Source organism: Bidens hawaiensis, unplaced genomic scaffold, assembly GCF_021521415.1.
Source record: "Bidens hawaiensis isolate Kalapana, Puna unplaced genomic scaffold, B.hawaiensis_p1.1 tig00028460_1, whole genome shotgun sequence".
NCBI classification, from domain to species: domain Eukaryota; kingdom Viridiplantae; phylum Streptophyta; class Magnoliopsida; order Asterales; family Asteraceae; genus Bidens; species Bidens hawaiensis.
Window position 1 is genome coordinate 143,411 of NW_027494642.1, and position 72,089 is coordinate 215,499.

General features: G+C 35.1%; 5 protein-coding genes and 3 pseudogenes across 9 annotated transcripts; 4 read left to right on the forward strand and 4 right to left on the reverse strand.

Annotated features, from left to right (window-relative positions):
- Positions 1-13,920: 13,920 nt before the first annotated feature.
- LOC143577065 (putative WRKY transcription factor 39) lies at positions 13,921-18,472 on the forward strand. Of its 2 annotated transcripts, XM_077061011.1 has the most exons (4): positions 13,921-14,065; positions 14,534-15,304; positions 15,400-15,525; positions 18,122-18,472. In XM_077061011.1, the coding sequence occupies exons 2-4, from the start codon at positions 14,565-14,567 to the stop codon at positions 18,267-18,269; spliced, it is 1,014 nt and encodes a 337-aa protein (XP_076917126.1). In that variant the 5' UTR covers positions 13,921-14,065; positions 14,534-14,564; the 3' UTR covers positions 18,270-18,472. The 2 variants fall into 2 exon arrangements, with proteins under 2 accessions (XP_076917126.1, XP_076917125.1); XM_077061010.1 differs by lacking the exon at positions 13,921-14,065 and having other exon boundaries at positions 14,531-15,304.
- A 3,188-nt stretch (positions 18,473-21,660) lies between these two features.
- Positions 21,661-23,157, reverse strand: LOC143577066 (uncharacterized). Its single transcript, XM_077061012.1, has 2 exons — positions 22,935-23,157; positions 21,661-22,447 (listed from the first exon to the last, which is right to left on the reverse strand). The coding sequence occupies exons 1-2, from the start codon at positions 23,109-23,111 to the stop codon at positions 21,833-21,835; spliced, it is 792 nt and encodes a 263-aa protein (XP_076917127.1). The 5' UTR covers positions 23,112-23,157; the 3' UTR covers positions 21,661-21,832.
- A 2,151-nt stretch (positions 23,158-25,308) lies between these two features.
- Positions 25,309-26,476, forward strand: LOC143577067 (histone H1-like). The gene is made up of 2 exons (XM_077061013.1): positions 25,309-25,517; positions 25,874-26,476. The coding sequence occupies exons 1-2, from the start codon at positions 25,335-25,337 to the stop codon at positions 26,474-26,476; spliced, it is 786 nt and encodes a 261-aa protein (XP_076917128.1). The 5' UTR covers positions 25,309-25,334.
- Positions 26,477-28,391: 1,915 nt separating this feature from the next.
- Positions 28,392-31,186, reverse strand: LOC143577068 (calmodulin calcium-dependent NAD kinase-like). The gene is made up of 5 exons (XM_077061014.1): positions 30,908-31,186; positions 30,558-30,684; positions 29,691-30,013; positions 28,844-28,988; positions 28,392-28,755 (listed from the first exon to the last, which is right to left on the reverse strand). Exons 1-5 carry the CDS (start codon positions 31,159-31,161, stop codon positions 28,516-28,518), a joined length of 1,089 nt encoding a protein of 362 aa, XP_076917129.1. The 5' UTR covers positions 31,162-31,186; the 3' UTR covers positions 28,392-28,515.
- Positions 31,187-37,328: 6,142 nt separating this feature from the next.
- LOC143577074 (uncharacterized) lies at positions 37,329-39,115 on the forward strand (annotated as a pseudogene).
- Positions 39,116-43,642: 4,527 nt separating this feature from the next.
- Positions 43,643-45,777, reverse strand: LOC143577062 (uncharacterized). 2 transcript variants are annotated; one of them, XM_077061009.1, is made up of 2 exons: positions 45,566-45,777; positions 43,643-45,535 (listed from the first exon to the last, which is right to left on the reverse strand). In XM_077061009.1, exons 1-2 carry the CDS (start codon positions 45,772-45,774, stop codon positions 43,645-43,647), a joined length of 2,100 nt encoding a protein of 699 aa, XP_076917124.1. In that variant the 5' UTR covers positions 45,775-45,777; the 3' UTR covers positions 43,643-43,644. The 2 variants fall into 2 exon arrangements, with proteins under 2 accessions (XP_076917124.1, XP_076917123.1); XM_077061008.1 differs by having other exon boundaries at positions 43,643-45,777.
- Positions 45,778-49,520: 3,743 nt separating this feature from the next.
- LOC143577075 (uncharacterized) lies at positions 49,521-53,715 on the reverse strand (annotated as a pseudogene). The gene is made up of 5 exons (XR_013143052.1): positions 53,461-53,715; positions 51,519-51,775; positions 50,514-50,805; positions 50,285-50,437; positions 49,521-50,091 (listed from the first exon to the last, which is right to left on the reverse strand). The product of XR_013143052.1 is annotated as an uncharacterized LOC143577075 (transcript).
- Positions 53,716-62,275: 8,560 nt separating this feature from the next.
- Positions 62,276-64,860, forward strand: LOC143577070 (transcription factor MTB3 pseudogene; annotated as a pseudogene). The gene is made up of 2 exons (XR_013143051.1): positions 62,276-62,294; positions 63,221-64,860. The product of XR_013143051.1 is annotated as a transcription factor MTB3 pseudogene (transcript).
- Positions 64,861-72,089: the final 7,229 nt, after the last annotated feature.

Below are 72,089 nucleotides of genomic sequence, written 5' to 3' on the forward strand. Positions count from 1 at the left end.
CAGCAACATTCTTTTTAGGACATTCAAAGCTAAGATGTCCCATCTCTTTGAAGTTGAAGCAAGTCATCTTGTTCTTCCAACAATCAGCAGTAGCATGCCCTGGCTTATTGCATGTATCACATATGGTATTTGTAAATGTTGCAAACCGGCATCGACCCAGATGATGCCTTTTACAAATCTTGCACAACGGGTAGTTGGAATTAAAACCACCCATCCTATCCATTTATTTGTCTTATTTTACCCATTATTTATACCATGAATATTTTTTATCCCTTGTCTTTATTATTTGTCAAAATTGGACCTAGTTTTCATGATGTTACAAAATGAGACAACCAATATTAGGCTGAAAACAAGTAAACTCTGATATAAACGAGTACTAATTGTAATTAATGATTGTTGTGACATTAATGTTATTACTATGGTTGCTTTTACTACTATCATCAAATATCATTCTAGACAATGTGTCTTTGACGATTATATTATCGTTGCCAACCCTGGCATGGTATTAATTTATGTCTTATTTGTTTTCATTTGGATTTATAAACAGTTTATAACAAGTATCCATACTTTTATGAATTCATATTGTGGAGATTATAAAAAACTATGGAAGTTTGTTAAAGCTAAAAACGCTAGATACAAGTAATGGAGTTTAGAATCGGATATCCTCAAATTCGGATACCCGAATTCCAAAAGGATAATTCTAAAATTAAATGACTGCATATACCTATTAAATATGGATTTAAGGTTTCAAAACTCTAGTTAAAATATTAAATATTTAAATATATTCAGTATTTCATATATCCAAATTATCCGACTTTTCCTACAATTGATATTCGAATTTTCTTATCTATCAAGTTTGAAATTTTGAACTTGATCTTTTTGCAACCCCTTGAGTTCTACTATGCTATAAGGTTAATATATCGCATATTGTTATCTTACATACTGCATGAAATCTCAATCAAAGATTCTTGAATGTATAGACCATACTAATGTTGGTAACTTCGAACTCCAAGTGAAAGGTCAGTGAACTTAATGGACCAATATTGACAAGTCAGTTATAATTGGTTATATTTCCTAATTACAATATGTTTCCTAATTGGTTTGTAATTAAAATAGTTAATGTCTTGGCTAACAAGGTAGGGGTTAAGTCTATATAAATTAGTTTATGATTAGACATTATAGAACACACGAGATACAACCGAGTTAAGGTTCATCAAGAGAAACACGAGTTATTGGTAGTAGAGGTTTTTGAGTTAGGTTTTATCTATAATATATTGAGAGTTTTTCAATATCCGTTTCATGTGTGTTTAACGAATTGGTGAGTTATTGATGTGCGTCGGATAACCCTATAACAATGACCCTCACAACTAAGCTTTAATATTAAAACGAAAATCCTAAAACCACACACAACCGGCAAGTGTACCGATCGCAAGTAGTATAGACCTAGGAAGTCCGAGTATCGAACACGTAGACACGTAAGACGCTTACGATTACTAACCCTAGACAAAACCTACCTTAGAATAATAATTAATTGATTTTTTGATTTCTTTTAACTTAACTGAACTAACCTAACTGACTGACAAAACTTACCAAAAATAGAAAACTTAACGGGGAACTAACTGTGTTAACTTAGGATGGAGAAAAACGTCTACCTAGGTCTGAATCAAATTGTAGACCTAACAAGCTAATGGATTGAATGATATCAAGACACCGGCCCCTAAAGATGACACGACTAAGGATCGCTCGGGGTCACTGAATTACCTCTCGGTCTCACTCAACAAGCCTAAACTACTCAAAATCGGCTAAAACGACCAAACCGGGAAACAATGGCTAACGTGTTCTAATGATGGATCACCTCTCGGTCTCACCAACACTCGACCCTAATGGCAATGAATACTACACAACCAAGGATAGAGGAACAATTCAATTTAAACCAAAATAGATCAACTAGTCGCTCAAAACACCTAAACCTGAAAAGAAACGAACTCGCTCTCGCGCAATCCTTATTCTAGCATGCAAAGATAATGAGACGACCCTACTTGTTATCACCTCTCGGTCTCTAAGAAGGTGCCTAATCGCTATACTTTAACCTCAAACTCACGCAACAAAACCCTACGGTTGTACCTACCGCAAACAAACCCTAAACACAAAGTCTATAATCAAACAATGCACCGATCAATCAACACAAAACTAATTAACCGACACACGGGGTTTATGCAATGAATCACCAAAATTTCCAGCCCTTAAACACAACCTATTTCATGTCTAAATCAAACTTTACATTAACAAATCAAGTCTATCAATCAAACAATCCATAAAACTCATCAAAACCTAACAATTAACATCATTCCTAGATAGAACTAACAAGATTGGCCTCTCATAATTTTTGGACAGCAGCAAACACTTAATAAAATCATCAATAAACTCATCCCAATCATCTTAACAATCATTCAATGATCAACAAATATCAATAACAAGTCAATATCTCAAGCAATTGCAAAACTACTAATCAATTGAACAAGTATATTAAAGATGATGAACAATGTTATGAAAGAAAGGATACGTAGATGAATACGGGCTGTTCTTGGTTGCTACAACTGATGAGAAACGTCCCCGAGGCTTGGTTCTTGTGTCTTCTTCCTTCCCTAGCCGTCACACGATCAAACCTAGCCGAACAACACTTTTTTCTTTCTTTTCCCTCTGCTCCTGTTCCGATCGCAGGCTGTTAGCACCCTTAGGGTTTTATTTTTTTTTTTATATTATAAGTATAATGTAAGACTTGGGCCTCCATGATGCATATGGGTCGGGCTTTGAGCCTTGTCTTGGAATCGTATGCGTATAATGCTCGTAAGCTCCTCGAAAAGTCCCGGTTTCTCTTCCTTGTAACCCAAAACCTACATGATTATTAAAATTATGTAAAATCTATATAAATCATGTAAAAACACATAAAATATAATATAATACGTAGATAAAAGGCGCAGAAAATACGTGTGTTTTGCAACACATCAGTTATATCAATTCGTTTCGTTCTTGAACTAAAACATGGCATCTTGAGTTAGTTTCTAAATGACTAATAGCCAAGAGTAACCTCCTACAATAACATAAAAGAAAAAATAAAAGTAGGATCAAAATATTGGACGAATAATAAGGTAAAAATCGTTTTCATTAGGTCAAAACAAATGAGAGGGATACCACATGCCAAGTAGTAGGCATAGACTCAAAGATGGGACAAAGATGATCATTTATAAAACTAGGCCAAAGGCAAGTTCAAGAAAAACATAAGTTTTTTTTATTTTTTAATATACAAATTAAATTAAACTAAACAGCTTAAAAGGCAACATTAGTTGTATATTCATTGTTCGTTATTAGTTTATGACGTTTATACTATATAGTGGTATGGTTGTTGGAATTATGGACCAGTTCAAATAAGTTACTACGGTCAACCGGGTTATGACCCGTGAGAGTTACACCGTAAGGTAACGAACAATAAACCTATTAAGTTAGTTAACCGGGATGGACACTTTAACGAGACATAATAACATGGAGTGGGCTTTGGAGTTGGAGATGGACTTAAATGGCTCATTGGGTTTATAACAAATAAGATTAGTTTAACCTAATTAAAGGTTATATAATATATGATATTCTATAACCCTAACTAATCAAGCAACACAAGTCCTTAACTCTCTCTTGCTCCACCCCTAGCAGCCGTCCGCTGAAAATTATTTGATTATTGCATTTCTTCAAAGAATTTCCATGATACACAAGAAAAATCATTTTTTTATTATTTTTAGATACCTAAGAGCAGATTCACCCCTTTCTTTTATCTTTTAAAAGGATCTGTTGGTTTTTAGGTGCAGTCATTTTATTTGGTAATAGTAATAAAAAATAACAAATAGAAAAGAATAACGGCTTGGGCTGTGTATCGACGCCAATCTGCGGTAGAAGAGAAGGTTCCATCGGAACAATTTTTTATTTCAGTGTACCTCTTCGCTTTTTTTTCAAAAGGGGGAGGCAGTGTGAGGAGAAATGACAAGAAGATATTGGAACATCAATTTAGAAGAGATGATGGAAGCAGGCGTTCATTTTGGCCATGGTACTACCTTATATCTCTGCAAAACGTAACGGTATTCATATTACAAATCTTACTAGAACTGCTCCGCCGACCGCCGCTCCCACCGCCTGCCGCCGCGTCGCCTGCCGTCGCGCCGCCTGCCGCCCCGACGTCTGCTGCCGCAGCCGTTGCTGCCCGCTGTTGTCGTTGCTATCGTGCACCATCATCACCGATCGTTTATCTAGTTGTGTCACTTAGCTAAGTTCGTTAGCCTTCGGTGTCTCAACCGGCTATTTATTAACCGTGGTAAACTTAAATATATTGTTAGTTTACAATCATATATTTATTGTTTGACTCGTACTCGTATTGTTTGTAACTGGATCCTGTACGGTTCCTAAAGTTATGATTATTGGTTTTAATATTCCGTTGCGTAACCTTATATTAATGAGATTAATAAATATGAAACCTTTTAATTAAAACCAGGTTTAATTGTTAAACCGTTGACTGATCATCACTGGAACCCAACAATGATGTCCGCTAACAAATGTGAAGATGTGAGTTCAATATGCGGCGTACATAAATCCATGTCTATTTAAATACTTTTGAGTTCAATTGCATGGTGATATTGTGGACAACAAAAATTTACGCTCGTAAATGAAAGCAAATACTTTTGCCCATAAAACCCTTATGCATATGTGTGTTGCCTCCCCATTGTTTCTTATGTTTTTAGGCAAACTCAGTTTTGTAGAAGTACCGTTCTATATACACATGTATATGACGTCATCATATTTTTAAAACCGATCCGACTAGCAGACAAGTAACACAATCAATTCGATTGTGAGTTCCTTAACAAGAACATTGCCAAAATATTCATTAGAAGTACTATAATTTATTTTAGGATCAAGGGGGGAGGGTGTTTTGGACATACTAAAAATATCATTAGTTAAAATAGAAATTTGAATCTGATTTTCATGAGTTTTTATCATCCAAGCCTTGGTTTTCATATAAAATTTGAATTTGTAATTTTTGAAGCATTTTGATTGGTAAATTCAAATTAATACCGAATAAAAAGATCGAATTACAACAGAGAGGTAGGTAAGCGGACAAAGTTATATATATATACATATACATATACATATATATAGGCTAAGTATAAAATGAAAACTCACTTGAGTTGTGAAAACTCTAGAAATCCATTCTCAACCACATGTTTTTAATTAATGTTTAAATCTTGTGGTCCACAATTAAAATGAATAAAAAATGTAAATATAAATATAACTTTTTCTCTCTCCTGAAGACATATATAAAAATTAGTAAAAAAATGTTAAAAAATAGCAAAACATTTTTTTTATGTTTCGATATTTTGTATTAAATATTACAACATATATTACATGTAACAAAAAAAAAACGCTGTTACATAGGGTTTTCGCGGGTTTTCACAACTCAAATGAGTTTTCATTTTAACTTTACCCTATATATATACTTTTAGTGCTTCTTTAATAAATACTTACATGTATTTTATTTTCTCGTAATTTGTTTATTGACTTAAACCAATTTCAAAATCCTGAAATTCGAATAACTTGGTTCAAATAACCCGAAATCTAATTCAAGGAACAGCGTGGCATCCTATTTCTTAATGTATTATTAGTTATATAATTTTCTGTTACTCTTACAAATAATTAGAGTAAATTATAAATGAAGGTTAAATCAAATCATACGGAGGATGATGAAACAACAGTTTGATTGGTAGCCGGTTGTTCTGAAGTGGGTTGCAATCATGTGTCAATTGCTTGACTTCACCTTGCAATGATGAAGAGCAGTCTTTTGTAAAATTCAAAAATGAAAATACTAACGATATTTATTTATTTGACTTCACCTAGCAATGATGAAAAGCAGCCTTTGGTAAAATTCAATAAAAAAATAATAATACTAACAATATTTGTTTCTTTAAACGTTTGAAACTACGTACCCACAATATTTGAGTGAACTTTCCTAAAAAGTAACGTCAACCGGCCATACTCATCATTATAGAAAAGCCTATTTAAGTCAGGTTTTAAACCCAAGATCTTAAGAATCCCAGGCCTAAACCATTATCGTCACGCCTTGGACCAAAAGATCAATTACACTAACAATATTTGTTGTTTTTCATAAAATATATAGTAATCTTGTGATTCTAGTTAAAAGGTTTGCAATTAAAATGTACTTTTCACATTAAAATAACATATTTTTGTTAGATCTAAATTTATCTTAAAAAAAATATATCAAGATAGAGGCATTACAACTCATTTAGTTATTTTGATACAATACGCTAATTAAAATTCTTTTCTATCAACAACCAAATTTGTTAGATCTAATGTTTTTTGTCATGATGTTTTTCTTTTTTAACATATATGGTGATCTGAATCTCTTCGTATTATATGCATAAAAACAAGTATCAGGTCTGAAAAGTTTATCAAATCACTTAACCCGTCTTGACAGCCAATATTTGAATCATTTGTTGCAATATGTATATAAATAAATCTGGTTATAAAACGGATAGAAATCAAACTTATAAGAAAGTTAATGTGTAGTTAGTTACTATTCTATATAATCATATCAACACTTAGGTGTCAATACCACATTCGCTTATAGCCTAATTTTCCCTTTTAATATTCGAATATATCATCCAATTCATCACAGTTATTCATGTGTCATTAGGTCAAAATCATTTTGACAGTTGGGTTATAAAGTAGTCAATTTTCCTTTCTAATCTTTTAAATTACTCATCTCATTCATTCTATCTATCCATGGGTCATAGGCCATAACTTTTTTGGCAATTGAATTATATAGTAGTCAGAAAATTAAAAGTAAAATGTTGATTAGAGATCAAACAAGTAAAAATATGAAAGTTAAACAAGTAGAAAATAGCCAAAAACGATATTTTTCTATTGTTGGTTTGTTCCTTCGATGCCCAGTTTTTTCCCATGGACACTATATGTTTGCATTATGACACACCCGGCCTTCGAGCCTAGCCGTATGACCAATAGTTTATACCAATTCTGTCAATTTATCAAAGTTTGGTTACGCAGCGGAATATGTTTTAAATAAATTATTTACTTTCATAATATACGGAATTAAAAACCTTTTTTCGTTTTACAAATTACTTGTTTAAAAATAAGTTTACATATGTTTCGTTTACAAAATTAGCTGAGCCATCAGTTGTATTCTATGCCTAGTGATCTTCTATCTCCACCGGCATATCCACTTTTACATCTTACTCCTGATTACTTGAAAACATTTTTAAAAATACGTCAGCTATATGTTGGCGAACACGCTGACTCGATAAAAGGTTTTCATAATTCGTTATGACGCAACACCAATAGCGTTCAACGACTCAGTGGGTCTCAATCCTATCTCATCGGAACTAAACATACGCACAAACCACTTTGTTGGACGGTTACTCGCCCTAGAGACAGTCACTTGCCTCATGGTCAGTATGTATGTAGTGTGCCCACTACAGATCATATATGTAAGGATCCAGACACATGTGTAATTTAGCCTGAATGTTTAATACTACGTAGCATCAAAACGTTTTAGAGGATTTGAATCAACCCTCATGTAAATACTTTTCTAACTCTTTACATATTGATAATCCTCCATGAGTAAATATCTTTAAAAAGATCACACATTTTTCATGATATTAGACGTATTCACGTCGTAAAACATATTCATACTATAAAAGGTTGAGCATATTCACCTTTTGTTATAATCAATATATCTCACTTAATATATGCTTTGATCGTTACCTCGGACCTATAGTACGAGAATAATATTTTATATATAACTAGATCAATAATCTAGCTTTAGACCTTTAGTCTATTTGCATTTCTTTTATAAAACGTAAGTTTAACATTTATACACTACGTTTCTTCTTCATGAAGAAACATGTATATCAGTTTCTTCTTTCATAAGAAATATCTTTATATAAAATAAAGAATAATATTCCATCTATAACTTCGTCTTATGAAAACCATAATTCACTTACTTATCTGATCAAGGTATAGACTATACCCCTGACTAGAGTCTAAGTCATATATAATAAAATAATCAGGCAGAACTTCTACCTTATATAGCTTGTCTATACAAAATGCTTGAGCTTGACGTGGGTAGCACTGCTACTTGCATGTATTTCAAGACAACAAACACTTCGGAACGTCGAGGTTATGGAACGTATTTTGAGGTAAAGTGAGTGTGAGTGGATGAAGTGAATCTTACCCTGGTGCCACCTATTTATAGGCTGAAATGTGCTCCTTCATGTAGCGCGAAGAATTTCATTTTAGTCGTTCGCGTAGCGCGAAGGACAAACTGATCGCCTTTGATGTTTCTTTTTCTCTTGAGTAGCGTGAAGCATCACATCGCGACGCGCGAAGTAGACCAATAGGTCTGGTGAGCTGACAACTAGACCTGCCACGTGTAACCACATGTTGCCACGTGTGGTTCAACGACACGGTTACTTAACCATTACTTCGCGTAGCACGAAGATGGAGAAGGTAATTCCTTCGCGTCGCACGAAGTAGCAAGATTTCCAAAATTTCCATTTTTAGTCCCTAAACTTTGGTAGCGCGTCACGTTTGTCTTGATCTATCTTCCACAATTCAAAAATACTAATGCGGCTCTCAAGCGTGGAAGTGCAAAGTGCGCCATCAAAGCGTTACATTGCACCCATCACCTGAGCCCGTGCCCGGGCCCGTGCGCTTTCACGTCGGGTGCTTCGCACCCTCTGCTAGGACTACTAAGAGTGGTTAGCCACATAAGAATATTACTATGCAAATTTTGTTCCTTAACATGTAGGATGAAGTTTTCACTTTCTTCCTTCCATGTGGGATGAAGTTTTCTTATTTCCTTAACATAAGATGTTTTTATCTTATTTCCTCATTACTTATCTTATGAATATTTTTAGTCCTTCATCTTTATAAATTTGTCAAATTTGGACCGAAACTTTGGGGATGTTACACATTACTCAGGGTAACTAGAAGAACATGGTATAAAATTGTTAATATTGGATAACAATGAGAAATACTTGAGGTTATAGTCTTCTTATTATTTGTACTGTATCTTTCATTCCTTTTTTACCTTTAGTTTTGTTCATTTATTTTAAATAACAAACCTTATTTATTTTTGTCATTTGACAAATCTCGTGTAATACACGAGGTTCAAAAGCTAGTTTGCTCATTACCGGAGTTGAATTCTCTTATAGAGGTGTTCTCTGTCATAAGTGACATACACGTGTGTAAACCGAACCTGGGAACTCTCAAGAGGAAATGTTATGGAAAACCCCGACCACCCGAGCAAATCCCTGATAACACCAATTAAATATTTATTTTAACATTTTTTTTGAAACGTAAACTTTTATAAACCCAAACCAACAACAAAAACAAACAAACCTCTCCAACTAGAGAGGACCACCACAACCGACTAATTACAGCAAGTTAAAAGAACACTGTTTGGTTATGGAGGCTCGATTGGTGTTGGGTCGGTTATTTTAGAAGACTAAATTGTGGCAGTTAATTAAAGAGGCGGATAGCGCGGTTTAATTTTTAGGCCCGTTATTGTTTTCTTGGGGAACAAGTTGTTAACCCTAATCTTGTTATTATAAATAGTCTCTTGTACTTGTAATTCATCATCACGAGTGAGGCAGAAGGCAAAAATAATAAGTATCCTGGTTGCAGCCCGTTGACGTAGGTCAACCGACCGAACCACATAAATCTCGTGTGTCATCTTCGTTTATATTTTCTCTTGCACGATTATTTGTGTTTGTGTGTGTTTTGCAATACTCCGAATCCCTAACAAGTGGTATCAAGAGCCGAGGTTACGGTTACACACTAGAGAACACGATCGTAAGAGAAATTGTTTGGATCGAAGGGTTAAGGTTTTTTGGCAGCCAGCCATATTAAAACCTAAGTTATTCGATCGTCGTCCATCAAACCCCATGTGTTTTGAATTATCTTCAGCAAAAGACAAAAAAAAGGAACAGAGAACTATGGAGCAGGAAATTAGAAAACCAACGGGTTTCGGTCATCGGATTTTTTGGTTGTTATCGGGCAGTTTAGCCAAGTGGTTTTGTGGTGATTTTCAGGTGTTATTTTGTCTATCCGAGATTATTTTTTCTGACTGTGTTACCTAGATCCAAAGTCGAAAATTCTCAGTTTGAGATAGTGGCTGAGAGCAGGAAACTTCAGATTGAGAAGTTTGATGGCAAAGACTTTGATTGGTGGAAAACGCAAATAGTGGATTTGCTAGTTCAGAAAGATTTGGACATGGTATTGGGTGAAAGACAGGAGAAGATACAACCAGATGAGTGGGAAACTTTGGATAAGAAAGCCATGGCAGTTATTAGATTGTCGTTATCAAAGGATGTTGCGTTCAATATCTTGAAGGAAACCACAGCGCGTGGGATAATGAATGCTTTGTCTAATACGTACGAGAAGCCTTCGGCAGCTAATAAGGTTTTTCTGATTCGTGAATTGGTGAATACGAAGATGAAAGAAGGAAGTTCAGTTTCCCTGCACATCAACAAAATCAACTCGATTTTGTCAAGACTTGGGTCAGTTAGTATCAAATTCGAGGATGAGGTTCAGGCTCTACTACTGTTATCATATTTGCCAGATAGTTGGTCAGGAACTGTTACAGCGATTACTAGTTCTGCCAGCGAGTTCACTTTTGATGGGATTCGGGATCTTATTCTAGGCGAAGACGTCAGACGAAGAAATTCAGGTGAATCATCGGGTGATTTAATGCATGTTGGCAAAGGAAGAAAAAATATCAGAGGTAGTGGGAGCGGGAACAGGAAAATAAGTCATTCTAGGACTCGGAAGGATGTGGTATGTTTGAACTGTAACGAGACGGGACACTTTAGGAATCAGTGTTCGAATGAAAAGAAAGAAGTCAACACAGCAGAAGAATACTCAGAGGATGAGGCTTTAGTTAGTGTTGAGGGTAATTTTGATTCCTGGGTCATGGATTCTGGTGCTTCATTTCATGCTACCCACAGCAGTGAAGCATTGCAGAATTTGAAGGAATGTGATTTTGGTAAGGTTAAACTGGCGAACAATGATGTTCTTGATGTTACAGGCATGGGTGACATGAATTTAGTTACTTCAGTCGGTTCATGGACCTTGAAGGATGTCAGAGTGATTCCAAGCTTAAAGAAAAAGTTGATTTCTGTTGGGCAGTTGGATGAACAGGGACATGAGGTTAAATTTAGGAACAGGCAGTGGAAAGTTGTTAAGGGAAATCTTGTCATAGCTCGAAGAAGAAAGATGGGTTCGTTGTATATGGTCAGTTTATCGTTTGAGGCAGTGACCGACCCAGTTCAGAAGAAGACCAAAGTCCGGTTCATAGAGTCTAGTGGGCAGAAAAAGGTTTGTTTTGCAGGAGATAAACCCAGAGCCACGGGTCAGATTCAGGTTGAACGTGCTAGAAAAGGTTCAGAAAAACCAGTCAGGGGTTTTCGTGGCAGTAAGAGCACTGGCAGTCGACCAGTCAAAGCTTTAGCCAAAGTTACCAGACAGTGGGTTAAGAGAACCGATCTTTCAGCGGTTAAAGTCTCTCCAGAAGATTACCTGCTTAATATGGAGAGTGTTGTTTGTTCTCAAGGTATTCCAGGATTCGGCAGTTCGTGTAAATGGGAGCCGGTAGGGATAGAGAACAAGTCAATGGTAGTTGTAGCCATGACTGATGTGTTGGAGCTCGGGGGAGCTTCAACAGGCCTTCACGTTAACTGATGAGAAGGCAGATGCAACCAGGAAGACGAGGAAGATTACAAGAGGTACAAGTGATCATAGTGGAAGGCAGTTTGAAGATTATCAAGCCTGCAAGTGGGAGATTGTTGGGTTATGGAGGCTCGATTGGTGTTGAGCCGGATATTTTAAAAGACTAAATTGTGGCAGTTAATTAAAGAGGCGAATGGCCCAGTTTAATTTTTAGGCCCGTTATTGTTCTCTTGGGGAACAAGTTGTTAACCCTAATATTGTTATTATAAATAGTCTCTTGTACTTGTAATTAATCATCATGAGTGAGGCAGAAAGCAATAATAAAAAGTATCCTGGTTGCAGCCTATGGACGTAGGTCAGCCGACCGAACCACGTAAATCTCGTGTGTCATCTTCGTTTATATTTTCTCTTGCACTATTATTTGTGTTTGTGTGTATTTTGCAATACCCGAATCCCTAACAAACACCATTTCGACCACTCTAAAAGCATTCCCCGCAGCTCCTCTATGTCTATAATTACACTAAAAATCACTACATTTTTTCTCATATACAATTAAATAATATTTCTTTACATCTTTATCATTACATTTTTTATCTTCCCCACTCACAAACACTTTCAAATATATTAAAAAAATAAATAGAGGGTGAACAGTTTTTTTTTCTAAATTTACTAATCTCTTAAAAAAATTTTATCTTCTTCACTCACAACCTCTTAAAACTCACTAAAAAAGTTTAGAGATTTCTCTCATAGTATTTTAGAGGAGTTGGTGTGAATGTTATAACAAACTAGCTTTATATCTATATTTAAACCATAAATAATCCAAAGCTTTAGTGTTATCCAAAATATCTTCAATCTTTATTTTAACATTTAATACTGACTAGAAAAAACTTTTAATAAATAATACTTAATAGAATTTAATGCAAAAGTGTAAATAACAAGATTGCGAAATTATAAAATTCAATTACATAACTATCAATCTGTTTTACAGCAAAAATACAATCACTGTAATAATTTTTAATTATAGAATTTAATGCAAAAGTTTTGTTGAATGAAAAGAAACAGGATTAAAAAATAGCCATCATAGTTTCCATTTAATAGAATAATCATTTTGATTACTATATATTTATTTATTATACGATCCTTTTAATTTTTTACTACTTTTACTATTATTATCACTTAATAGAATAATCATAGTTTTTTTTAATAGAATAATCATTTTGATTATTCTATTTAATAGAATAATCATTTTGATTATTATCACTTAAAAAATAGCCATCATAGTTTCCATTTAATAGAATAATCATTTTGATTACTATATATTTATTTATTATACGATCCTTTTAATTTTTTACTACTTTTACTATTATTATCACTTAATAGAATAATCATAGTTTTTTTTAATAGAATAATCATTTTGATTATTCTATTTAATAGAATAATCATTTTGATTATTATCACTTAAAAAATAGCCATCATAGTTTCCATTTAATAGAATAATCATTTTGATTACTATATATTTATTTATTATACGATCCTTTTAATTTTTTACTACTTTTACTATTATTATCACTTAATCTGATATGTACATTACGATAATACCACAGTCTGCAGTTGTATTAGAGGGTAGTAATTACCTTTAATATAGAATTAATATTGCATTCTTGCATTTTTGTGCCCAAAGTGATTTTTTATTATTATTTTTGTTTTTCCATTTTTATTATTTTTGTTTTTCCATTTATGTTATTTTTAGAACATTATTAATATTTTATCTATATAAATATAAACAATATTTTTATTAGGAGTTTATTTATTTTGAGGTTTTTTTTCTGATATCGCAAAGAACCAAACCGATATCGACCAAATTCACGTCTCCTTTACGACGTGCGGGTTAAATACTAACATTCAACGATTAACATCCTACTTTTAATTAATAACACATACAACCTAATTAACAACAGTAAATGGTTTTTCAACAGGTGGGACCCACCATTGAAATCTGCTGCAGAGACGGCAGTTTTCTTTTTTTCTGACCTCCTCTACTATAAAATTGTACATCCTCTCGTCTTCTCACACTTTTTTCTCTCTCTCTCCTCTGCAACTTTCTCTCTCTAAAAAATCACCAATTTTTAATTTAATAAAATAAAATAAAAGCATTGTGAGTGTGAATTCTCTGCGTGAATCAACTGAAAGCCATCTCTTTCACACCCAAAATGAAGATTTAAAGAATCTTGTTTTAGGGTTTTTGAATACCTCATGAACAAAGGTATGATCTTTACTTGATTTATCAGTTTTTTTTTTCATTCAATCAAGTTGTTATTTTTTGTGGGTTTTGTTTGGTTTTGTTCATTTTGCTTTTGATTTCTGTAAATTCTTGTTTTTTTTTAAAAAAAAATTGGACCTTGACCCTTTTAGTTATCAAGAATCAAGATTATAATAATATGAAATTTCATCTGGGTATTTTGTCTTTGGGTCTTTTTTGGGTTTAATTTGATAAATTTGTGGAATTTTTATTTATTTTTTTTGGGTTTTATCTGTTTTTGTTGATTATGCTTTTGATTTCTGTAAATTCTTGTTTTTCTTAATTAAAAAATTGGACCTTGACCCTTTTAATTATCAAGAATCAAGATAATAACATGAAATTTCATCTTGGTATTTTGTCTTTGGGTCATTTATGGGTTTTAATTTGATAAATTTGTGGAATTTTTGATTCATTTTGGGTTTTTGAAATTAGGGTTTTTTTAGGGAGTTGAATTTGGGGATTTATGGAGGAGGTGGAAGCAGCTAATAAAGCTGCAGTTGAAAGCTGCCATAGAATCCTTAATTTATTAGCTCAACCCAAAGATCATGTAGAATCAAATCATTTAATGGTACAAACAGATGAAGCTGTTATTAAATTCAAGAGAGTTGTATCTCTTCTTGATGATGGTTTAGGTTTAACTCATTCCAGAGTAAGAAAATTGAGTAAAGTTCGTAACTTTATTCCCCAAAACATACTTCAAGATAACCCCACAATTCTTGAACCACCAAAGCCCCTTCAGTTTCACCTCACACCTCTAAACCATACTCACCCGGTTCAAGAAACTGCTCCGAATGGCGTCAAGAACACATTTTTATCATCAAACAACCACCCGACGCTCGAGTTGAACTCAATCGGGAAGAATCCCGTTCAGATTGGGGGTTCCCAACAAAACCCTAACCTTAATCTTAACTACCAGTTCCTCAAACAGCAGACCGAGATGATGTATAAGCGTAGCAATAGTGGGATAAATTTGAATTTTGATAGTGCAGTTTGCACGCCTACTATTTCGTCGAATCGGTCGTTTATGTCTTCGTTGAGTATGGAAGGAAGTGTGACTACTTTAGATGGGAGTTATTTTCATTTAATCGGGTCAACTCGGTCAGCTGATCAAGGTTCGCACCAACACAAACCGAGGTGTATGGTTAGGGGAGAAGATGGGAGCTTGAAATGTGGGAGTTCGGGTAGATGTCACTGCAAAAAGAGGTTACTATCTTTGCTGTATTGTCCATGACATGTTATTATCAATTTTATTACTAGAACTTTGAGTTTGTTTTTTTGTTTTCGGTTTTGTTAATCAGGAAGCATAGGGTTAAGAGGTCAATCAAAGTACCGGCTGTTAGTAACAAGCTTGCTGATATTCCACCTGATGAGTTTTCTTGGAGGAAATATGGCCAGAAACCGATCAAGGGTTCTCCTCATCCCAGGTACCTTCTAAAGACTCAAATATTTGCGGTTTAATTACATTTTTAGAAGTTGCAGTTCAATTAATGGTATGCGGAATATGATTGCATACTGGCACTCATATTCTATTCTTGTTTTGCATTAACTCTTGTGCTTGATATATGTAATTATGTAAAAGTCCATAATTAAATGTATAAGAAAAAAGCAGTTTACAAAAGGCGGTCTTACTAAAAAGCATGTTCTTTATTAGTTGCTACGCATACATAACATGTGTGGACTATTGAGTTCACGTTTGAGTAGTAATGGATGGAAATAGTATTAATGAATCTAACCAGAATATTTAGAAATTAAATTGTTGAAATGGAAGCAACAATTTTGATAGTGCTTACATAAAAATGTTCCCGATGTAGTGTTGACTTTACCTCAGTTGTTGACCATAACAGGGATACATAATTAGGGATGCAAGGAGGTCAATTTTGGTAAAAAGAAGCAAATACATTATGATACGAGATTGTGTACCATGATGGTTTTATATGATGTACTCATGTATATAAACACAATTTAATTAGAGCGTCCAAATAGGACGGGTTAGGCTAGGCCAAACCGTGTTGGGTTGACCACAAGCACCTGTACAAATGATTAATATGCTGATCATGAGCAACTTTCAGATTTGGACGGGTTAGGCTAGGCCAAACCGTGTTGGGTTGACCACAAGCACCTGTACAAATGATTAATATGCTGATCATGAGCAACTTTCAGATTTGGACGGGTTAGGCTAGGCCAAACCGTGTTGGGTTGACCACAAGCACCTGTACAAATGATTAATATGCTGATCATGAGCAACTTTCAGACCGTTTGACCCATCTGGCCCCTTCACCTAAATCTTTGAACAAATATAAATAGGGAAAATTCCCAAAATAGCCCCTTTTAGAGAGAGAAGTCCCAAAATAGCCCTTTTTTCCTCAAAATCATTTATAATTTGGACTGTCAAGACGCATTGGGAAAAGATAAAAATAAAGAGGGAGCAGGCCAAATTTTGAAAGAAAGTCAGGTAAAAGACGAGATTTGGGGAAATAATGTCGGTAAAGTCCAAATTTTTTGTAATCTTGGAGCAAAAGTTCAGATTTTTTCAAAACTTTATTTTTAAAAAACCCGTCTTTAGAGACTGTTTTTTTATGTTTCCTACCTTTCAAGTCCATATTTTCAAATTCTTGAAAAAATATATTTTTGACAATTATACCCCTGAACCACCACTATCACCGACACCGTCGACCCCACCCCATCACCACCACCACCGTCACTACCACCATAGCCGCCTCCACCACCGCCGTCGCCCCCACCCCACCACCGCTGCACCGGTCCAACTTGATTAGACCCATTAGACGGTACGGAACCGTGGTTGACCCATGCTGAACGAACCCGGACCCTCTTGACGCCCAACCTATAGCATTCACAGCAGTTTCTCGTCACCATCGTATCACCACCGGCTACTGGAAGGCAGATCCCCGTCGTCGGAATACATCTCAGGTCACCGGAGCCGTTGAAACTCACTGGATTGTTGCTGCCGATCGAACTTCACTACAAAAGAGGGGCCATGAAAGGGATTGTGGTTGCTGCCGTGAGGTTCTAGTTGCACCACCACTGCTACACCGCCGTTGTGCTTGTATCACCGTCGTTCTTCATCGTCGGAGGAGGCCTCCTTGTCTCTTCCGCTCGTCTCTGAGTCCCTCTCCCTCTCTTTCTCTAGGAGTGTTGCAGGTTTTTTTTTTGGGTTAGGTTGGGTTTGTGAAGAAGGAAATACATATAAAATATATATATATATATGAAGTTCCATCTCTCTCTCATTATGTCCCTCTCTATGTAGAAGTTGTAATGGATTTGGAGTATGGTCAGGCATATGAACGGTAGGTTTATGAGAATACGAAGAAGAAGGAAGGTGAATCTACTGATGGCTTGTTGACAGCGGTGGTGGTGATGGGGTGGGGCGACGGCGGTGATGGGTGCAGCGGTGGAGGCGACTATGGTGGTAGTGACGGTGGTTGTGATGGGGTGGGGCCGACGGCGTCGGTGATGGTGGTGGTTCAAGGTGGTGGTGGTTCAGGGGTATAATTGTCAAAAATATATTTTTTCAAGAATTTGAAAATATGGACTTGAAAGATAGGAAACATAATTAAACAGTCTTTCAAGACGATTTTTTGAAAAAAAAAATCTGAACTTTTGCTCCAAGATTACAAATAATTTGGACTTTACCGACATTATTTCCCCAAATCTCGTCTTTTACCTGACTTTCTTTCGAAATCTCGTCTTTATTTTTATCTTTTCCCAATGCGTCTTGACAGTCCAAATTATAAAAGATTTTGAGGAAAAAAGGGCTATTTTGGGACTTCTCTCTCTAAAAGGGGCTATTTTGGGAATTTTCCCATATACATATGTTTGATTTGATCCAAGTGCAAAGTGGTTTGTTAGTTGTGATTACAAAAACAATATTGCTACAACAATAACCTGAATTTTGAATATATATGGATTAGGAGGTTGTAAGCGTTAAAAATAGGCACTTTAAGCAACTTCCACCTGTGTTTGACTCATTTTAGATAATGTGTTTCGGTTGATGATGAACAGGGGTTACTACAAATGTAGCAGTATGAGAGGGTGTCCCGCAAGGAAGCATGTGGAGAGATGTTTGGATGACTCAGCAATGCTTATTGTCACATACGAAGGTGATCACAACCATTCGAGGGGTGTACCTTCTCTATCAGCAAACACATGAAAGAAAATCTTTTGATAAGAGGAAAGCGCAAGAAGATCTATGTTGTTTGTTGTCTGTGTTAAGTTTACTCTTTTGTCGATCGCATTTGGGTTGGTCCCATACATGTTTTTTGTGCTATTTTAGGGGAAATATATGGTGGGGTTGGAGCAAATTTTCATATGGGATGGTTTTTGTTTAAATTATCAACTTAGAGTAGACTTTTTTTTGGGTTTTGTTTTTTATTGATCTTTGATTGGCTAAAAATCTAAAATGAACCCTTTTGTTGGGCTAAAATGATGGTTAGTCTAAGGGGGTTTACATCATACATGTGCCTTTGAAATCTTGCTGTTTTGGTGGTGTGAAAAGGGGTGTGGCTTGGTAAGAGCATGTGCAATTAGGGAACCGATACTAAAAATGCTCGTTATGGTACTGGAACCCTAGGCAAAAAATCGGTAAAATACCCGTACCATATCAAATCGTACGGATCTCAAAACCTTAACAAGTAGGTACCAAAGTAAACGGTCTGGTATCATTTGCTCATCCCTAGTGCAATGGCCAATGGGAGGTCATAGATCACCAACTTAAACCCGCTTCTGGGCCAGCCAACCCGACCTAGACTACATTCATCACAGGCCCATGACCATTATGTTAAGATAGCATAGTGGCATGCATATGTAGAGGTGCAGAAATCGGGTTTTTTTAATACCCGGAACCGGGTATTTCTGACCGGCTTTTTTTGAACCGGTTCTTGTCAGGAACCGGGCCCAACCCGGTAAACTAATATGGATACCTGCTGGAACCGGGTAGGGTAGGACCGGTTCCGGTACCTACCGAAAAAACGGGTATAACCGGGTTTTTTTAATTTAAATCAGTAAAATTAGTTTTTGAACATTGAAACCGGTTCCAACGGCTATATTACCGTTTTGGAACGTTGGGAACGGTTTTGACCATATATACACACTCACATGCTATAAATAGGTAGGCTAAGCTTAGGTTTTGATTTAACTACTTTAACGCGCAAACCCGCTCAAACCGGCAACCAATCCAATGGCGTCCAATGATGAAGTTGCTATGGTTATCGAAACCAAAATAACCCCGGAGGTGTCCACACTATGATTTATGTGTTATGACAGACGCAACGGAGATGGCTCGATGCAAATACTAGGAAGTTTCTGAAGCTACTGTGGAAGCTTGGACAGTTAGTAAATCACAGGCCATGGCGGAAAGAATTGGAAAACGGGTCGTCGAGCACACCGGCCGGGTCCATAAAAACGGGTGAAGAAGGCGCCTTCTTCTTGCCTTTCGGTTTGGTTTCACTTGCCATAACTAGTGGTGGTGAGAGTGGAAAAAATTGGAGGTGTAAACGAGACTATTTTTGGTGTTTTTTGCGTTCGTTAATGCGTTTTTGACTTGGGTAATCAACCATTCGAGCCAACACCTATTTATACTAAGCTAGGAAGGTCAAAAGCCGGTTCCAACGGCTATCTAATGGTCAAAAACCAGTTCCAAAGACTTTATTACCGCTGGAACCGGTTCCAACGGTAACATTTCATCAGCTTAACGGTAATACCCGGTGGAACCGATTATTTTAGGTACGACTCAGAACCGAGTAGAACCGATTACCAAATTAAAGGGGTGGAACCGGGTAGGGATTTCCAGGTATTAGCAGGTCTGAACCAGGTATTGGGCTCACCAGGTACGATCCGGAACCGGTTTCGGGTTGGTTCCACCGGGTTGGGTCCAAAACCGGTTTTTTTTTTTTTTGCACCTTTAGTTACGGTGCATTGCATCTTTTATTGGCTAAAATGAACCCCTTTTGCTGGGCTGAAAGTCCAAAATGATGGTTCGTTTAAGCGGGTTTACATCATGCATGTGCCTTTGAAATCTTGCTGTTTTGGTGATGTGAAAAGGGTGTGGCTTGGTAAGAGCATGTGCAATTAGGGATAAGTTTGGTATTGGTACCGAAGATACTTAGTATGAAACTGGTATTGTTGACCAAAAAAATCAGTAAAACATCGGTACCATGTCAAACTGTACGGATTTGCTCGTCCCTAGAGGTGCACAAAGTACCCGGTTTCATACCCGACTAGCGGGTACGACCTGGTATTGGGAAAATTTCCCCGGACCTATACCCGGTCAAAAGCCGGCCTGGCCCTACCTGAAACCCGAAAAACCCGGTCAAAAACCCAATTATATCCAGAACCGGTTCCTACCCGACCCGGTTTTGACTTTTGTAGATCATACCCAAAAGGTTTCGGTTCCTACAAAATACCCGGTTTGTGCACCTCTACTCATTCCTATTCCCTAGTGCAAATTGGGGTTTATTTGATGGGCCGGTCAGAGGTCCCTAATCCCGCTTCTGGGCCAGGCAACCCTGCATCCCTGCCCAGACTACATTCATCACAGGACCATTATATGTTTGTCAATTCCATTTACTCTGTTTAGGCTGAGGGTAATGGGGGTGAACCAAGGGGCTTGATCTAGGTGGCAGCGGGGCTTAATCGCGCACACCACTACCACCCTCTAGTGATCGGGGGCGCGAACGGACCAGGCGAGCCAGACCACAGGGCAAAAATTAGCCGTTGGACATGGGTTCGATCAAAAAAGAGCCGTTGGGCCAAGTTTTAAAAAAAAAAAATAATTTAATTTTTACTTACAAACCCTACCACTACCACTATAAATAACAACCTCATTTTAGAAAAATAACACACCATGTCGGGTTCAGGTTTCGGTAATTTCAACATCAACAACCCTCAATTTTCCGAATGATTGAACTACTTGGACGACGAATCGTTTCAAGATTTCGTGTTCTCCGATATGTCAAGTGGCCTCTTCTCGATTGGTGAAGCTCGACATACAAAAAACCGGCTCAAGAGTTTGGCTTTTCTAGCCAAAGACTTTAGCCACCTACCGCCATCCGACCAAACGATAATGGAGAAAGAAAAAGATCGTATTCGGAAAGAATTGACGAAAAAAATAAAATCGCTATTTTTATGTATTTTTTTAAAGGTTGTTGCATTTTAAATTTATGTTTTTATTTTCCTTTTTATTTATGTTTTAATTTAGTATTTTTGTGTTTAACAAACAAAAAAAAAATCAATCAAGCCCCGGATCATCTGGACCACTACACCCTCTGGGGCTTGATCCTGGGGCACGTCAGCGCCTCGTAAATATATCAAATCACTTGGGCTTGGATCAAGCCCCACTACCCTTAGCCTTACATGTTCATGGTAGTTAATTATTTTTTCTTCATTGTTTAAACGGTTAAACCGGTATTTTATCTTTGGGCTCGTCTTAAACCCAAAACCAACTCATACATACACTGGAAAGAAGAAAACAACCCACTCAATTCATTCTCAGACACGCAGCCATTCATCTTCATCAGTTTGAAATCCAAATTCTATTAAAAACAAAACCTAACGGACCCGCCTACACACGGTGATGATCAAATATCTAACAACTAGATTATAACAGGACACATTAAGATGCAAGCAAACTCTATAATTCTCAATGGGCATTAACCAAACAATTGATATACCCAACAATCAAACTTTACAACTAAAAGGCCTACAAACACCTTTCAATCACTTCTTCCCTTTCCTTGCAGTCGCCCCACCCTTCTTCAGAGCCGCTGTTTTCTTCGCCGCCGGTGTCTTCTTCACTGGAGCTGCCTTCTTAGCTGCCGGTGCTTTCTTCCCTGGTGATGTTCTCGTAGAGGTCCGGGCTGCCTTAGCAGCCGGCTTCACAGCTGCCTTTTTCTTAGCCGGAGCTGCAGCTTTTGGCTTAGCAGCCGGCTTGGCCTTGGGAGCAGGTTTCGCTTTTGCTGCCGGCTTTGCCTTGTCAGCTGGCTTAGCTTTTGCAGCCGGCTTGGCTTTGGCTTTTGGCTTGGCTGCAGCTGCAGCTTTATGTTTTGAAGCAGCAGGTGTTTTCTTCTTAGCCGGTGCTTTTTTGGTGGCCGGCTTGGCTTTTGCAGCAGGCTTCTTCTTAGCCGGAGCGGATTCAGATTTAGCCGAGGGCAGCTTGTAGGAGGCTTTGACTTTGACCAGCTTACCAGCGGCTACAAACTTCTTGAGCTGAGTCAGCAGGACCTTTTTGAAATTGGCCGGAAGGTTCTTATGCTTCTCTTCGATGAACTTCGCAATTGCAATCTGACTCGAACCGGTTCTCTCCTTCAATGTCACTATTGCTTCCTTAATCATCTGCACATTCAATTAATCTAAAATTAGGTCTAATTACATGTCAATTTCATAAATCAGGTTCAAAATTAGGTCAATTAACTTTCCAATTTCAACAATTAGTAACAAAATTAGGTCAAATAACGAGTCAATTTCATCAATTAGTAACAAAATTAGGTCTAACGAGTCAATTTCATAAACCAGTTACAAAATTAGGTCAAACGAGTCAACTTCATCAATTAGTAACAAAATTAGGTCATATAACGAGTTAATTACATCAATCAGATTCAAAATTAGGCCAAATAACGAGTCAATTTCAATAGTTACAAAAACTAGGTCAAAATCAGCTCAGTCATCCAGTCAATCTCATCAACCAGTTACAATTTCAGGTCAAATAATGAGTCAATTTCATAAACCAGTTACAAAATTAGGCCAAATAATGAGTCAATTTCATCAATCGGTAATAAAATGAAGTCAAAATAAGCAGAATAACCGAAATGCAATCGATTACCTCAAAGTACGGAGGATGCTGAGCAGGCATCCTAGGTTTCTTCGGAGCAGCCGCCGCTTTCTTCGTCTTCTTACCTTTCGTCTCCTTCGCCGCCGTCTCAACCGCCGCGTCACCGGCAGCCACCTCCGGCTCCGCCGGAGCATCCTCCGTCGCCACAACTGGTTCTTCAGTCGCCATTGCACGAGGTAGGGTTTTGGCTTTTGACTTTTGACAGTAGATCTAAAATTACAGGTGATGTGAAGAAGATGATGAATTTGAGGATTTAAATAAAGTGGATTTAATGAGAGATACTGAAATCTGATTGGCTGATAGATTTACTACACGAATCGATACCCCAACCGATTGGTGTATGTACCCTTGTACCAAAGCCAACACTGTGTCTACACAACATTTTTCCATTTTAGAAAACTGAATTATAACAATGAAATTTCGTTTGAACAAATCATACAATAAATGCTTTTCGATCACGAATCGATATGTGAATCTCTCTAATTGTGAATGAAGTGGTGAATCAACAAGAACAATCACAAGAACAAAAGATGTAAATATGAATTCTCTCTTATTTGTATGGATTTGAACTTGCTTAGAATGTTTACAATGCAAACCCATACACACAAGTAGTTATATACACACTAAGTAGTTATGACCTTGCATTTATAGCTCATTGAATACAAGAAAGGTTGATAGAAATATGCCACTAACCAACTCAATGCCCACACACTAATGGACAACTTCTCTAAGCGAAACAAGCATTCTTTCGTTTAGACAACTAACTTCAAACGAAACCATCATTCTTTCGCCTAAGCTTTGTTTTGCGTTGATGTGATACCATTTGTTATGCATCGGTCTCAGTTTAACTCCACACAAAAAAGTTTGTAAACAAAGTTGGGATTAAGCATAACAATGGTCGAAAATAACTCAGTTGTTACATATTGTGTTTTACTTTGGTAAATACTTAGATATTACTGGAATCGTGTATTTATTTATATGTGCATAACTTACATAAATATTTGTTATTATAGAGTTTATGGATGATATTATTACTGTACTTACTACTTAGTTATACAATAAACACTTTATTGCTTGCCCTTAAAAGTTTTCTCCACAAGGGTGTTTTTTTGATCTCATTTAGTGTCATCCATATACTATCCTAGTTTATATATATTTTTCATATTGTGAGGTAAAACTAAAAAAAGCCCAAAAATCCGAACTAGCTTAGGAATTAGGATTGTAATAAAGAATCTAAACACATTACCATTTTAACATATGTATTAACATAACTTGTAAAAATAGTAACTTAACAACCTCCCCTAAAATTAACACTGCATTCTCGGGTTTAAAATAAAAGGAAAAGAAATGATAAGATTGGATAGGGAAAGAAATGAAAAGAAATTATATATTTAAAAGACATTCTCGAGTTAAAATAAAAGATGAGAAAAGAAAGTGTTAATTACATTCTTGAGTTGGATAAAAAAGAAAAGATAGGAAAAAATTATAACTTTACAATAATGTTCTCATTATTAAGTTAAATATGAAGGAAAAGATAGGGTAAATTAGTAATATTCTCATGACTATTTTTCCTTCTGAATCCGACCATATTTGGCTGGAAAGTTTTAGAGGAAAAAAACACTAACTTTTCTTTCCATTCTCTTTCTTTTCTTTTAATGAAAAAACTCAAGAATGAAAAAAGAAAAGTTTTCTTATCTTTTCCTTTCCAAACCTTTAAATAAAAAACTCAAGAATACAGTGTAAATGTTATCACTAGTTAGGTATTTTTAAAATGTTCATCTTTAATGACTTTACAACCAACGTATCATACTCAATTTTTATCCGTTTTCAAAACTTCTTGTATCTACTTGTTACCCAATCAATATAGCATAACATAAGCTAACAATATCTCATAATAACCTTCCATGGTTACTAAAACCTCTTGAAAATGTAATCGCATACGTTTCCAGACACAGGTTTTGACCATCACCAATTCAAAATCAATTTTCTCGTAAACTACTTAATTTGAATAGCAATGTAAATAATCAATGTAAAGATAACTTAATTTCCAATACAACTAAAAAAACGTTATCAAAATCCATCAAATGTAGCTCAAGTTTTAACGAAATGAATCAAGCATAGAAACACATTCATATAAAATGTTGATAACAACTTAGATCCAATGCTTCACCCATCTTGTGCTACAGCCGTAGATTAAAAACAATCAAACGGATAATATTTAAAATGACACCATCCGTGTAGTAAACCTATCAGCCAATCCGATTTCAGTATCTCTCATTAAATCCACTTTATTTAAATCCCCAAATTCAACACCATCAGCAGCATTAACACCATCTTCTAATTCTAAATCGCCTGCAACTTTCGATCTATTATCAAACCCTAAGTTCAGTAATGGCCACTGAAGAACCGGTTGTGACGACGGAGGTTGCTCCGGCGGAGCCGGAGGTGGCCGCCGCGGAGGAGAATGCGGCGGTTGAGACGGCGGCGAAGGAGACGAAAGGTAAGAAGACGAAGAAAGCGGCGGCTGCTCCGAAGAAACCTAGAAAACCTGCTCAGCATCCTCCGTACTTTGAGGTAATTGATTGCGTTTTTGACTTAATTTTATTAGCGATTGATGAAATTGACTCATTGTTTGGCCTGAAATGAAACTGTTACTGGTTGATGAAATCGAACGGATGACTGAGCTGGTTTTGACCTAGTTTTTTTAACTAATTGAAATTGACTCGTTATTTGACCAAATTTTGAATCTGATTGATGTAATTAACTCGCTGTTAGACGTAATTTTGTTACTAATTGATGAAATTGGCTCGTTATTTGACCTAATTTTGTTATTAATTGATGAAATTGGAAAGTTAATTGACCTAATTTTGAACCTGATTTATGAAATTGACATGTAATTAGACCTAATTTTAGATTAATTGAATGTGCAGATGATTAAGGAAGCAATAGTGACATTGAAGGAGAGAACCGGTTCGAGTCAGATTGCAATTGCGAAGTGCATCGAAGAGAAGCATAAGAACCTTCCGGCCAATTTCAAGAAGGTCCTGCTGACTCAGCTCAAGAAGTTTGTAGCCGCTGGTAAGCTGGTCAAAGTCAAAGCCTCCTACAAGCTGCCCTCGGCTAAATCTGAATCCGCTCCGGCTAAGAAGAAGCCTGCTGCAAAAGCCAAGCCGGCCACCAAAAAAGCACCGGCTAAGAAGAAAACACCTGCTGCTTCAAAACCTAAAGCTGCAGCTAAACTGAAAGCCAAGCCAGCTGCGAAGACCAAGCCAGCTGCTAAAGCCAAGCCGGCTGCTAAAACAAAGCCAGCACCTAAAGCAAAACCGGCTGCTAAGCCGAAAGCGGCAGCTCCAGCAAAGAAAAAGGCGGCTCCCAAAGCCAAGCCTGAAGCTAAGGCTGCAAGGACGTCTACAAGAACATCACCTGGGAAGAAAGCTCCGGCGGCTAAGAAGGCGGCTCCGGTGAAGAAGACACCGGTAAAGAAGGCGGCAGCGAAGAGAGGTGGCGCGACTACAAGGAAGGGAAAGAAGTGATGTTTTTAGGTGTTTAGTTTGTATGTTTGATTGTTGATGGGAGTTTATAGAGTTTGATGGGTGTTTTAGTATAATGTAGTTTGTTTAGGTGTTGGATCTGATTGAAAATTGAAATCAAATAGTTGCCATCTGCTTGATGGCGAGTTGATTAGGGTTGTTATCAGTTGAATTAATTTCATCAAAAGGAATGGCGCGTGTTACATGGTGACTTGTCTGAAAGTTAACTTTTTTAGTGTTTTTTTAATTAAATATTAAATATGAATACTTTAAATAACCATCTTTGACTAATTGATCCTATCTTTTTGCTTAATTTAATAGCCCACATGATACATCAATCAAAATATTCTTTCTCAATTTTAAGAAATTTACTAACACGTGAATTAATGGTTTAGGTTCTAGATGGGGCATACTTGCTTGGTTACATTATACTTGTCGTTAAAAAAACCCGGATGGCTATAGTTTTATGTTGATGGTATTTTATAAACATTCCTACGTACAAACTAGGATTAACTTATCCAAGACCGCCTCATCTGTTCATTTATAGGATCAACTGATCCAAGACCGTCTTATTTTTTTTGGGGTGTTTTTAACGCATAATAAAATCGTGCCCTTTTTCATTGTCTTTCGTCTCGTGATTCCAATGTCATAATGCATGTATAGTTATAGATCATACACCTTATAGATCTCAAAAACATAATTAGCTTATATGTAATTTGTAATGTTTTTGAATTTAAGGGTTCTAGAGAAGTGGGCCTAAAACCAATGTTTTAAAAACCGGTTTTTTACTCGTATCGGATTTGACTAAAAAATGGTACAACCGGTTGAACCGGGTTATGCTGGAAGGTTCAACCGGTTAAATAGTTTACCTTATAATTTCCTATAAATACAACTTTAACTTCAAAAATAACCCATAAATACAACTTTAACTCCAAAAATAACCCAAAAGTAGATGATTTTATAACAAAAAATAATCCGAAAGTTAAATCCATATTAAAAAAATAATGCAAAAGCACTCAATTTAAAAAAAAAACAATCCAAAAGTTACACGTTTGAATATTAATTGTTGGGTTATAAAAGTAATTTTGATAAAATATGGGCCGCAAATATAAAAAATTTCTTGGACATAAAACCGGTATTTTACAAAAAACTGCCGGTACGATGTTCTAGCAAACCGGCAAAAAATACCGGGCTCAAAATACCGGCCTGTTGTGTGAAATCCGGTTTAACCAGTTCAACCGGCCGATTTGAACTGGTTTTTAAAACACTGCCTAAAACCATTGCTATATTAGGATTTAGGACCCTTGGCCCCTTCCAAAATCCAAATTGACAATTTAATATTCCAACATGTGATGTTTGGATATAAATGTCATACGTGACGAATATAATCATAAACTTGTGATGCACATCACACATATATAGCATAGAGCGGGTTTGTCACTTTCAACTATACCCCATATATGGTGGATATATCCTCATCCTTAATTAAATAGTCATAGTCAATCCCAAACTCTTATTAAAAAGTTTATTATTTTACAATATGAAACATTTTATGACAACATTACTAAAGGTTATATTAATTATTAAGAATCCTATTCCCTCAAATATAACTTTTCATTCCTAATGGAAAGTTTATTTTTTTCATTCCCTCAAAATTTACGGTAAATGACATTTTAACCTTTGCATCCGCTACTAGAGAATATTTCTATCGTAGAAAAAACGTTGTAACCAACATGAACTTATCGAAAGTGACCAATTTAATGATGTTAATGGATAAAATGCTACAAAAACATAGATCAGACTAAGTTGGTTACCTATATAAACAATAACCACACGATCAAAAATCTGATAGCGGTTTTGTTGTATTCTACCAAATGACGTCGTTGTCATCAATAAATTTGTACTCGACATTCACTTTAACGATCTAAAAGTCAGGTTTACATTTATAAATCTTTCATCCGAATAAATTTTCAATACAAAACATATTAGATGTTGTTCCCCGACTAGAACTTGCACCATCACGTGATCTTTGCAATACTTGATTATCCTTTCTTGCTTTCGATTTTTTGAATGAAATACTTTAGCTCTTTCTGAATATCCTTTCTCGAAGGTGACATAACAATATCATGCCAAACTGACCCGCTTTTATCGGTCGGGTTCGGTTTACTATAAAGTTCATATATTGAGTCTGCTTTCTCATTCAAATTTTCTATCATTTTTAAGCATGATATCTCATCCGGATCAACCAACAACGTCTTTTCTTTCTCTTTCCACCCTATCAACTTTTGAGACACAAAGCTCACATTTTAAAACCGAATTAACATAACCACGAGTTTTAGATTAAAAATTAAGAACATGCTATAAATATACCTTTGGTGGTCCATCTAGATCATTGGTTTGATATAGCCTTGCACTGTCTACAATTTGGCAATATGTCATAAATGCCCTTGCAAATCTCTTGTGTGATGTTAATTGTGACCTCACTCTCACTGCCCTTCTACACATTATTGCTCTCCTGTTAACAATTAATCAAGTTTTGTGAAATGTATATATACAGATAATATTTTATTTTTAACGGGTCAAACTGGTAATAATATTAAAAAATGTAGCTAACAAAGAAACAAGTAAAAAGGTAGAAAAGTAGCCCGCGGTGTATTTTTAATGCATAAAACCTCTTAAATAATTTTTTTATTAAAAATATCAAGATTTGCTTTAAATAATATTAATTCTATATCGCACTTGACACGCTAGTTGTTTTAAAAAATAAAATTTTCAAAAAAAAAAAAAAGTTTCAGCCTAGCCTAAAACCGAACAGTTTAACATATACCAAAAAATTACCAATTTTGACTCGTCCAATTTGCAAACTTTAGCCGGATAAGAAAATTTTGGAGGTTTATGTGGCAATCATGACCCATTTACTTATGAATGAGTCGTTTGGACTATGTTCTATATGTAATGGGTCAAACGATTAAGTTGAAAAAAATATTGAAAAGTAAACAAGTCAAATGTTGCCAACATTAATTCCAAAAAAAAAAAATTAAATAAAAATCTTAGTATAGATCAAATTTTGGAAAATAATAGGCAAAAACTGATGACCCATTTTGACTGGCACCAAAATATCCATTTTGACCCGTTACCCGACCCGTTTGACCCCACCATTTTGCAACCTCTAGTTTATGAAATGCTAAGAAAATGATTTCCCTTATATTTATATTACCTTATGCCTCTTACAACAGCTAAATAAGCATCACAAACAACTCCAACCAACTCTATCCTGTATGGTCTTCTTTTTGTATGACCATCTAAGGATTCACTTTCTTCTTCAAGTTGTTCCCAATAATTCTCAGTAACACTTCCATCATCATTCACTTTGTACCCTGCGCCCATTCGGTAACGTTTGCGGTGCACCATTCTTGCCATTGTTATTGTCTGTACTACAAATGGGACCCATGAGAGTGTTCCATCCATGATAACATCTCTCCCTTCGTTTAATGCGGTTACAAGGAGAGAAGAGGCTGCGTCTGTAGACGATTGGTGCACCTGTGATCATTCGGTTTGAAATCGATTATTTGGTTATAAACTTATAATTAAATGTTTGGATTAACATATTTTTCTTAAGATTGCATGTGTATATGCTACTATGTATATGCATATGTAAATTAAAAAAAAAATAAATTAAATTATAAGAAAATAGTTGAAATGCAATGTTTATTCACCTCTCCTGAAATTTAGAAAGAAAAAAAATATGAATAAAGCTCGTTTATATACATATAGAACCTATACATGTGTAAGTTATGCACGCTTAATATTTATGAAAACAAATAAACATATTTGTATATAAGAAGTAATATTTTTAAAAATATGAACCATAGATCAAAAATTAAACAATTTAGATCTGTTCTTTTTGTTCTCGCAATAATTTAGTATAACGAACCTTACCCTGTATATGTATATGTATATGTATATGTATATGTATATGTATATGTATATGTATATGTATATGTATATGTATATGTATATGTATATGTATATGTATATGTATATGTATATGTATATGTATGTGTATATGTATATGTATATGTACCAGTTCAGCTGTTTGAAGCATGTCATGATGGCCTCTAGAGCTAAGAGCTCTGTAAATAACATCAGACTCTTTAAAGGCATCTGCTTCTATTATAACTGCATTTGCTGATGCTCCTGCCCAAAATGGTCTGTGCACATTCAAACATTTATATTATTATTGTATAAATATTAATATTATTTTCATAAGCATACCTTACTCATTATTAATTATTTATATATCTATCTTCACAAAGGAAAGAAGAAATATATGTAGATCAAACATTTATATTATTATTGTATAAATATTGATCCCGTTATCCAGCTCGTTTACCACGAGTGAGTAACTTGTATAAAATAAATTTTATGACTTACTCTTGCAGAATGTCTTTTAGAGCAGTGCTCTTTCCAGCTCCCATGCCGCCACCCATGAAGAGGAGAACCGGGCTTCTATCTTTATGGGCCATCGGGACCATAACGTCAGTACACTGCGACTCATCTGCAGACACCAGCCCGATTGCCTTCATTTCCTCGACCAAAGTTGTGAACACTCGGGCCACTTTCAAGTTCTTTGTCACCCTCTCAAATCTTTGTTCCCTGAAATAAAAATTTTCATATGTTTGAATCATTTTAGCCCGTTTACTTATGAACGGGTTGGTTTGTCTCTAGTAGGTAAAAGGAAACGGGTCGAAAGTCGCCTAAAGTCTTTCGATTTAGAGCACAAAACCTCATGGATCATTTACAAGTTTCAAATTATTACTAAAAAATATTTGAAACTATACAACAGTATGCTATTTTAGTCAAAAAGTGATTTGGGTCGACCCAACCTGACCTCACATAAAAAAGTTGCGCTTGTTACTAGTGGACAAAAAGATAATGACCCATTACTCGACCTTGTATTTTTTTGCATCCTCTATCATTATTACTGCTTTTTATATGCTTTATACTTTTATGCTATCTGAATTAGTATACTTTACGTGTAAAAAAATGGTTTTTGGAGTTGAGGGTCTCAGGGGAGCAACCTATATACTCCTTTGACAAAGGAAACATTTGCGCTAGTCCCACTCACCGGACCTTACCAATAGATCTGCCATATGAGTGAGATTTTTCTGGGTACGTCTATTTGTCACTTATTTCCAAACACCATAACTTACCTAGTGGCATGCATGACTATGTCCTTGAGCTTCTTTTTTGGCTCGTGAGCTGAACCAGCCAACACCTAAAGTTATAGAGCAAAAAAAAAAACTCTTTTTAGATTCATGAATAACAAATGTGAATCAAATAGCCAATTGTAAATGTAACCTCCGACCCCTTATGCCAACCAATACTATCTGTTTTGCTCACAAGAAACTTTAATTTTGGATACATGAGTGGAGACTTCCAATGAGGTCATCTATCTTGTAATTACTTCACTCAACAAACCGACTTTTTTTAACCAAACCCGTTAAAACCAAACTGACTTTTGTTATTGAAATTTATTATTTTTAAATGTTAAGTAATTAATAAACGAGCACTAATTAGTGGTGCAACCCAAAATTTTAGATAATGTGTAATAATCGATTAATCATTAATTAACAAAAAAATTTTAGGTCCAACTTCATTATTTTGGGCCATTTTATCATGCCAAAAATTTCAAGCCCGAATGGCAACTTCAAAACACTGAAACTGAAACAAACCCATTTTGAAAAACGATTTTCTTTCTTAAAATTTGGTTTGGTTTGAGCCCAAAACCGACGACCCATGCACACCCATACGCTTAACTGTGGAGTTTCCTCCCATCCATAATCAATCAATGCATCCAAAACGTGTTGGTGGCATCCTTATATGTCAGTTTTGTTACAATGTCCCAAAATACAAATCCAAACACCCCCTCAAACCGCGTATAATCACTTTCAAAATTCAATTTGAATAGATCTACAAATTAACAAATATTACCTGACTAATCATGAAATGAGCATTACTCCAATGAAATGCAAAATAGCTAAGAATACATCTCTCAAACTCCTCAACCAGCTTTATAAACAATGAATCTGCTTGTGGTTCATCAGCAAAGAACATATACATTTCTTCCTCACACCCTTCGGTTTTCGAAATATAATCAGCCGCAAATTTAAACAAATTCGGGCACTCTTTCCCGTCTGAAAATCCCATTTGTCTAGCTGCATGAATACACACACTTTATGTCTTTATGCACACATTTATACACAAACATATGTATTTTTACTTATAAAAACTTTATGAATCATTCGGTTATATTAATATTACCTACATACTGAGGGAATATCTCCAGTTTTAATGGTTGGCCTGTGTCCGAAGCATCTATCCTTGGGACGAGTTGATACCTTCGTCGTCTTTTGATGCCAAAATGCACGCCGGCTGCAATTACTAAACCGATGGAAGATGCAACAATAATGTGTTTGTATGTCGAGTTGTCGCCGCTGGAATCATCAAAATCTGAAAAAAAAAAGGTTTTCAAATGGAAGTTATTGTGATTTGAGGAAAAAGTTAGAATATTTATTACCTTCTTTCATGGCTTTTAGATCAATTTGAATGCTAGTTTTTATGTTTTGTGATTAATGTTTGAATGTGGATCAAGAAAGTGATGTGTTGTGTCTAAGGCAGGCATGCATGCATGTTGAGATCTGAATGGTGTAAAGAATGAATCAAATGGATAGCGAGAGAGATGGAGAAGGAAGTTGATCAGGAGGGGTGTTGAGTGTAAACTTTCATGGAATTTAGGAACTTTGTAAGAAATTTTAAAATCATTAAGTAAAGATTAATTATCTTAATTACAAATTGGTATGATACATGTTGGCTGTCATAACTGGCGAAGCTTGGACGAAAACACGGCTGGGGATTAGGGTGCGAGCTTAAGATTTTCAGACAAAAACCGGTAAATGTACAATACTTACGAAAGACAAAAGGGAGGAGGGGGACACTGGGCACAAGTATCCTTCGCCCTGGCTATCATTATTTATATATATACAATTTTGGGAGAGTTATGTATCATAGTGTTGTAACATTTGCTTCATCTTTTGTACATCATTATCTCCACTAACTTTAATTATTATTGTTTTTTCAACACATGATTTTAATATATATAAAAGCACAAATGATCGTTTACCAAAGAATTCAATTGGTGTGGTTGGTTGGGTGTGAAGGAATAGGTCTCAAGTTCACCCTTTGATGGGCTTGTATTTTTGTTTCTTTTTTTTTGTACAAATGTTCAAATAACCCCTATTAGTTTTCATTAAAATCACGTTGTTGTCTTTGAAATTTATAAGAGTTACTACAATCTATAAACTATAATAAATTTAGTTTTTTATATATTCTTTCAGTTTTTTTTATTTTGCTTTGCTGTCTCTAAAGAATGCCGTGTTGCACTTTTCTTTTTTAATGTTATTAGTCAATATGACACATCGTGCACGATACAACGTTTTACGTCTACTTTTCATTCAGTTTCTTTATAGCTAATGAAATTACTTGCTGCGCGAGAGGGGATGGTGATTGAGGACGATAGTGGTGGTGACGCCTTCATGTTTCCGAGTAAAGTGGATGTGTGAATAAACAATTTTACACACCCCGCAACGCGGGGATCAAATACTAGTTTATATATAAATGTGAGTCCTAAATGAAAAGAAAGGAAAAATTAAAATGCAAAGGGAGACAAAAATAAGAATTGTAAGAAGGATTTGTGGTCACACAAAAAACTCGTCAAAAGAAAATTCAAAAATAAATAAATAAATAAATCATAACTCAAAATAGAGGGAACTGCGGTTTTCATTCCTATGGTTTGTCCAAATCTGCAGTTTTAGTTCAATAGTTTCAAATTTACGATTTTCGTCCCTGTGGTTTCATTTAACTTGCAATTAAACCCGAATTCACTAATCCCGTTAAGTCTGGTCGTTATACTCATCCGTGTGCCCTTCACGTGAGGGGCAGTTTTGTCCTTTTTTTTCCTTTTTCCCAGATACACCTCAGCCCCTCATGTGAGACACTAAGAAGCTTGCAAATTAGGACTGGGGTTTATTTAGGGAGAAAAAGGACAAAGCTGCCCCACACATGAGGGGTACGCTGATGGGTTTAACGACCAGACTTAACGGGGTTAATGAATTCGGGTTTAATTGCAAGTGAAATGAAACCATAGGGACGAAAATTACAAATTTAAAACTATTGGACTAAAGACGCAGATTTGGACAAACCACAGGGACGAAAACCGCAGTTTACTCCTCGAAATATAAATAGAAAACGAAAAAAAATTAAAAAACCAAACTGTTTCCCCCGTCATTCCTATTAAAAAAATACGCCGAAAAGACACAATGCCGAGAAAAAAAACACAATGCCGAAAATGAACAAACAACACAATGATAAATAAAAAACAGGCACAATGTGTATTATAACACAATGCCGAACAAAATATAACACAATGCTGAGAAATATAACACAATATAAAAAAAAAGATATAATTTCAAGAAAAAAGACATAATCAATGACGAAAATAAACAAAAAACACAATGATAAGCAAAAAGACAATGATATTTTTTCCTTAACATCGTGCCTATTTTGAGTGTTTTTATTATTATTATTTTTTTTAATTTTTGTGAAAGAGGAAAACGGTGGAAACATTTTTTGTGTTTTTTATATTTTTCGTTTTTTTGTTATATTTTGAGGTATTTTTTTCATTATTTTTTTGAGGGTTTTTTAGCTACAAATCCTTCACATCTTTCTCGTTTTTGTCCCCCTATATAGAATAGCCTGACCCATGAAAAGAAATAAAAAACATTAGATTAGTAACTTTCTTGAAAAAAAAAAGGTAAAACTTTGTTGAAAATTTAATTGAATGATATAGATTGAACTAGAGGTGTAAAAAAACCGGTTTGGGACGGTTTTAGACAAACCGAACCGAACCGGTTTGGGTTTAAAACCGGTTTCATCCAAACCGGTTCCAAAACCGACCCAAACCGCTAGTTTCAGGATCGGTTCCCCTTAACATCTATCAAAACCGGTTTTAAAATCGAACCGGTTTGAGGAAAACCGGTTAAACCGGATCAAACCGACATGACCAGGCCGGTCTATTTTGCTTCTAAATCGGTTTATAAACTGAACCAAGTTTGAGTCAAACCGGTTTTGACCAACCTTTGATCAAACCAGTTCGTTTTAGGTTTAAAACCTTCTTTTTACACCTCTAGATGGAACTATGGAAGCGCTCAACAAAAAGGGAGCTATTATGCTGTGAGAATTTGCTTCCTAGTATTGGGCTAATGGGTCGACCTGATTTTTGAGCCTGGGTTGGGCCGGACAGTTCCAAGTCACCTTTTATGGCAAAATCATTATCTATAAAGAAGTAAAGTCTGATTGGGTCAAGTGGCACCACCTCAACGGTCCGATTTTTTTTTTTTTTAGTTTTTTTTTGTTTTATTGGTTAAATGCTATTTCCCCTCTAGATTCGTAATGAACGTTTTGTTTTTTGTATTACCAAATTTATGTCTACTCACTGTCACAACGCCCGGGACTAACAATACTCGGGTTTTACCGACTCACCTTTTTTTCTATATTCGTAACAAACGTTTTGTTTTTTGTATTACCGAATTTGTGTCGAATCACCGTCACAACGCCCGGGACTGACAATACTCGGGTTTTACCGACTCGCCGCGCAACGTCCAGTACCAACAATGCTCGGGTTTATAATCTTTAAGGTGGGAGAGGAGTTGGATAATCTAAATCATTAGCTTGCGGAGTTCAACTTCTGGTTAAATTGGTATTTGTGGTTTAACAAATTTGATTAACTCCGTTTGGAAGTTGTATACAAATCGATATAATTAAAATATATTTGTATTCAAAGCTTTAAAGGATTCGAAACCGTATACAAATAGATGGAACGATCAAACCACAGGTATTCAAACAAATTTTTTTTCATAAAAGTTAATTGCTTTATTTTAAGATTACTATTGGATCAGACTTCCACTAAAATCGCATTGTCATATAGAGGTATTGATGTGGGAGATATATGATGCTTGTTGTGTGAAGAACAACCTGAATCCGCGTTGTATGTGATGGTACACTGCCTTGCTGCATGATTGGGTAAAGATATCAAAGCAAGTCGGATTTGACTCGATTCAGGAAATCCTTGAGTACTCAAGCAAACACAAAAACAATAAGGGGAAAAGTCATGCGGTGCAATTAGTCTCGGCTTTTACATGCTGGATGATTTGGAAAACATAATTGCATACATGTTTTAACATTATTTCGTTCATTTTTTTAAAACTCACCCAATAAGAATCAAATATTTCTTATAAATAAAATAAATAATCAACCACGACACATGATAATCCCTACTTGTGGCTAGTAAGAGGCTTGATTTATTCTGTGGAGACTCAAGTTTGATTCCCATTTGTGTCACTTTTGGTGGATTATGACAATGAAAGATCTTAACTATGACTTGTGAGGTTGTCAGTTCGAATCCCAAGCCCACCCGGGTTTCGACCCATCATGTGTTACGCTAGAGAAATATACTCTTGTGGGGCCGCTGTGGGTTTCGACCCATCGTGTGTTACGCTAGAGAAATATACTCTTGTGGGGTCGCGCAACGACTGTCAAGTGAAAACCAATGGTATTGTTTCCCGAAGAAACCCCCAAACCAAACTCTAAAACCAACGTAAGCACGATTAAAACAACATTGTCTAGTTAACAAAACTCTCAAAATCTGAAAAGTACAATGACCTCCAAATTTATACCAAAAAAACATTTATACAAATATTTGGATTGGATCTTCTTTCTTATTCCTCCTCCTGGTTCCATGAGCTTCAGAAGAACCCCACAACCTTCCAACAATGCCACCAAGCTTTCATCTTTACTTCACCAATCCATTCAAAACCCAAAACCCATCTCACCAATCCCTCAAAACCCCCATTTCCAATCCTTTAATCCAATCAATTTCAACCCATCCACCATAAACCCTAACACCGCATCACACTATTTCAATTACATGATACTCTTGCAACCCATCCCACCAATCTCCAAATTCAACCAATTACTCCATTACGTATCAAAAACCCATCTTGCCATCATTCTTTATCGCAAATTGAACAACACCCATGTCCCAATTTGCCCTAATTTGATAACCCTTAACATTGTTCTTGATTGTTATTGTAATGTTAATGAAGTGGGTCTTGGATTTGGGGTTTTGGGGGTTATTCTGAAAAAGGGTTTTGTTGCTAATTGTGTTACTTATACTTCTTTGATTAAAGGGTTAGTTAAGGGTAATAATATTCTTGAAGCGGTTCGGGTGTTTAAAAAGATGGTTTTTTTAGGTGTTAGGCCTCATGGTATGACTTATGGGACTTTGATTAATGGGTTGTGTCGGGCGGTAAGGTGGATACCGCGGTTAGGCTTCATGAAGATGTTATGAGGGGGGATGCAGGTTTAAGGTTTGTTTGTAAGCCGAACGTCGTGTGTTATAGTATGTTGATAGAGAATCTTTGTAAAGACGGACGTGTGAGTAAGGCGAAGGAGCTTTTTAGCAAGATGAGAATGCGAAGGATTTCGCCGGATGGTGTGTCGTTTAGTTCTTTGATTAGTGGTTTGGCTTTTGAAGATTTAGATGAGGCGAAGTGTTTGTTTTTCGAGATGATTGACGAAGGGGCTCGTCCGAGTGTAACTGTTTTTAATCTTTTGGTTAACTTGCTTTGTAAAGACGGGAGATTGAACGAGGCGAGCGGGTTATTTGAGTTGATGGTTCGAAAAAGAGTAAAGCTTGAAGCTTTATCGTATAATATGTTAATGCGTGCGTATTGTTTGGAGGGAAAGATTGATGAAGCGAAAGGATTGTATCTATCAATGGTGGATAATGGTATTGAACCCGATGTTCAAGTTCACAATGTGCTTATTAACGGGTATGTCAAGATTAGGAGAGTAGAAGAAGCTTTATGGATCTTTAAACAAATGATTCATGAAAATATTAAACCAAATGTTGTTACCTATAACGTGTTATTAACGGGTCTTTTACAAAAAGGTGATGTTTTGGGTGCACAGAAGTTGTTTGATGAAATGCCAGTTTATAATCTCACTCCAAGTTCTTGTACGTATAACGTATTATTAACCGGGCTTTGTAAAAACGAGCATGTTTTGCAGGCGTTAGACCTGCTTCAAGCTTTAGAAAATAATGGGGTTGAATTGGGGATTAGGGTTTATAACTCTATGATTGATGGATTGTGTAAAAGTGGACGAGTGGGGACCGCATGGGACGTTTTTACAAAATTGTCATCAAAAGGTTTAAAACCTACTGTGGTAACATACACGATTATAATACACGGGTTTTGTAAAACGGGTCAGTTGGAAAAGGCGGATTTTTTGTTTCTTGAAATGATTGAGAATGCGTGTGCTCCAAATGTGGTTACTTTTAATGCCTTTATGAGAAAAGGGTTGGATATTCGACCCAAAGTGGTTGAGTTGGTTAGGAAAATGGTGGAGAATAAACTCAAACCGGATGCTTCCACGGTCTCGTTGATGGTGGATTTGTTATCCAAAGATGAGAAATATAAGCAATATTTGGATATGCTTATAGTGGTTCTTGAAGTAGGCTAACAGTTAACATTTTTTTTTTAAATCATATATCATGAGTTTTGTAAAAAGAGGGATGGCTCTTGTTACAAGAAACGGGAAGAGCAAAATGTATGGTGGGATAGCTGTCATAATCGGTTCATCGTTCATGCCAGGCTGCACATCCAACAGGTGTTCAGACTCTGAGTTTAAATTATCTTTACTGTGGTTTACAAAATTTGTTTATTTGAAAAGTAATCTAGTCTTTTTTTTTCTATTTTATAAAAAAGATTTGCAAAATGCACTATAATATTCACTTGGAATGACTTTCAACCCTTGTAAATTGTTTCTAAGCCATTTTTTCAAATTTCTTCTGTTTGACTTGTGAAGATAAAATTGCCGTTTATAAGTAAACGTGTCAAAATTGCCACATCTGGAGCTAAGCCGCCGATGCACATTTATGTTCTTTTTACAGATTTGGTAGTGAGAAATGGACATTCTTTTGCCGTTTTATCAGCAAAAAAGTTGGAGCTGCAACAAGCTTCATAAGGTTTCAGTTAAGAGTGGATTCCAATGAGGCAGGCAAGGTGAGAAACTAGTTACACCCAAAAAAAAAAAAAAAAAAGAAAGTTAGATAAAGATATTGATACTAGGCTAGCATGCCAACTTTTTTAATTAAAGAATTTTGATTGTCTTGTTAATGTATGCATCGGCTATTGAGTTTGACCAAAGGCTATGGTTGCTAGAAGCTAGAACAATAGTGTATGCATTTTGAGCTTACAGATGATCATTACTAGTTTAATTATGCAACTTAATGTTTGCTTAAATCACTTAGTTATTGCCTAATGGCTTTAGGAAGTGTTATCCAAGTAGTTTTAGCCTTTAGGAACCGTGTTTTGTGCCAAAATAGTCAGGTCGGGTAACAGGTAAAAACATTTTCGAGTCAAAATGGGTCAGGCTGACTGACCTATATGTTCTTACTTTTTTTTTAAAATACTAATCATCACCATGTTAAATGCAAATTCATTACAATCTTTTGCTTCTAATAATAAAATGTAGTACCAAATTATTGTTCTACTTTTGACTAGAAAACTAATTTGGTCAAATTTTAGAACAAATGTTTATGCATTTTGTAAATGTTTACTTAATTATCAGTTTATAATGTTTGGTTATTTATTATGATTTACGAGTCAAATAATCGGTTCTATATGATTATAAAAATTATCAAGAAATCCTTTCTGAAGTCCTAATCTCAGAGTTGACCTTAAAAAGTCAAAGTGTGTCTTTTGTTTTGGGTTATTGGTATATAACTTCATAGAGCCATTGATTCTTATGTGCAATTTGCCTAATATTTGCTTATTTTTGCAGTGTTTATGTTGGTGAGATTTTTGAAATATCTCTTTGAGGAGGTGATACGGGTTGCTAAATTTACAAGCTCCCAACAAAATTTTGAGCATAGTGGTCATATAGCGGTTAGTTTTTATTTTTATTTTTTATATTATTTTATTCTTTTGGATACATATAAAACCATACCCAATGGGTAGAATTCATGTTGCCAATCAATTTATCTCATATACTTGTATGTATACTGGTACACACAACCTTACAGTACATGATTCATTATTTCATTTATCCCGACAGTCTCATTGAATGTATTGTTTTCTTGATACATAAGTTGTAAGTGAACCATGGCAGATAGACGTGACTTGACTTATGGTATGTGTAATTCATGTAACCGGACATGGTTTTCTGTAGTAATAGTATCTTTAACCGATGGTGTTTCGAAGCAATCACATACACTATCTCATGCCATCATACCTGCCCTATGACAGACAAAAAAATGGTTATTTGACTTCGTATGACTATTTTTCGCCGGTCATATAGCCTGTATGGCCGTACGATAGGCATGGCGCGCACAAGCGGTGTGTAGATAGTGAGTCAATGGTGTTAATTTAACCTTGAAAAAAAATCTATCAAAAGTAAAACTTACAGGTCCAGGGTGCATATGAATCTTCTTTCATCTTTGCGGGATTTACATGAATACCCTTTTTGTTGACAATGTAACGCAAAAATTAAACTTCTTTTTAGCCAAAACTCACACTAGGAGAATTTGGTGTATAATTGTTCTTTTTTTAAAAGATCAAATCAAACGTAAGTGTTTCTCATGGTTGGATTTAGGTTTAGAATAGATTAGGATATCGTTGATGAAAACAATTACAAACCTATCCAAATAACATTTGCAAATACCGTTCATAAGGTCCATAATAACCGCAGGTGCATTGGTTAACCCAAATGGCATGACCATGAACTCGTAATGACCATAACGCGTACGAAAGGCGGTCTTTGGAATACCATTATCATGAACTCGAAGTTGGTGGTACCCCGAACGAAGATTGATTTTTGAGAAACAATAAGCACCTTGAAGTTGATTGAAAAAGTCGTCGATTCTTGGTAAAGGATAATGGTTTTTGATAATAAGCTTGTTGATTTCACGATAATCAATACACATGCGAAAATATCCATCCTTCTTTTCACATAGAATGGGTGCGCCCCAAGACGAAGAACTAGGATGATTAAAGCCTTTGTCGATAGCTTATATTAATCCTTTCGTGTGATATTTCTTTCATTTCCAAATTATTAATCCCTTGTATTAATATTGTCAAGTTGGTTAGTTAGCTTATATTATCGCTCGTATACAGCTCCAGTACGAATGGACATTTTCTTTGTGGCTGAAAATTTATAAAAAGAAATCATATTATGAGATACAAAGATAGATTTACAGTTAAATGTTAGATTAATTGTCTTATTTTTTTCATTTCCAACAGCGCTTTTACTTTTCAAGTGTTTGGATCAAATATAAATGGCTTTTATCGTGAGAAGTGCGCAAATAAAATAACTATGTTAAAATCAGAATAATTATTATTACTTTGAACAAGAGTACTTTTTATTACACTATGTTATTTTTTATAACATTATTACACTAGTTCAAAACTGTAGTACTAGTTATTTTATATATTTAGTAGGATAATTTTATTTGTACTAGATTTTCAATTCTAAGAAACAAAATATAACGACTAAGTTCACACCAACACCTGTGATTGGGCGCGTGCATCCGTCACACAATAGTTCCACTTGTTTCATGGGATCATGAAGAGAAACAGTCCCGCTATGAAGTGTTTCAAAAAGAATTAGCGGGTGCCGATGACCAAACAATTCTCCATCAATCTTTCTTTTAATATTTAATTCGGTTTTGCTGATAAAAAGGAATAAGCAAGTGCAAGCAAACGAGTATGAGCGAAACTCTCATTCGTAGACCGTTGGATAAGTAATTTGGCTGGAAGCAAAGCACGGTCCAAGTGGATCACAAAGCAACAGGTGGTACACTGATAGAATGTCCCACTATGTTCTTCACCACAATGAGATATCATCCTTCTGAAATAACGTTGTAGCTGGTGAGGGTGACTTGGATGGTCCATCTTATGGTCGGACACAGTAGCACAATTTATGTCCACGATGAAATCGCAGACAGAACAATGGTAGTTTTTAATGACTAAAATGCTGAAGCTGCTCCATTGCAACTACATTCAATAATAGCATATGCATGTGTTACAAAAATCATATAACCAAAAGTATCCTTAATGTTAATCCCGTATTTTTAGAGAAAATGCAAAAAAAGCAAATTTAAAGTAGAATACATTGAAGCTCAAAAATTTGGGTCAAACAGGTCGTGTTCGTATTACTAATATAGAGGCAAGCCGTGTCGAGATATGATTTTGTTAATGTAAATGTGGGCGAGTTTTTCGGTTTTGTAAGTGGTACGAATAGGAAGGAAATTTACGGACATACCTGTATGATAGTATGCATGTGTTGCAGATAAAGTTTCTTCCTCTAAATCAGAAAAATAAAGACTGATGTATGGGTTAGGTAACTGGGTCGGAAAGAACAGGTCGAAACAAGTAGTTTTAAAAATAGTCACCTTTGTTCTGTGTTCTTGATAAAAATGGGTGCGGTTTAAAACAAACTGTTTTAAAAAACGGTCAAGTTGGTTTACATCAAAATGAGGTGTGCCCGACAAAAATTTTAACAAAAATAATCGTCTTGATTTTGTGACCGATGTTCAAAACTCGAATACCCTATGTGATTTTGGTTCTCTTGCAGTAAACAAACAAGTCCAACTTATTTTAATATCTTGTTAAGATGATTTGTTATTCTTTAGCTCAACAAGTAATTATTATTGCGCGTATTTAGACGGGCCGTGATGCGTTGTTTTAAGTATTGTGTGTATAACCTGTAGCATCCATTTTCTGTTTATCAAACAACCATCATTTTCTACTTAAAAACACAATATAAACATGACTTCTCAAAGCATGTTATAAACACCTCATTAAAAGTATTTATATTCAACCGTTTGCATTATAACACAGTAAATACTCAAATACCATACTCAAACCTAAAGTCTTTTAAGACCACATTAAGCAAGTTTTAACCTCAAACCACAGGTCGGCCGGCACCCTTTAGCCCCGTACCCGATAACATCCATCATGATCCACTTGACAGTAAATGGGTGGGTCGAGTCAAATAGGAGCAGAACAGGTAGTCCTAAAATGCCCGGACTGGTTACACCGACTGCAATGCACAACCCGTTTCACAGGACCCCGATCGTCCGATCTTACCCTCCTCTTTCTCGGCCGCCCCGGTGGTCTAATCAACTTTGGTGGGTTGATAATAATATCAATCCCGTCACACTGCGAGGGTATATCCGTCCACATCGTCTTATCAGGAACTGGATGTATCGTTTGTGAATACACTTTCCTGTAATTAGCCACTGTGAAGCAATTCTCGGTAAACCGCTGCACGTTTTGTCTCAACGATAAAAGTGCGGCCACCGCGTGCGCACATGGGATCCCGTTAAGCTGCCATCCCCGACACAAACACCGCCGGTTTCGGAGATCAACAATGTTAGTCCCTTCATGTGAAATAACCTCAAATTCAGAATCATTTGCTTTAAGAACTTGATACGTTCGGGCCCTATCAATCGCTTCCGAAACCTGTCTCTCAGCAGACTGGACAAGAATCGAGGTCCATTGCATACTCATTTCACGCCTCTCGTTAAACCACATCATTAACTGCCGGCGATTACATTCCATCATTTGAACGATTGGGAGTCCGGAAGCTTCTAGAATCCATGGGTTTAGCGATTCGACTATGTTAGCCGTCAAGTGACCGAAACGGGTCCCTTCGAAACACGCGGTCGCCCATAAGTGTGCTGGGACTCGTCTTATCCAATAAGCAGCTTCTTGAGATATCTCTTCGATTTCGAGAATCTTTGCTTCGAATTCCATTAACGTAAGCGCGCTTGCAGCGTCCCAAAGCAGGTTGACCAGCATTGTGTTGTTGAATTCCTTCCGAAAGCTCTCACTAAGGTGGCGCATACAAAACCCATGGAAAGCCGTCGGGAAATTCACCTCGACGCTGTCTATGATGTTTTTGTGACGGTCAGATAATATTGTCAGTCTCGGCATGTTTTCGGTGTTGATTTCTAGCAAATTATGAAGCTCAGAAAGAAACCACATCCAGTTATCCTCGCTATCTTCATCGACAACACCAAACGCTAACGGGAATAATGCACCGTCACCATCAAAACCCGTTGCAAAAAGCAATGTCCCAAGATACTTGCTTTTCAAAACGGTCCTATCGAGCCCGATAAGCGGTCTACACGCGTTTAAAAACCCGTAGATCGAAGCTTGGTACGAGATAAAAAGCCGTTGAAAACAGTTATCATTTGGGTTCACGTAAACAGACGCGATACTGTCAGGATTTGTGCGACGAATCTGCTCACAATATAGAGGAAGAAAACGGTAATCTTCTTCAAACGAGCCACGTAAAGCCGCCATGATCCGTTCTTTTCCTCTCCAAGCTTGTTTGTAAGATAATGTAATCCCGTGGGTACGGTGAATTTCTTCAAGAATCTCTTTGGGCTTGCATTGTGGGTTTTCTCTGAGCCGTTGTTCAACGGTGGTTGCAACCCAATCAACCGAGGCTTGTTGATGGCCCAAATGAGCGATCCCACCACAGTTATGTTCTGAATGGATGGTTCTGATTGTGAAAGTCGGGACACCTGGCAGTTTCGCCGCGTGTATTCTCCACGGGCAGCCTTCGCTCGCACATTTGGCGGTAAAACGCGTTTTGTCAGATTTAACCGTTTGGATCTCGAAATGAAGCGTGATGGCAGTGTGTCTTAACGCCCTGCGACAGCTGGCGACATCGGGAAACTCTTGACCGACGGTTAGTTCACAGTTTGATGGTGGTGTGGTTCGGGTTTGGATTACTTGATTTGCGAGCACGTGTTCGGGCTGGAGGTAAGATATCGGGTTGTATTGATCAGCAAGAACTAACTGGGAATTGGGATTGTTGAGCGACAGTTGCCCAATATCGTGATGATCCATATCATCATCGTCGTTGTATCTAGATTCGTGGCGGTTGGCATCGTCAAACTCGGTTACTTCCCCATTACTATGATGATGTGGCATGGATGGTATCTCGTGGTCCAGAAGCAGTTCATGATCGTGATGATGACGTGACAGCTCGTTTTTGTTCTTTAGGGTTTGTCCTGATTCCAAATTATGATTCTGACTGGGCGCCAAAGCGTGTGCGTGCCATGGTATGTCGGACCTTTGACCAACAATCAAGCTATGATTCTCCATAACATCACCTGTTGGAACAAAATCAAGTTTAAAATCAATATGTTTTGTAATTTTGTTAACTGTATTAAAGCCCATAATGATGTGTATTTATTTAAGCTCAAATATAAAATGAAAATAGCTTTCAATGATGAACTACAGAGCAGTTTTATAAAAAAGATTAATGAACATTATTTGACGTAAAACAGTAGACCTAGAAACTAGGGCTGTAAACAAACCAAACGTTTGACGAACTATTTGGCGGGAAGTTCGTTTAACAAATGAACGAACATGAACAAGAAAATTCGTTTGATTAACTAAATGAACAAACACGAACAGATGCATGTCCGTTCAATTGCGCTCGTTTACGTTCGTTACGTCCGTTTATGTTCAGTAATGTGTGTTTGTTCATAAAAGGTTTTTAATGACTTTTCTAATCTTATCAAATAGATTTAAACAAAAGTTTTAACTATAAAACAAAAATATATGAGTATTATGTAACTAAACTATATGTAAAATAAACATATGAATATGAACTCATGACCTATTGGTCTAGTGGTATGGTGTCCCCCTCACAAATGTGAGGTTGTCGATTCAAATTCTTGAAAATGCAAAGTAAAAGTGGAATTTAGGTGTTAAAAAAATAATTGCCATTAAAAAAAACATATGAATATGAAATTATGAATTATTAAAAAAACACAAACTTGGTAGCCAGAATAAACTGTTACACTGACCATTTTTATTAACCAAATCAAATAAAACATTGTCTGTGTTGTTTGCGTTTGAGAACGGTTCACGAACAAGATCATTTCCTTAATGAACGAACATGAACAAGAAATTTCATTCGGTTAGATGTTCATGAACCATTGTTTGCCACCTCGGACGAATATTAGCTAGGACATGTTTGGTTTGGTTCGTTTACTACCTTACTAAAAACTTTGGAAAATGAAAAATCATAACAAGCTACTGTTTTGTTTCCGTAAATCAGAAATTCAGAGCTTTGATTTTTAACATTCATATGAATAACGAAATGCGGATACATGTACAGATCAAAATGCACTCATCTGAAGAATAGTTTCACATCTGGAAGGCAAATTAAGCTAATGAGCTACAATAAACCTTCATATTAAAGCTAAAGGCACAAAATAAAACCTCACCAAACCTTAATAGTATGCATAAAATTTGAACAGCCACTATTTATGTAAATTCAGCACAAAAAACACACTATTATCAGGAGCAGAGGCTACCCTATCTATTTTCGGTTTTATATATCAGTATTCTGTATAGTACCGTATTAACGAGCGAACCCATTCTTTTTCGGCTATAGTTTTAAAAATATATATATTTGAACCCACTGATTATGAAAATTTTAGCTAAAAGTTTTTTTAGTAAATAACCTTTATATATAAAATCTTTACAGAAACTATAAAAACTACTAAATACTAATACCAATTGAATTGGGCAATTGACCAAAACTTTTACATTAAAAAAATTATATTTAAAAAGAAGCCCAGATTTTCAAATAAAAAGTGTGCCAATAACCCAACTAACATATAAAACCTAAAAAAACATAAATAAAATCTGAAATTTATAAAACATATCGTCCAATCATTTGCGCCTTCTGAGTTCCGAGTTCTGCCCTTCGGCCTTTGCCCCTTCCACTATTGTGTCGACTCCAGCACCATCGGACCAGGCAGCCCTCAATGACAAAGAACGGCCCTCCTAGGCAGGGCCGGCTATGAAGGGGGAAGGGAAGTTAGGCCGTCCCCACCTCCACGGTCCGATCACCCTAGCAGGCCCAATTTTTTTTTTTTTCTAAATTTACATTTTTTTTATAAAAGAAAATTTCCACAACCCAAATCAGAACATCTAAAATTTAATCGTTTAAACCCAATAAAAAATTCTTTTTTCGCCTTTAGCCCATAACTTTTTAACAATTCTCCGCTCCAATGTGTTTGGTTTTCAGATTTTAGACAAGTCTCCTAATTCCTAAATCATCCATCTTCAATTGTTTATGTTTATCATTTATTAGAATTATATGTTTATTTTCAGAATTAATGTGCTGATTATTAAAATTATAATAATGCTTACTCTACAATTAATTACGCGTTAAATTTGTGCATTTAGTGGTTATGTTTTGACCCGACCCATCCAAAGTAAACAAACATAAAAACTCACTGACCAATCAAATAAATAAGCTTCCGAGATCTGCAAACAAGAACGAATCAACGATTGATTGTTAGTTTAAAAAAATGGCGGGTGAGTGAGAGTGATGAGGATATTATTATTATTATATAATATTACCAGGTAGTAGGAGACGAAGGGTAACAAGGGGAAAACGAAGAAGGAAAAAGATCGATTAGGGCTTTTATTTCTGAGGGCAATTGCGTCATCTCCACCTATATTTTGCCTCTGTCTTTACTATTTTGCCCCTTCTAATTCCTCTTTACTGTCAAAACCATTATTATTTTAATTCTTGTTTATTTCTTCTATCTACTTATTATTATTAATCTTTTTATATCCTATTCGTAATCCACTTGCTTGGAGTGTTATATAAACGAGTACAAACACGAGTCTTTTTGTACTTGGTTTCGTTATTTCATGTTTATGCTTGTGTGTGTAAATGGAAACAACTGGATTGTTAAACGTTTAAAGTTGCTAACAGGAATGCAGCTGATATGCCAAATACGTTTTGTCATAATTACAATTTCCATATCCAAGTGCAACCTTCTTATTCTTATGTAGTAGTAACATTTGAATTTGAAAGAAACTATAAAGAGTTAAAAATGATATGAAAGCACTCTAAAATGAGAACCCTAACTTTCGACTTAATTTTTATAAGCGTCCATCATTTCATATCATTTATTGGTATTCTTAAATTCTCTCATGAGCGAAGCTCGAAATTTAGATATGTAGCTTATAAACAAAATGGTTCATAATAAACAATTCGATTCAATTCTAAAATTTCTCTTGTATAGCTTATTAGTTTAAAACGAGTTTTATGTTGAACACATAACTCTTCAATAAAATAGTGGTTTATTTCTATCCTTATTCTTTTAATTTTATCTTCCTCATAAATTTAAAAGAAAAGGTACCCAAAAAAAAAGGACATATATACATGCAATGTACATGCATTTATACATTTCGACAAAATATCTATAATATATATAAACGAAACCCCAAAAATCCTACGTGTTGCGATATGGTCATTCCCCCCCTTTTATGAAAGCTACCAGATTTCTTGATTTTTAAATTGAGGCCTCTCATTGATTTAACCTAAGTTCATGGGTATGGGTCATACAAAAAACAGGTAGCTTTTAAATAGGTTATAACATCTCATTACATTAAAAATTAATCTCATCAAATATTTGATATGAAAATCCTATAAAATATGGATATACTAATAATTAATATCCTATTTTATTTAAAAAAGATATTATTTATAATTAAGAAACAATTTTATAATAAAAAAAATAAACGGGTAATATGTATCACCAAACCCATATATCTTTTAAACCGGATTATAACATATCATTTATTTGTGAAACTATTTTATCATCAAACCTCAAGTATATTAATATTAACTTTCTTACAATAAATTAAATTCAAATTCAAATATATATATATATATATATATATATTAGAAACGAATAATGCAAAACAACCCCCGTAACACGGGGGATAAAATATAGTTATAAATAAAATACTTTCTTTAGAATAAATCTAAAGCATATTAAAATCTACATGCAATATAGCAAAAGTAAGTAAATTAAAGCGGTTTTCACGATCTAACGCATTATTGGTTCTAAAATAAACGCCATGATTACAAACTTAACCGTGAACCTCACTGCTTATAGACCAAACCCCATAACCAATCAACCAAATCAAGTCTCAGTTTCTAACATTTTAATTTCCTGCTCTAAACAATCAAAAATACAAAATTAAAAACCCACATAAATCTCAAGAAGACAATATCCCATCTGCCAATGAAGCCTCAAGTTTATGCAAAACCTCACTAACCACCTTTTGAGGGTTTAAAAATCGGTTCTTGGCACCATTAACTGCTGTTGTTGACAGAATTGTGACGTCTTCTTTGTTTAAATTTTCATCGAGTAACGTGTTCCAAAAGCTGTCGTCTTCATTAAGATTTGATTCCTTCATTAGCCGCGTAACGTCTTGCAAATTTGCAACGTTTCTACCGGCCCCACACCCTGTTGCGGTTGCTGCGCCGACTGCATTGGCTATGGTTAGTGTGTGAACCAATGGCATGTTGTGTATGTAACCGCATGTGATTGCAGCCACGAAACTATCCCCACATCCAACTGTGTCCATGACGTTAACCTGTTGAAAGAATTTATCACGCATTTGTACTAGAATTGGGTAAATACGGGTATGGGTTGAAACGGGTCGGGTTGACCCTGAACACATTTTGCCCAGAAGTCAGCAACTTTTTACAAGTACGATTTGATTTCAAAAAAATAACATTTTTTTTAATAATAATCTGATTTTTTTAATATATGGGGTAGAAGGTTACCTTAAACGAAGGCACACAAGATATGCCCGTTCTAGTGATTAAAACAGACCCCTTTGATCCCATTTTAATTATCACCCATTTAGTGCGAACACTGTTGCCAAGCAACTCCTTTCCGGCTGCTACGGGGTTCTGCAAGCCCGTCATTGATTCCGCCTAATAAAAAAAACATGTAAATAAATCATAAATTAAACAACAAATCATACAAATTGTGCAAAAACAAGAAACAAACCTCTTCTGAAGTTAAAAGAAGAACATCACTAAACCTCAGCAACATCGCGAGTGCATCTTGTTCTTCACGTGTTCCAACCGCCAGCGACTTTCCTTTCGGGCCTGGGTCAAAAAAGACAGACGTGTTGACTTCAACTGCATACTCGAGTGCAGAAGCAATCAGACCCACTGGCAGCTCATCAAACCCATACCCGTTACAAAACAGGACCTTTGACTTCTTAATGTTTGACTTCACTTCATCGGATAATGTTTTCATCCACGCAAATGCAGGCTCCTTACTAAAATCTGCCCGACTAATAAACAAATCATGGTCAAATACTAGTTAAATTTGAGATAAAATATAGCCTAAAGACTAAAACAACTAATTCACATGCAAAGGGAAAATTCTATACCCTTTAAAACTTAGTAAAATATCATGTGTACCCAGCCCAAACTTAGAATATCATACACGCCCAAACTAGTTAAAATATCATATCTACCCATTTCATCACAAAATGACCATTTTACCCTTATTTTTTAAAACTTTAAACTTTTGTTTATACCCATTTCATCAAAATGACCATTTTACCCTTAGTTTTTTAAAAAATTAAAATTTCATACATACCCATTTTAATCTTAAAATTTTATATTAACCATCAGCAAACTTGTTAATATTTAAATGGGTGAATCCCATATTTTGAGAAAAATACTGTTGATGGTTAAATATAAAATTTAAGACTAAAGTGGGTAAATATGAAATTTTGAAGTTTCAGAAATTAAGGGTAAAATGATTTTTTTTAACAAAATGGGTAAATATGATATTTTAACTAGCTTTTAAGGACATATATAATATCTTAACTTTAGACTTGGGTATATAAGTATTTCACAAAGTTTTTAAGGGTGTATATGAAACGGGTCAGTACACGCCACCTATACCATATACCAGCTAAATTTCAATCCCGAAAGCTCACACTCTCGAATATATACCAACTTAAACATGAACGGACCTTTAATAATTCACGTGTACCTGCAAAACCCGTGTCTTTGCAACGGGTCTACCAACACCCAACATAAAAGGGTCTCCTATTCACTACTAGATAATGTGTTAGCTATATCATCATCCTCTTCTTTCATTTCAATCACATTAATCCCCTCGTCACGAAGCACATCCAATAAAAACTTCCCATATATCTCATTCCCGACGTGACCAATTGCATTGCAACGAAGCCCTAATCTTGCTGCTGCTATTGCCATGTTGCAGTTGCCACCAGCTTCCCAGTATTTCTATAACCAAAACATGGAATTTATCAAAAGGGTGTCGTAAAATAACCAAGTTTTGTTTAAAATCATACTGTTTAGAGAACAAATATTTAGTTTTGAATAGGGTCATAGATGAATCGAAACTTGACAAACCGTTTGGCGAGAAGTTCGTTTGCGGTCGTTCATTAGCAAATGAACAAAGATTTTTTTGTTCGATTAAGTAAATAAACGGATGTGAACAGAGATCCCGTTCATTCAATTGTGTTAGTGAACACTCGGTAATGTGCATGAACGTTTGTTCATTTACATTCGTTTATGTTTGCTCGAATAATTATTTCAAAGTACTTAACATAGTTTATGTTTTGGCTGGTTATGTATTATACTATTATCAATTATGTATGGATTAATAATGTTGTTTCATTATGTCCATTTCCGTTCGTTATGTGATTAACTAACCAACACAAACGAACATGATCAAATTCATTTCTTTAATGAACAAGCGCAAACAAGAAATTCCGTTCAGTATGTGTCCATAAACCATTCTTTATCTAGTAAATTGTTCTGTTCTGTTCTGTTCTGTTCGGTTCAGTTTCCTTTACAGCCCTAGTTTTGAATAATATTTCTGATACTAGCTGCAACAAAACATAATATTAAGGGCTTTCTAAAATAATTACAGTTTTTAAACAAGGATATCAATTTTCAGTTTTGAGCAATTACTCAGATACTAGCTGCAACAAAACAAAACATTAATTGTAATTTCAAACAAAAAAAACAAGATTATAAGTGATTAATTCATTATTACTGCTAGAGACTCTAAACCCTAATTAAATCTAACAAAACAAAGTACAATTTTCAAGTATACAAACATTAACAAACGAAAACAAGCACATTATGGAACGTTCACAAACAGAACTGAACAAGCATAGCCTCTATTCATGTATGTCCACTTGGTTAATCAAACGAAATTTCTTGTTCATATTCCTTCATATATTAAACAAACAACATGCTTTCCGCCAAACAGTTCACCAAACTTTACAGCCCAGGTGCAACGAAACAAAATATGAGGGCTTTCAAAACTAATCACATTTTTAAACTTAAAAAAACAAGATAATAAGTGAATTGATTATAACAGCAGAGTGCTGGCAATCAGGTACCTGTTTAAGACATGATAAGACCCGTTAATAAAAAAAGTGTGGTATGTGATTTTTTTATTTTCTTAAATAATTGAAATTAGTAGGCTAGAGTCCATCATTTTCCCTTATTGGTACATGAAACTTAAACTATCTTTTATTCATGACATATAAAGTAGTTCGTATTCATGTTTGATACTTGAGTTAAGCTCTTCGTTTCTAACCCATCAAACCCGTTAACACACGAATTGCCAACCCTTAAACAGCTAAAGGCCATAAACCCTAATTAAATCTAACAAAACAAAGTACAATTTTCAAGTATGCAAACTAACACATTATCGAACATCCACAAACACGATTGGTTGAACATAGCCTATGTTCGTGCCATTCATTTATTAAACAAACAAAAAACTTCCCGCCAAATGTTAGGTTCGTTCACAGCCCAGCTGCATCCAAGCAAAAAAACAAGGGCTTTCTAAACTAATTACATTTCTAAAACCTAAAAAAAAATAAAAAAATAAAACACACATACACACAAGTAAACCCTAATTAATAAAATCCAAGAAAACAGAGCAGTACCTTATCCGGAGGCGATTTCGAAAGCTGTTCCATATAATCTTTCCTCTCATCAAACCCTAAAGGCGGCAACTTTGGAACATTAAGCACCACATCAACACATAGGTTCCCAAGTGTCGCCACATCAAATTCCTTCTCGCCAGAGAAACTGAACGGAATTAAACGCCGGTTACCGGTAACGGAGAGCTCAAATCCGTTACCCCTGCAATGAATTTGAACATGGTTGCTTCTAACGGCGTAATTGGATTTCAAATTGGGGGTTTTTTAATTTAGGGTTTTGGGTGAAAATTGGTTGGATTCCATAATTGGGTTTGTGGGTTTGGATTATTGTTGTTGTTAAGGTTTGCATATGCATTAATGAAGAGATTGGTGTTGATTTGTTGTTTGAATTTGAAGCGGGTTTATGAACTATCAAGATTGAATCTTTAGTTTAGAAGTGAAGGAAGTGTTTGTTTTATGCTTGGATTGGGGTTCTATAAAATGATTATTTTTAAGGTTTTGTTCAAATTTCATTACGATATTTTCGATACCGGTATTATACTAATCTGATCCCTAATTGCATACAAATATATTTATTGTCTTTTTTACCTTATGTGAATTTATAATTTTGATAGTCTTTGATACTAATCTATAATATATATAAAAGAAAACCCAAAAGTCCTATGTGTCGCGATGTGGTCGCTTCCCATTTTTATGGAAGCCACCAGATTGCTTGATTTTTAAAGGAAGGCCTCTCATTTATTTAACCCAAATTCATGGATATAGGTCTCACCAAACCCAGATAGCTCTTAAACGGGTTATAACATCTCATTAAATTAAAAAATAATCTCATCGAATATTTGATATGAAAATCTATAAAATAAGAATATACTAAAAATTAATATCTATTTTATTTTAAAAAAAGATATTATTTATAATTAAGAAACAATTTTATAATAAAGAAAATAAACGGGTAGTGGGTAGCACCAAACCCAGATATCTTTTAAACCAGATTATAACATATCATTTATTTGTGAAACCATTTCATCTCAAATATCAAGTATATTAATTATTAACTTTCTTAAAATAAATAAAATTAAAATCCAAATATAAATATATAAATATTAAAAACGAATAATGTAAAACAACCCCCGTAATACGAGGGATAAAATCTAGTAATAATATATAATATGACAACTAATATTCGAAATTGTGAGACCTGCAAACTAAAAAAACATGTTTTTTAATAAAAGAGAAAAATACAGATTATTTAATATTTTATTTAAAAGTATTAAAATTAGTTTGTTTTAATAAAGTTAAATGTTATTTAAGAATATTAGAAATGAGAAAATCAAGTTTTTATTCAAAAACACTAACTTGGTAAATACTTTTAAGATAACACCATTTTTGTAAATATTTTTCGCCTCAACACTCTTTTGGGAAAAAATTCTTCTATAAAATGATCTTTTTAAGGTTTATATTATGATTACTGGTTTACTGAGGGTGTGTTTGGGATTGCTTGTTTAAGAGAAAAAGGACTTTTTGTTAAAAGGACTTATTAACTTATGAATATTTTAAAAGAAGTTTTGAAAAAAATGTTTGGATTTGCTTATGTGTTGGGGAAAACCAAAATGATTAAAAAAGACACTATTTTTTAAAAGGAGTGTAATGGGTTTGAGGGTTAGAGGGGTGTAATAGGTAAATCAAACCCATTAAGTTAATAAGTTACAAATTCCTAACTTTTCAAAACCTCTTTATTTTGCCTTCTCCATAAGTTAAAATCCATAAGGCCTTATGGTTTGCCAAACACCTTATACACCTTATTAACTTTTCAAAAAGTTTATAAGTTATAAGTTGATGAAAATAAGGAATCCCAAACACCCCCTGATAATTTTGGAAAACCTTATTGCAAGTTTGGTTTGGTACTTTGGTTTGGTTATTAGCGTAAACTGAAACTAAAGTTATCCGTTAATCGATTTTATTTACCAAATGTTCTCAGTTGGGTTCACTTAATAACTAAAACAAAATTTGGGGTAAAAATTTCGCTTAGACATACATGAAATTAAGGTATAAATATATGAAATGGAGGTACAAATACACGAAATTGAAATAAAATGGTGATATAAAACATGAAATATAGGAAATGAGGTAAACAGAAAAAAAAAAAAAAAAGCTTGAAATATTTGAAAAAGTGAATGGTTTGGTTTAGTTAATTTTATCTAACTGAGGGTTAGAAAAATGGTATTGCTAAACTTACCCCCTCCCCTTTATTGTACACTCTCCTTAAGGTTTCGCATTAATACGATTTAAATCTTTTTGTTTTGGGCCCTATTAGGGACACCCACCACACGCCCCTAATACGTCGCGTATATACGCGGCGTATTGATTCGTTTGAATTATTGGAGGAGCCCGGCCCCCCTCCCTCTCCTCCTTTCCTTTTTTATATTATATATACCCTCGTTGTTTTCACACCATTCAATCAACAAACAACATAACACAAATTTTGGAATATATACACCCATAATGTCGTGATTTAACCATTTATTTCCGGAGGAGGAGCCGGATTATGCCGCTAACGATCAGCCTGACACGTCATGGTTAATCGACTTGAATCAGGTTTCGTTTTATATTTATTTAGTATGAATTTGTTAGTTGTTTTTATAATTAAGGCTTGCTACATTACGTTTTGTTAGGAGTATGTCGGCTATGTTACTCAGCCCCAACAACCTTACGGTCAGGCCAGCTCATCGGGCTTACCAAATTTGAACCAGGTTTCGCTATTTGTATTTATTTATTATGAAGATTTGCCTTTTTATCTAAAGCATGCTACATTACATTTTGTTAGGAGCAAATCAGTTATTATAGTCAGCCTGAACATTTTTACGGTAACTCTAGCTCGCCGGGCTTCCCAAATTTGAACCAGGTTTCCCGTACTTTTACCGTTACTGTTATTTTTTTATTACAGTACTATTAGTATTAAAATGTGATTGTTATTAAAATATTATTATTGTATTGTTATTATTATATTAGTATTATTATTAATATTATTATTAATATATTACGTCAGAGAGGGTACGCCCTAGAGCCGATGCTTCAGTATGTCTCTATTAGCGCACTGGGAGCTAAAACTGTAGGTTTGCTCCACGATACTCGTTAGGTATGTTTACTTCACGTTATTATATTATATTATATTATATTATATTATATTATATTATATTATATTATATTATATCATATTACACAGGTACCTACACAGGCTGATTGCGACGTCCATCGCGGGTCGTAATCATGGCGCGGAGCACTGCAGCCTTCGCGACCTTTTTTTTTAGGTGTCTGCTGATTGGGCACGCACTGCAACCTCGCTAGGGGGTTTGCAGACTATTTTGCCACCTACTTCCATAGGCAGGCACGAGGGTCCTTGGTGGGTGGCGGGTACGTCATCCAACTTGCTATCTCTCTGGGGCATGGAGCCCTAGTGGACGGCCTGGTTATCCCCTCAACAACTCCGAGCCCGCTAGCCCGCAGTCGTTGCACCATCATGCACATTATGCGTACGTTCCATGGGCCCAACGACCAGTACGACCGACTGGTGGCGGGGCCGGGGGCACGTGCCCCTTACGTTCCGGTGCCTTTAGTCGAGCCGCCCCCTCTCGCGGCACCGGAGGTGCATATCGTCGATGAGCCTGTCGACACGGGGGAGGGGGCCGACCGGGATTCGGACGGCGGTGGTGACGGACATGAGGATCCGTGCGCACGTCAGGTACGTTTTAATATATTATCATTTTACTGTTTCTTTTAATTCGTCTGCTTATTAAACGTATTTTTATTGTTTTGTTGTCAGGCGCCGCCGTAGTACGTTCCACGCACATATATCGCGATGCGTCTGGATCCCGTCACCGACGCTAGATTGCAGGCCGTTGAGCCTCGATCGTTGAGCACGGAGCTGGCGATGATGCAGATGTCGTGCCAGATTAGCTAGATTATTCGCTATCTGGCAGCGCAACAGTTAGACCCCATGCCCCCGCCACCCCCTCCCAGTTTTGACCACGAGGCGAGCACGTCTGGCGTGAGACGTGGACCGGCCGACGACGTGGATGCCGCCAGTGAGGGTTCGGGGGCCAGGCGCAGGGCAGAGGACGTCTACGACGTTGGCGTTTGCGGTGTTCAGGGCTACCGACGACATGTTTGACTTCAGGCCCTTCATGTAGATTTTTATGTTTTATTTCTTTTATTTACTTTTATTTGTATACTTTATCTATATAACACTGTTTTTTGTGTATATATGTGTTAATTGTTTTGTCCGAACTTTTACCAAACGATCTCGAATAACAATAAATAATATTTAATAATAATTATTATTATAAATAACAATAATAATAACAAAATAAAAGAAAACAAAGAGAAAAAAAGAAAAAAACATAACAAGACAAAATTGGTTGGGTTTTCTAGTAACACTGACTGATACGCCGCGTATAGAGCTATACGCGGCCTACTAGTCGGTTTTTTAGCAAAAATGAGGGTTTGTTTTTCCCTTACCATTTTGTTATCATTTATTATCATTATTATTTTAAAATGTTTTTTTTATTCTTTAAAGAGTTTTATTTTCCCTTTTTTTTCGCATTATAAAACTTTTTCTTTGTCTTTTTTATGACAAAAAAAAATTGTTTGTGTAAAAAAAACATGTTTTTATCTAAAAAGAAAAGAAAAACAGTTTTATAAGTGTTCTAATACTTTAGAGTATATTTTCTTAATAGTTCTTAGATATAGCTTACGTTTTCTTTTTTAAAATTTAATCAATAAAAGAGCTTAAACAACATCGACTTGATTAATAAGTTGGTTCTTTTCGACGTGTTAATAATCTTATATGTCTGAACCTAACAAAATATATTCAAGGATTTATTTTTGTTGGGCGGGAGACATATAATAATATAAAAATGTACAAATCATTATATCGTTTTTATAAAGAGACTATATCATTATTCTTAAAATATATGTTATAATGATAATAAGGGTTAGGTTATAATAGGAAGTATAATTTTTGTAGGAAAGATAAGAAGTAATATTGTCCATTGATTTTGAATATGGAGGGTTCAGATTAGTTTATGAGGAAATCAAGTGTGAACACAAGGTAAAACGCATAAAAAGAAAAACACATTTGTTGACTTTCTCTCTCCACATGCAAGGCACATGCCAAATTTCCACATCATTTTAAAACGTCCATAACTTTTTTTTACGACGTTTTTATTGAAAAACAAATTCACCATAATAACGAGTGTCTTTTTATCTTTTATATGAGTACCATATTGTAATATAAATAAAAAAAATTAGTGGGTTTTTTACAAATTGTGTTTTACAGAATTGTGTTATACAATAGTATTTTTCATTGTGTTTTTTCCATTGTGTCATACAATTGTGTTTTTTATTGTGTTTTTATCATTGTGTTTTTTTTCATAGTGTATTTTTCCATTGTGTTTTTTTCATTGTGTCTTTCATAGTGTTTTTCAATGTGTTTTTTCGGATTTTTCCGGCGAGGTGGTGGCGGTGGGTGACGGTTGTGGTGGCGGTGGGCGGTGGAGTGGTGGTGGTTGTAAAAGATGAGTGAAGATGTAATTGGGTTTTTGAAATTAATTTAAGTGGGTTTTGAGATTAAAGTAAGTGAGTTTTGATATTAAAGTATTAGACTAAATACCTTCCTTCCTAACCTTCTTAGAAAAATCAAACTTTTTATTTGAACCTAACCCATGATAATAAATATTATTATTATGATAAGCTTTACAAAAAATATTAGAGGGTTGTAATATGTCAAATAAAATTGTTAAATGCATTGAAAATATAGGGGAGGGGATATGACAAGTACACGAGGGGGTACGTTTAGCCTAACCCTTAAAAAAACCGATAACTGTTTTTTGATAATTTGGTTTTTAGTTAATTTCAGTTCGTTTTTATTGGTTTTTGGTTTCGTTAATTCTCACCACTACAATAAGATACCATAAACAATTAAAAGCTTAATATAGTAGCTACGGTTGTTGAGATTTTGTGTAAGAATGGTTTTCAAACTCATTGTCTTCAAAAGTAAATACTTTGTTAGTAGTGTATTTTTCTTTTTATTTTAAACGGTGAACTTTTATAAAATTTTAGGAACTTAATCCAATAACTTTTAGTTAGTTGTGTTTCCGAATTCATTTTGTAAAAAAAAAGAAAATGAAAAATTTTATCTTTTCTTCCCTTTCATTCAAAAAATAAAATAAAATAAAATAAAATTTGGGAACACATTGAGTGAAACTTAAGAATACAGGCACAACGGTGTTTAAAGGATTTGGCATAAACTTTTTAAGAAGCAAAAAAATATATATATATATACATCAACATTTTATGCCCATGAAAACTCAGTTTTGACTTTTGAGATCTCAAATTCACACCTATGAATATATTCGTCCTAAAAGGCATACTATATAGTAGTTAATGGACCCGGTCACTGAAATAAAACAACGACCAATAATAAACCGTGTGTCATTTTACTTTACCAAACATTGATCAATTGAGTTTCCAATATGAGTCACTCTTCATGATTTTAACGTTGAATGCTTAGCCGAAAAATATAAACCATTTATCACTATATTTGACCTTAAGACATTAAGAAATGAAGCATGTCGTTTCATTACTTTTAGCGTGTACAATAATATCAAGAGCTAACAATGTTTACAACTCAAGCTTAGCTAGGACGAGCCAGGGCCCGGATTGGCTCGGATCTAAACAGAGTTTAAAATTTCAGCTCAAGCTAGACTATGTTTTAAAAAATTTGGCTTACCCCGATTAGATTGTAAGGACTTAGAAGGGGAAAAAATTGAAGTCGAAGCAGATTGAATTGAATAATGTTGGAGAGGTAAGCTTAAAACATTGAATATCTACTTTGGGCTTTGGCTACAAAATGTTAAAAGTTTGAATAATTTGAGTGAGTCAAATGAATGAGCCAACCTCGACTCATTTACATACTGAGACAAAATTTATCAAGCTTTAGCCTTATCAAGCTTTAGCCAAGTGAGTTTTCAGGCACAAGCTATTTGGATAGTTAGACCACTCAATCTCAATCTCTATGATTAACTTTGTACAATTCTATCGTTAACTTATTGTGTCTCACTTATATTTTTTATTACTATAATATGAATATATACCAACTAATCATCAAAATAATTGACGCGTGAGAATTATCATATATCGTAAACATTTGGCATTAAACCATGTTGAAACATGTTTTTTGGGGAGAAATATATGTGGAGGATAGCAGTGGAAGGTCGTATTTCAATTTCGGTTTGATGCATGCAATGAGTGGTAACTACGCAAAAAGCAAAATCACCCAAATCGACGAAGTTCAACACACCATTGCAACCTATGCTGATTGGTGTGGGGTATGTCATTCCTGGTATCGTCATACATCATAATGCCATAAAACGGTTTATAACTTTATAGTAATTTGTTAAAACAATTTTTGTTATTTCATCTTGCCATATGTCTTTCATCTGTTTTGTATAGTCAAGTAAAAATATGTCAGGTTCTTTGCTCTAATAATACACTGTAAATGAATTTATGTAGCTTGTTAGCAAAGTGAATTAAGATTATACAAAGTGTTACCAACTCCAACCTAGATTTGATCATATTTTATTATGTTTATGATAATACTTAATCAATCATTTCAAAGATAAATTTAAGTTCCAAAAACAATCACTTTGTATTCTATTTTAGCCATTACTCTTGTGGATTCGACACCCTTATTTTCTTATTAGTCTTTGATGGGTAGGCCGTGGACACATAATCTTTCATCTTTGATTCATACATCGAAGCGATCAAAGACCAAAGTGATAATTTTTATAAAGAACTAAAATAAATCGTATAAAAGAAGTTAAAATGCATGTAGTTTTACAGATGAATTTATAAAAAAAAATCTTAGAAGCAACTAAACAATTTGTTTTTCTATATTTCAATTTTATCATGTATACTTTAAATTACTAGACGGGTGCTCGCGTGATGCAGCGGAAAAAACGGAATTTGGTAATCACATTACAATTTATGTGTGTTTATTGTTCGGCATGAAACCGTGAAACTGTTCAAACCGGTCATTGGTTTGATTTCACAATTTTTTTTCTTTAACTTTTGGCCAACCGATTTCAATTTTCAACGGGGTAGTTTTGGTTTTTGACGGCAAAAATTCATAAAAACATCGATCTTGTGCCCGGCGCAAAAATTCATAAAAACACAATACACATTTGTATTTAGTTCTTCTTTGTCTCACCACTTAATTCGGTACATTTTGTTTAATACGCAGTTGTATTTAAAATAGAGTACAATAACAAACCCAATTCTAACCTAACAACATCTTACCAATACTAGTATTATAAAAACATCGATATATGTTTTTATAGCTTTCGATCGACGTAAAACACATGCTGACATCATTGTAGCCATATCACAACTTTAAAATTTTGATTATCTCTTTCATTTGTTACAACAAAATACCGATACCGTAACAAACATAATCAAACACAATCGATCGTATTCCCTCAATGGCGCACATGAAGAATTTTGACATCACAACATAAGAACATATGCGGGTGTTGTTTCTGATAATACAGTTAATGCTGATACTGTAACAAAACAAACCGATACTAACCGAATTCCCGTCACAAACAAAACAAACCTTAGAGGACTGATAATGTAACTTCACCACCCCATGTTTTTATTATTCTATCCATCCACCAGATCTAAACCGCCTTTGTTTCAGTCACATGGTTCATGAGCATCTACACTTCATATTTCTCCACCGTTCTTTCCATCAATCATCCCATCGATTCTTCAATCTTCAGGTACGATTCCAATCTTTCTTTAATACCCACCAAAACTCCCAATTTTCCCGCTGTTTTTCAACTCTAATTTCGTCGAATTTGGTTCAGTTATAGATCTGGGGCTTTGATTGTATCGAATTGAGTTGATTGTTATGCAATTGATTTGATTTGAGAGTGAACCCATGTGTTTTGAGAATTTGATTGATTTGATTGTGGGTTATGTTGCCCTAGCTTTGAAACCCTAGAAATTTGAAGAATTTGTTTGCTATGATTTTGCTTATGCAAAATTGGTTTTAAAATTAGGGATGTAAATGAGCCGAAATCGTTCGGTGTTTGTTCAATTGTGTTCGTGAATGTTTGATAATGTGTCCGCTTATGTTTGTTTGTTAATATTATTTAATGACTTTTTTTTTTTAATATTATCTATCTATCTATCTATTGTTAACTATGAAATAAAATTATACATGGGTGTTAAAAAAAACGCCAATACAAACATGGTAGCTGGACCAAATCGTGTTGACTGTTGTGTTTGCTATCTTGATAGTGTTGACTGTGGTACTAGACACGAACACGACACAATAACTAACTGTGTCATTTTTTACGAACACGAACCTGTTTGGAAACAGGTTACACGAAACGATCTGTTTAGGGACACGTCAAACAAAAGTTTTGCCAAAAGTTTATAAAATTCTTAGTTAATACATATATTTGATTATTATAAACGGTCGAGGTGTAAGGTAACTGAAGCATATGCCATATATTTTATTTAATGAAAGTTAAAACATAAACAGGTTATTAACAGGTGTGTGTTAAATGCGTCTATCTGTTTAAGATGCGAAACCTGTTAAGCTCAAGCCCCAACTTGTTTAACTCCGTGTCGTTTCGTGTCAGAAATTGCTAGTCCTAATGTTTAATGGGTTCTGATTAGTTGCAGTTTTTAATTTCAGGTAATCATCAACAAAGATAAACCGTAAGCCCTAAATTCATTTTCACCAGATATGGGAGACCGATTTCGGTTAGAAGAAGAAGATAAGGGTATGTTAGAGAGTGTTATCGGTCCTGACGCTCTAAACTTTCTGTTATGGTCAGCTTCAAATAAGGTTCCTGATGAATTTAGGTCAAAAACAAGGGATTTAGGGGTCCAAGATTGCCTTCACAAGACTCTCGAGGGGTTAGATTGGAACTATGCGGTTTTCTGGCAAGTTTCGAATTCAAAATCCGGTAAATCGGCTTTGATTTGGGGCGATGGGCATTACAAAGAGTCAAAGGGACCCGATGTTAGTGAAAAACGGGTCGAAAACATTAGGAAGAAGATGGTTCTTCAAAAGATTCATTCATGGTTTAAAGGACCCGAAGAAGGAAACCTTCAACTGAAAATGGATTTAGTTTCCGATTTGGAAATGTTTTATTTAACTTCGAGGTTTTACTTATTCCCGTTTGATAAGCCGTCTAGCCCGTCTCAAGCGTTTAACACGAGCCGACCCGTTTGGGTTTCTGATGCCAAAAGCTGTCAAGAACATTACCAATCAAGATCCTTTTTAGCCAAATTATCCCGGTTTCAAACCCTAGTTCTCGTTCCGGTTAAAAGAGGAGTTTTGGAAATCGGTTCGTTTAAGTCGATCCCAGAAGACCAAAGCTTTATTACATCGGTTAAAACTTTATTTAACGAATGCCACCCGAAAGCATTACCAAAAATCTTTGGGCAAGAATTAAGTCTTGGTGGCGGTGGTGCAAAATCCGGTCCGATTAGTATTAACTTTTCACCGAAAGTCGAAGACGATTTGGATTTTGGTGGTGAATCGTATGGGATACAAAATCGTGTGTTTTCCGGGAATTCATCAAATGGGCATAGAGTTGACCCAGGGATGAACCACGTGATCGGCGGAGTATTGAATTCACAGCCAATACTATCGGGTCTCGACCAATCTAATCAAGATTCAAACTTTTTGGATCGAAAACCAAGAAAACGAGGCCGAAAGCCTGCTAACGGGAGAGAAGAACCGTTAAACCATGTAGAAGCCGAGAGACAAAGACGCGAGAAACTAAACCAAAGATTCTACGCGTTACGGGCCGTGGTCCCAAACATTTCAAAAATGGATAAAGCATCGCTTCTTGGTGACGCGATATCATACATAACTGAACTTCAATCCAAGATAAGAATCTTGGAAGCCGAAAAGGAAGTCAACTGCCAACCCGAGGTTGACTTTATGACTAGAAAAGACGACTCGGTTGTTAGAGTTAGTTGCCCGATAGACGATCATCCGGTTGCTCTGGTTTTAAAGACGTTTAAGGAACATGAAATGGTAATAAACGATACGAATGTTTCGACTACAGATAATGGGAAAGTGATACATACGTTTTTGTTTCAAGGCGTTGGTGGTGCGGGCGCTGCAGAACAGTTGAAGGAGACGCTTGATTCGGCCTTTTCAGACTGATTCGCATGTTTAAACTTGTTTGTAAGATAAAATCTTGCTAAATCTTGATCTGGGTATCTTTCTTTTTTTGCAAGTTTTTTAGTTTTGACTAGTTGTATGTAGATCAATGTGTTTTCTGTTAAAGAAATCTATAGAAATTGTTGGATTTTAGTTGTTTTTTGGTGACTGTTGTCTTTTTTGGTAGATTTGAATTGGGGTTGATAGTAAATTGTGAAAATTATATGAAACCAAGAACTTAACCAATCATGAACTGATTCATTTAAGTTTGTTTCAAAAGAAAATTATAGTGTATTTTGATGTCTTAACTCTTAATTTTTTTATTAAAGTTGTATTTTATATAAAATAATTTTTGTTTTGCGTAAAATAGGGTTTTGACATTTTTTGTCGAGTATGGTATGGTGTTGTATCGATGCAGACCTAACAAAGTTCTGATACCGGTATTCAATTTCATGGGTTTCGGTTTTGATGTGAGTTTTGTTTTGGTAAAATTTTGTATTCTTGCAATAACGATATCGAACTAGTGTTGTACTGACATGATCGATGCGATATTCGGTTTGTGTTTTTACTTGTTTTCGGTTTTAGAATTTTGGTACGCTACCCATCTTGAAATTGCTTTCCAAGCCAGGCCGGCCTTATGGTAGGGCGAGCTGGACAACCGATTGAGGCACGCAATTTTCGGAGGTCAAAATTTTATATATCTATATTTTACTATATTTTATAAAATAGATATAGATCTTAATAATTTTATTACATATTGGACCCTATACTTTTTTCTAGGGGTGTTTACTGTCCGGTTTTCGCGGTTTTTAGGTCAAACCGTTACTACGTTTTTTTATTTTCGTAAACCAAAACCAAACCGTAGAACTCATAAACTAAACCAAATTGAACCATTAGTAACGGTTTGGTCTGGTTTGATTTTGCGGTTTAGGCTCGCTGCACCTTTATACACCTTTATAGAAACATATATGAGTAAAGTTGTTCGTTGTTTAGAGGATTTAACAAGTTGTCAAATATACCCATACAATATTGAAAAAAAAAACAGAAAAAAGAAAAGGAAAAAAGTGACAACGTTGTTCAGAAACGAAGTAAAACACAAACTGTCCAAACTATTTTTTATTTTATAAACAAGCTCTGTAATTAGTTTTAGTGTTCTAAACCGGAAAGAGGGTTGACTTAGAGAATGTGAAAAAGGGCCTGCCACTTTGATTTACTTTAATCTAAGTAGAGTTAAATCATTAATTATATATATAAGAATTATTTTAAAATTTTATTGTAATAAATTCTCACACGGTTCGGTTTTATACTGTTGGTTTTCAGTTTAAGCCTTAAACCAAAACGTTCGCTACGGTTTGAAATTATTGAAACCATCCGACCAAAATTTAAGTAAAAAGACCGACCGTGAAACCAAACCGATGACCGGTTTGGACGGTTTCACGGTTTGAAACCGAACTGTAAACACTCCTACTTTTTTCCATGCATATTTAAGTTATTGGGACAAGATTAATTTAAAAGCAAAAAATAAAAATTAAATAAACAAAAACATACGGCATTACGACTGATTGAATTCCAGATTTCCAGGCCTAATCCTTTTTTGGGAAGGGTTGACGATCAGCCTGAAGTTATCGTCGTAAATGTCATTAAAAAATTACCTTATGTATTTCGGTACTCGTTAGGGCATATGAACCTTTTTAGTTTGGCTCGGATGAGATATTCAAATTTTCCGAGACAATCCTATTCATTCAAAATAAAGTATATTTTATATCTGCATAATATAATTATGTACTTTGAATAGGATAAAATTCATGGACGTTTTTCTGCTACGAAGTCGCAGGTGAAAGTTACTTACTGAATTTCAAAACAAAAATATTATATAAAAAGAAACAGAGTCCAGCCATGTAAAACACGTATGTATGTCTTACAGTCAGTCAACTTTTATCTGTTAATTCTTCTTGTCCCTTATTTTCCATGCATTATTTGGTGTTCCATGTTAGGAGTTATACGTATAATAAACGTTATGGGTTTAACCAAGTAAAATAAACGTTTAACATGTAATTTTAGCTGCTGTTTGTATTTTTAAAGGTAAAATGTCTGTAGTCTGCGGACCACATCTGCAGACATCTGTAGCAGAAGAGGTGGACCAAACCTCTGCATTTTGCAAGAAGAAAACTGTTTGTTTTTTAACGTCTGCAGACTGCTAAAACTTTCAATATAAGCTCTATACCAAAAACACAAATTATCCAGCAACAATTAAAAATATATAAATCCAAATTTTATATCTCTGAACTAGCAAATTATAAAACTTACATTAACAATTTTCCACGTGAATGTTTTTTCCTCCAAAAGTTTTTTCAATTGTTTTCGAAGGTAGATAGATCATACATAATGAATGAAACGAGCCAAAACTCGAGCTTAAAACAACTCACAAGCCGATGTCATAAACCTAAACTTTCTACAAACCTTTTTCAACTAAAAACTTTCTATAGACTTTTTATAATTCTTGACTTTCTACAAACTTTTTTCAACTAAAAACTAATAATACTTGAACAATTATGCAAAATTATAATTGAACAAAAAAAAAAAAAGAAAAACTAACTAATCAATTAACAACTCAATTGAACAAATCAATTAACAAGAATTCAATTAACGAAAACTTAATAACTTAATTGGTATCTGATGGAAATAATGAGTTTGGAAGAGACTGGAAGACCATGGTCCAAGTCTGCACCAAGAAGAAGGCGCGCAGACGTTTTTTAATGAAACGTCTTCGAAAAAACAAACAGTCTGCAGAGGGTAATGTCTGCATGTGGTCTGCGCGCTACAGACAAAAGAGACCAGGAAAATCTTTTGTAAAAAAACAAACATCACCTTAGACAACCTAAGTTTTTGTTTACAAATGCCTTTTTTTGAAAACTGGTGTTGAAATAAGTTTATAAAAACATAACTACTTAATAATTAAAAAATATATAAAAAAAAGATTGAGAGTTTGTGAATGATATGGTACATACCTAAACATCTCTTCACAAAAATTATGCATATATTGTAACGTTAAGTAAATAACCATAACCAGTTTCAACTAGATCATTTAGAAAATCGTATAACCTAAAATAAGTAAAATTTGTAATTTTGTTTATTTTCATTTATACATGAGTCTCCATCCCTATACGGTTATACCCCATATATACCCTAAATTATAAGGAAAAAACTAAAGTAAAACCTCATATATGAGGGGTGCACTATTCATTCTCTATCCTACATTTAAATGTGGTTGTGTGTGAAAAGATGCATTATTTAATTGATTATTATTAACATAATTTGTGACATTAGACATTATAGTTTTTTTGTTCTTTCTTTTTGGGATCATATATAAATCTAGTTGCAAGGCGATAACTTGGTTAATTGGTGTAAATTTTCATTGATGTAGTAGTGGTGTACTGGTGTGTTTTTTTTGTGCCTTCCTTCGGGTTGTAGAGGTTGGTTTGTGGTTTCGGCCTTGTTTATAAATGTTCGCAGTTTGAAAGCATTTACATTAGGATACCTATATCATCTCTAATCATATAATTTAAAAAAAAATCATGTTTTTTTTTAAATCAAATTTTCACTTCATTCGATTCCCTAAGAGCGTTTACATTGCTGACAAATGTAGCATTCATACGATACCGACCGAACAAAATCATGTCATCAATTTTGTTTTTATAGTTTACGGTTCCGATTCAAGTCAGTTCCAGTATTCTTACACTACCAGTGCCTTGTTGTACCGCCATAACTTGCACGGTATTGGCTTTGTCTTTTACTAGTTTTCAGGTTTGGTATTCTGGTACGGTAACGACCTCGGAGTTGCATTTGAAATAAAGTATATTTTGGTATTGCAGAAATATATTACACACTTCAACTACCGCACGGTGATGAAAACTATATATTTAAGAGTAAAGTGCCGTTTTCGTCCTTGTGGTTTGGCAAATAATGCGAATTTAGTTCAAAAAGTTTATTTTTTACATATAGACCCTTCACGTTTCTCAATTCTTGCCAATTATATCCAAATCACTAACCCCGTTAAATTGAATCGTTAACACAGGGGTAGACATGTCTTTTCACTCTTTCTTTATTACATGAGTACAATGCCAAAATCGTCCCTGAAGATTGGTCACATTTGCGAATTTCGTCCAAAAATATTTTTTATTTCGCAAATAGACCCTTGATATTTCCCAACTGTTGCCAATTTTGTCCAATTTGTTAACTCGGTCTAAATTCAACGTTAACTCAGAGATTTTACTTTCCTTTTACATATTTGTTTATATTGTTATTATTATTATGCTGAGCTAAACCCATTATATGACTAAAAATAAAGAAGAATAAACAAACGCATACTATATTGGATTCAAATATAAGAATCGTGAAGTGTTATATATGTCATCGAACAAACACATATGAAATAGCGAAAAGGCATATGGACCCTCCACGTTTCTCAATTCTTGCCAATTACATCCAAATCACTAACCTTGTTAAATTTAACCGTTAAGTCAGGGGTAGACATGTCTTTTCGCTATTTCTTTATTATATGAGTAAAGTGCCAAAATCGTCCCTAAGGTTTGGTATATTTGCGAATTTCGTCCAAAAATATTTTTTTGGCAAGTAGACCCTCGATCTAAATTCAACGTTAACTTATGGGTGTTACTGTCCTTTTATATGTTTGTTTACATTATTATTATTATTAAATAATAATAATAATAATAATAATAATAATAATAATAAGGAATATTTGTTTTAAATAATCCTAACTATGGCCTATTGGTAAATATCAGTCTCAACCTTACACTTGGCTGCTGACCGTCTCAACTATTGATGTATTTGTTTTTAACGGGCCGCGACTAACGGATGTTAACTCCGTTAGTGATTTGCTGACGTGGACTTTCTTCTCCGATAGCATCACGCCGGAAACTTGCCGGAAACCTACAACTCGCCTCCATTCTCCCTAATATCGTCACACCGTCTCCCTCCTTCAATATTGGTTTTAAATAATCGAATGGGATTATTATTATTATGTGTTTGTTCGATGACATATATAACACTTCACGATTCTTATGTTTGAATCCAATATAGTATGCGTTTGTTTATTCTTCTTTATTTTTAGTCATATAATGGGTTTAGCTCAGCATAATAATAATAACAATATAAACAAATATGTAAAAGGATAGTAAAACCCCTGAGTTAACGTTGAATTTAGACCGAGTTAACAAATTGGACGAAATTGGCAACAATTGGGAATATCAAGGGTCTATTTGCGAAATAAAAAATATTTTTGGACGAAATTCTCAAATGTGACCAAACTTCAGGGACGATTTTGGCATTGTACTCATGTAATAAAGAAAGAGTGAAAAGACATGTCTAACCCTGAGTTAACGATTCAATTTAACGGGGTTAGTGATTTGGATATAATTGGCAAGAATTGAGAAACGTGGAGGGTCTATATGTAAAAAACAAACACATAAGAATCGTGAAGTGTTATTAGGAATATTGGTTTTAAATAATCCCAACTATGGCCTATCGGTAAATATCAGTCCCAACTTTACACTTGCCTGCTGACCGTCCCAACTATTGATGTATTTGTTTTTAACGGGCCGCGACTAACGGATGTTAACTCCGTTAGTGATTTGCTGACGTGGACCTTTTTCTCCGGCAGCATCACGCCGGAAACTTGCAGGTTTTCGGCAAGTTTCCGGCTTGATGCTGCCGGAGAAGAAGGTCCACGTCAGCAAATCACTAACGGAGTTAACATCCGTTAGTCGCGGCCCGTTAAAAACAAATACATCAATAGTTGGGACGGTCAGCAGGCAAGTGTAAAGTTGGGACTGATATTTACCGATAGGCCATAGTTGGGATTATTTAAAACCAATATTCCTTATTATTATTATTATTATTATTTAATAATAATAATAATGTAAACAAACATGTAAAAGGACAGTAACACCCATAAGTTAACGTTGAATTTAGATCGAGGGTCTACTTGCCAAAAAAATATTTTTGGACGAAATTCGCAAATATACCAAACCTCAGGGACGATTTTGGCACTTTACTCATATAATAAAGAAATAGCGAAAAGACATGTCTACCCCTAACTTAACGGTTAAATTTAACGAGGTTAGTGATTTGGATGTAATTGACAAGAATTGAGAAACGTTGAGGGTCCATATGCAAAAAATAAACCTTTTGGACTAAATTCACATTATTTGCCAAACAGAAGGACGAAAATGGCACTTTACTCTATATTTAAAGTTTTCTTTTAACCGGGACGGTTTTCAAACTTAGTAGTTTAGACAAAGGACAACTATATATAAACGAGTAGGAAGACAATCCAATAAAAACCTCCAAGCACAAACGTTGATCTTACTTGGAATATGATTGTACCAAATAATTGAATGAACGAGCGGCCATCGGTAAAAGATACTACTCGATCGACTTCCTCGTTTCCTTACCAATAATCCCACCGCCCAGGGCCAGCCCAACCATTTTGGGGGCTTAAAACAAAGAAAATACTCGGGGGCCTTATTAGATTTAATTTTTACAACACCCTACTCATTTCGGGTTTGGAACCGCAAAGGAAAGTTTTTATATAAAAAATATAGTACTGATTAGTGAAGAGCTTTCTTGTTATGTATTATAAGCAAAAGGCGAGTTATATCTTTACTAACTTGTATTAAAAAATAAATACATAATTCTGAATGGTGGCCCTATTTTATTGGTGGCCGTAAGCTAGGGTTTCACATAAGTATACTATTAAGCCGGCACTACCACCACCCCATTAAATTCCCAATGCCAACAGTCGTTAGTTGTTACCATCTTCGAGATGTAACAATATGATTATATAATGATAGATATTTACCCGACACATTGCACCGGGGCAATTAGTAAAACGTTAACGTTGAAAACTGGGTGTTGGTAAAACCCCGAGCGTTGGTAAAGCCCGAGCGTTATGTCGGTGAGTTGCCGTGAATTCAGTTAGTATCATTTGCGTTCTTTACGGTATGGATACCATTGGTAAAACCTTAGCGTCCAAAAAAATATATTCGTCAAAACTAACACATAAAAAAAGTAAATTAGTTTAAACAACGTTTGTATGGTCGATAAACCCGGACGGTGATAAAACTCAAGTGTTCGGTCCCAGGACTAAAAAAGGGAAAAAAATATAAAAATTGGGTGGACCAATAGGGTGGTGTCGGCCGATAAACTCAGGCATTGGTAAAACCGAGCATTGTCAGCCCCGGGCGTTGAGACATCGAGTCTATGTGAATTTGGTCGGTTTTCGTCACGTTTATTATGATATTGGAATTAAACAAACAAAAGAGAAAACAAAATTGTCATTCGCTTAACTTCCGTTATATTTGTT

Bases quoted from the DNA above. Each gene is read 5' to 3' on its own strand.
- LOC143577062 (XM_077061008.1), bottom strand. From the start codon at position 45,774: ATGGAGAATCATAGCTTGATTGTTGGTCAAAGGTCCGACATACCATGG.
- LOC143577068 (XM_077061014.1), bottom strand. From the start codon at position 31,161: ATGATTCAAACATATGAAAATTTTTATTTCAGGGAACAAAGATTTGAG. The intron at 30,685-30,907 runs GTAAGTCATAAA...GAATGTGCACAG, and splicing joins CTAAAAGACATTCTGCAAGA to ACCATTTTGGGCAGGAGCAT. The intron at 28,756-28,843 runs GTATATTTATAG...GTGTCTCAAAAG, and splicing joins ATCTAGATGGACCACCAAAG to TTGATAGGGTGGAAAGAGAA.
- LOC143577065 (XM_077061011.1), top strand. From the start codon at position 14,565: ATGGAGGAGGTGGAAGCAGCTAATAAAGCTGCAGTTGAAAGCTGCCAT. The intron at 15,305-15,399 runs GTTACTATCTTT...TTTGTTAATCAG, and splicing joins AGATGTCACTGCAAAAAGAG to GAAGCATAGGGTTAAGAGGT. The intron at 15,526-18,121 runs GTACCTTCTAAA...GATGATGAACAG, and splicing joins AAGGGTTCTCCTCATCCCAG to GGGTTACTACAAATGTAGCA.
- LOC143577066 (XM_077061012.1), bottom strand. From the start codon at position 23,111: ATGGCGACTGAAGAACCAGTTGTGGCGACGGAGGATGCTCCGGCGGAG. The intron at 22,448-22,934 runs GTAATCGATTGC...TTGAATGTGCAG, and splicing joins AGCATCCTCCGTACTTTGAG to ATGATTAAGGAAGCAATAGT.
- LOC143577067 (XM_077061013.1), top strand. From the start codon at position 25,335: ATGGCCACTGAAGAACCGGTTGTGACGACGGAGGTTGCTCCGGCGGAG. The intron at 25,518-25,873 runs GTAATTGATTGC...TTGAATGTGCAG, and splicing joins AGCATCCTCCGTACTTTGAG to ATGATTAAGGAAGCAATAGT.